This window comes from Chiloscyllium plagiosum, unplaced genomic scaffold (assembly GCF_037043375.1).
Source record: "Chiloscyllium plagiosum isolate Xiang-an unplaced genomic scaffold, Cpla_swu_hap1 HiC_scaffold_12, whole genome shotgun sequence".
Taxonomy (NCBI): domain Eukaryota; kingdom Metazoa; phylum Chordata; class Chondrichthyes; order Orectolobiformes; family Hemiscylliidae; genus Chiloscyllium; species Chiloscyllium plagiosum.
The window spans coordinates 60,534,893-60,606,981 of record NW_028270150.1 but is presented as its reverse complement, the minus strand read 5'-3'; the positions used below and the strand labels follow the sequence as shown (position 1 = coordinate 60,606,981).

Below are 72,089 nucleotides of genomic sequence, written 5' to 3'. Positions count from 1 at the left end.
CTTGTGACCCCTAGTAATTCAGTCTTCCACTCAGGGAAGAAGTTTCTTGCTATCCACCCTGTCGACACCTCTGATGATTTTGTTGGCCCTCAATCAGGTGCCCCCCTGACCACCTTCCTTCCAATGAAAATAATCCTAATCTACTCAACCTCTCTTCATAACTAGCACCTTCCATACCAGGCAACATCCTCTGCACCATCTCCAAAGCGTCCACATCCTTTTGGTAATGTGGTGACCAGAACTGTATGCAGTATTCCACATGTGGCCGAACCAAAGTCCCATACAATGGTAACATGACCTGCCAACTCTTATACTCAATACGCCGGCCAATGAAGGAAAGCATGCCATATGCCTTCTTGACCACTCTATTGACCTGTGTTGCCACCTTCAGGAAACAATGGACCTGAACACCCAGATCTCTCTGTACATCAATTTTACCCAGGAATTTTCCATTTACTGTATAGTTCACCTCGCATTTGTCCAGATTGAAATCCATCTGCCATTTCTCTGCCCAACTCTCCAATCTATCTACGTTCTGCTGTATTCTCTGACAGTCCCCTTCACTATCTGCTTCTCCACCAACTTAGTGTCATCTGCAAACTTGCTATTGAGGTAACCCACACCTTCCTCCAAATCATTTCTGTATATCACAAACAGTGGTCCCAGCACAGATCCCTGTGGAACATCACTGGTCACAGGTCTCCATTTTGAGAAGCTCCCTTCCATTACTACTCTCTGTCTCCCATTGCCCAACCAGTTCTCTATCCATCTAGATAGAACCACACCAAACCCATGCAACTTCACCTTTTTCATCAGCCTACCATAGGGAATTCCATCAAATGCCTTACTAAAGCCCATGTATATGATACTTACATCCTTTCTTTCTTCAATCAACTTTGTCACCTCTTCAAAGAATTCTATTAGTTTTGTAAGACACGACCTTCCCTGCACAAAACCATGCTGCCAAGGGCTTATGCCCGAAATGTCGATTCTCCTGTTCCTTGGATGCTGCCTGACCTGCTGCGCTTTTCCAGCAACACATTTTCAGCCTATCACTGATAAACCCATTTTCTCCCAAATGGGTATATATCCTATCCTTCAGTATCTTTTCCATACCACTGACGTCAGGCCCACAGGTCTGTAATTACCTGGATTATCCTTGCTACTCTTCTTAAACAAGGGGACAACATTAGCAATTCTCCAGTCCTCTGGGACCTCCCCCATGCTCAAGGATGCTGCTAAAATATCTGTTAAAGCCCCAGCTATTACCTCTCTTGTTTCTCTCACAAACCTGGGATAGATCTCATCCGGTTCTGAGGACTTGTTCATCTTAATGCCTTTTAGAATACCCAACACCTCCAGCTAGAGTAATCAAAGATCTATTCCTAATCCTCAACATGCGCCATGTCCCTCTCCTTGGTGAATACCAATGCAAATTACTCAAAGAAACTCACTCATTTTCTCTAACTCCATGCATATCTTTCCTCCTTTGTTCTTGAGTGGGCAAATTCATTCCCTAGTTATCCTCTTGCACCTTATACATGAATAAATTTCCTTAATCCTGTTTGCTAAGGATATCTCATGACTCTTTTAGACCTCTTAATTCTTCAATTCAGATTAGTCCCAAATTCCCGATATTGTTCCAAAGTTTCGCCTGCCTTCTGTCACCTAGACCATATGTACGCATCTTTTTCCTCTTAGTTAGTCTCACATTTTCACCTGTCATCCATGGTTCCCTAATCATGCTGTTTCTATCCCTCATTTTCATTGGAACATATCTCTCCTGAACTCTAATCAATCTCTCTTTAAAAGCCTCCCACTTATTGAATGTGGATTTCCCTTCAAACAGCTGCTCCCAATGTACATTCCCCAGCTCCTGCTGAATTTTGATATAGTTGGCCTTCCCCCAATTTAGCACTCCTCCTTTAGGACCACTCTCATTTGTGTCCATGAGTATTCTAAAACTTATGGAATTGTGATCACTACTCCCAACATAATCCCCTACTCAAACTCCAACCACTTGGCCGGGCTCATTTCCCAACACCAGATCCAGTACGGCCCCTTCCTGAGTTGGACTATTTACATAGTCATACTATTTACACATCCTATGTATGAACAGAATCCCCCTTAGTACTACCTGAACTGGGCTTCAAGTTCTAACTCGAAAAACTTGGACGTCACTTCAAGACATTTTGTAGCGAGTTCTCCACTTTTCCCAAATTGTCTGCATGCAAAGGGCACTGTCCCTTTTCAAAGTATGACTGCTTTTACATAATTGCTATGAAGGCCAAATTTAAATCCCTTTCCAAGGAAGTATGCAGCCATAAAAGAGCTTAGGAAGTGCTAATTTTATATTTGACTTATCCAAAAAGAACACTGGTATGAATTTTACATTTAGCTTGGGCCTGAGTGAACAGGAGTGTGCAATTGCACTCTTCTCACTGCAAGCCCCTTTTCTGGTGTGCTAAAGATTCTAGGTCATTGTGTTTAAGCAAGTATTGTACATTATTACATTGGTTAGATTCCATTTGATTCCATTGTGGCATTGTGGACACTTTAAAAAGGTTCAATTAACTACAATAAATCTTTTAAGTTATACTTGGCAAATTAAAACAAAGATTTATAATGACTTGCATTTAAATAACAAAAAAATTGAATTCAAAATTTCATCTGCCCCTCAAAATATAATGCAAGTTCATGTTGTTTCCATCTTTCTGTACATGTAATTTTGTCCAACTTAACAATCTCATATAATTAACTTCATTAAGCATCTAATTTGAAAAGAAATGTGAAATTAGTAAGGTTACTTACTAACATAGTGTTAAATTCAATCTTCTTTAATAATTGATATTATCTGATCTATATTACTACCAGCTCCAGTTCTACTCACACAGCTTCGTCTACAGTTATAATCTTACATCAATTGCCAACTTCACTTTGGCCTTTTACCAATTTATATAACATTATACTATTCATTGGCAGAACATTTAGGTCGCATACTGTAGGGTTCCTGGAATTCTGACTGTTTTCCATGCTGCTTTCCCTACTAACTCCATGAAAGCTGTATTAGATCATTTTACTGTAAAGTGTCCAAGTGGTCTCTTTGGCTCTGTATGATTCTTGCACCATGACTTCAGAACATGGTCTTCCAGTTACGGCTATCAAATGATCTGGCATGTTTTTTCAAAACATAATTATCAGTTTTTAATTTCTAATTTAAATTCTAAAATTCTATATATATATACACACTCTGTACCTTATACCTTCTCATAAATATCATAGTACTCAATATTAAATGTGCATGTAAAAATTATGATTTTGCAAATTTTCTTTGCTTATAAATATGGACAATGAGGAAATACAAATAACCATAAAGTGTGGGATATTTACAAATCCTGAACAATGTGGGCCATGGCAAGAAATCATGTGAAAAATCTGGCAAGGCCTTTCTTGTTGCAAACAAGTCACTTTTTCAACTGAATGATAAACATCAAGATGAGATTTTTGCTAGTGATTGACAAGACTCAGATTATTGGGGATTATTGTTCATTATCATCCCATTTACTACCTAATTTTATTTCCTTAATATGTAGGTCCGTATTCCACCATGCACAAAACAGAAACCAGATGCCAAGAATTTCCATCATGAAAGCCCAAACAGTTACCTGGTGATTCCATTTTGTCAGTTGCTCCTTCAAACCTCTCTCTAGGACACTGGGCACCAGCATTCCAAGGCAATCTTCACAGGAAGATGCCAAATGCGGATGATAGCATCTGACACATGCCAGCCTCTCCATACCATCATGTCATATCACTGATCCACTTACAGGACACTTCTGCAATGCCATGCTTCACAGGTACCAACAGCTTTATTGGAATGCTGTTGCAAAGATACTCTACACGCTTAGACCGGTACACAGCTAGCAGATTGAACCAGGTTATATCTGAGGGTTGCCTATTTGCTCTCTTAGTGTTCACTCAACAAATGATTGCCTGACTTTTCACAGCTTCCTTGTTTACTTTGCTTTTTAGCACTCGATCACTTCAGCCTGAGTACTACTGTCTTGACTTGCCTTTTAGCATGGACTCAAATCCAGGGAGCTTGGGAGTTGTCAGCAGTCAGCAGTCAAGGGGAAGATGCTAGACAGCACTTGCTACATCAGGTCTGGCAGCATATGTGGAAAGAAATCAGAACTTGACCCAAATGTTAACTTTGCTTTATCTTCACAGATGCTACCAGACCTACTGAGCTATTCAAGCAATTTCTGTTTTTGTTTCTGATTTATAGCATCCACAGTCTCTTTAAATTTTTACATCAGTTTCATACCTGCACATGTACCAGCAGCATACACACCAAACACTCCATATGTGCTTCAAGCAAATGGCCGTGTCTCAACGTCTAAAGGAAGTAGATCTCAATTAAGTCAAGGGAAACAAACTTCAGTCAGGAATCTCAGATCCCAGCACTGTAACTCAGGGATGATCTGTGATATCAGTCCAGGCACTTAGACACTTATTTGGCTGCTTGAGGCAGTCAGGGTCAGGCTCCTTTCCTCATAAGGGGAGAGGACCCAAATGTCAGGCAGCCAACCACCCCATTTTGGTTCTTCAGTGTTCTTGGAGGGTGATTTCTTTCAGAATGAGAGAAAGAGAAAAATTTAGTTATAAGAATGTAAGTTTTGTCCTAGCACAGGTTGTGAAAAGATGGTGAGAAATCCTAAGTGCATGAGTAGATAGCACCGGCACCTTACAGTAGATATGGGTGAATTGGGTGGTTGAAAGGGTAGAGCATGATCCTTGATGAAAGTAGGTCCAGTAACAGAAATTGAATGAGGATGCGGTAGAAGAAAAGAGATTATAGCACTTAATCTACCAGAATAGGGAAGATCATTGACTTTCTTATGGCATGAATGAGCCTTCCTTCAGATAGTTGAGATCATACTGACCCAGATGGCAACCTTGAACGAGGTTGGCAGGGCCTGGTGTCATGGCCTCCTCTGCTAGTTCTGTCGGAAGAGGATACTGGTCCTCAGTATCAATCTGTTTGTCAGTAAAACTAGGTCTCCGTCCATAAAACACAGTGCCAATTGCCCTTTATCTGCTGTGTCTGGGGCAATTCTAGTCTGCCATTTGTGACTGGGGTGCTCTATGACCGTTTAAAGATGGTGCCGATGCCAGGGATATCCCCTCAGCTGCAAAGTCTTCAAGCTGTGGCGAATGGGAGAATCAACTGGCATCCAACAAGAGGGATGCCAAAGGAATATGGGATGGAGTTAGTAAGGTGAATTTCATATAATGGTACTCAGCTTCTTGAGCGAAATCCTCCATAACACTTTGCCAAAATATGGTAACATTCAATCACATGGTATACTTGGTACTTGTATACAAGCATCTATTAAGTTGTCGATACATTTTCAATATCAGAAAACATGCTTTTATTGACCTTCAGTCGAATTCAGAATTTACTGTTAGAAAACTGCAATTCTAGCATGATCTGAATCAACAGGATCATTTTGGCTATGTGCTAATGAGAAAAAGAGAAGACAAGGATAAATTTTAAAACAAGAAACAATGCAGAGGAGATTTGTTTTTGTTATAATTCAATACCTGAATTTGTAAAACACTTTAATATCCTTCAGGATCTATGGACATAATCTACAAATGCATACTGAATAACAGAAATGCTGAAGTGACTATTACTTGACTGTTTTCATTGAAATCAAAACTGGATGGCAAGTTTCACAATTTACAATTGGTAAACTGTGACGCTTTGGAACTGAAATGATAAAAATAGCTTGAAGTTCACTCCATTGCACATCTAAACTGTAAAATGTTCTTACAAATTTCACAGCATTCAATAATCTTGTGGCAGTACACTCAACATTGCCATATAAGGGAATATGTAAGAAATTACTTTACATAACTCAATGTCAAACAGAAAATGCAACATTTACACTGAATATTAAAAATGTGCATTAGTATTTTGCATAAAAATAGTGTAGAGAAAAACACCCTAATTAGTTTATCAAACAAATCATTCAAGCATGTTTAGACTTAAGCTGCAACTGAATTAAAACCAGTAAAAGATTACATTTTCTAAACATTTAAAGAAGCTGCTACCAGAGCTATGCCATTCAATAGAGTAAATTCTTCAATTTTATTAACAATTTGTGCTTTAAGGCAACTGCCTGTGAAATGGAAAATTTAAAAATTGTTGGCCATATATATGTAAAATTAATTGATCAGTTGAAGTTCTTTTTTAAATGTATTTGTTCATGTGTGGTTATACATTCTTTGGTAAGAGTCTAAATGCAACAAAAATCATAAACTAAGTATGTGATTACTACTCAAAATATTTACCCCTTCCATCTCCTGTCAAAAATATTACTGGGTGAAGTTACAGGATCATTTGCAACCTATAATGTTTTAAGCATCTTACGTACACGGGCCGCAAAGCTGTGGTTGAGTTGGTGGCTGCCTTTACATCTAAGTATGAAGCTTGTGGCTTTTAGTTCCACTCCAGGTCTTGATCCCAAAAATCAAGGTTAACAGAGGGAATGCTGTTCAGTTGGAGGTGCCGTCTTTTGGATGTAACATTAAACTGGAGCCTTGTTCAGCCTGTCATGTAGGTATAAAACATTCTACAATATTATTTTAAGGAAGGACAAAGGAGTTTTCCAGCCACCCTGGTTAATTTTGTTCTCAATCAACATCACACAAAAAAAGCAAATTACCTGGTCATCGCCACATTGGTCTTTGTGGCAAATTATTCTGTACAAATTGGCTGCTATATTCCTCCATTATAACAGTTCACTATAAAAATACTGAATTAGCTGGGAACATTCTATGATCATGAAAGGTGCTATATAAATGTAAGTCTTTCTTTCAAAGTTTATGTTTTGTCAATTAGACAGGAACAACCTCCAAAATATACTGCTGATGCATATTTGCTTCAATTTATTAATGTATAAATATCTTACCCCTCATTGACCACAGATTGGTGAAAAACTAGTTCTCTGCCATCTTTATATTAAACCTTTATTTACTTCGTTAAAATCCTTCCTCTAAGTTTAGTTGGACTGCATCCACCATGATCTGAAAATACAGGAAGGAATCTACACATTAATTCTATTCCACATTGCAAGTCTTATGCCGAAATGTGCAGAGTTCTATTTTCTCAGGAATACATACTTATGGTCAATGAGGAATGGAACTGTGTAGACATTTTACATTTAAAAAAATTATCATGCAATTTTTGGAAGTTGTATTTAGCAGTAGTCACTGAAGGGTCAAAAGTTGAAGTCTACTATGGTCACCTACTGTTTCCAAAAGTCAAATGGCTTTGGATGAGGAAATGTTTTAAGAGAGGTAAGATATATTCTACTATTTTAATTGATGTACAAACTTGTGGAAGGCGCTCTGTTCTGAAAGTTGCACAGCAATAACCTCCAAACTGCTTAGGCTTGTGTCCTTTAGTAAACTGTTCGGTCAGTTGAAGAAAGACCTCCAGGCTGGAAAGGTCAAACTCTGACTTTTCTTAAAAGTAACAGAAAACCTTAAAGCAGAATCAGCTGCATAGATCGCTTTTGGATGAAATATTGTACGAACCTGATAAAATAAAATTATAGATTTTCTAATTATCTCTCACTTGAACTGTAAATGAATTTGAACATCTCATCATTTCTACAAATGCCGGTATTTGAATTTTAATGCCAGGAATTTTTTTTTTAAACTCTTAGAATTCAAACCTTTGGCCTTACAGGGGTATTTTCTAATTTTCCTTTCTAAAAAAAATCTCTGTATAACTGTCTTTTTCTTGTTTTGTCATGTATGAATATGTATCCTGAGGTTCAGGGGAATTGTTTAACTCTGAATAGTAGATTTCTTGCTAACCAGTTTGGCTCTTCTTTAAAGATTAACTTTGTTTTAATAAAAAAAAAGTTGTTTTTGAGTTTATTGAAGGAAGTGGTAAAAATATCCTTTGTTCTGAGAAATGGTAATAAAGAGAAACAAATTGGCCACCTTGGTGACTAAATAAGACCATAAGACATAGGAGCAGAAATTAGGCCATTCAGCCCATTGAGTCTACTCCACCATTCAATACTGGTGATAAGTTTCTCAACCCCATTCTCCCGTAAATCTCCCTGTAACCATTGATCCCCTTTATACTCAAGAACCAAACTATCTCAGCCTTAAATATACTCAATGACCTGGCCTCCATAGTCTTCTATAGCAACAAATTCCTTAGATTCACCACTGTCTGTTGAAGAAGTTTCTCTTTATCTCTGTTCGCAAAGGTCTTCCCTTTACTCTCGGCTATGCCCTTAGGCCCTTGACTCTCCAACCAATGCAAACATCTTCCCAACATTCACACTGTCCAGGCCATTCAGTATTCTGTATTTTTTAATTAGAATCCCCACTCATCCTTCTAAACTCCATCAAGCATAGACTCAGAGTCCTCAGATGCTCCTCAGATGTTAAACGTTTTATTCCTGTGACCATTCTCATGAACCTCCAATGAGCAAGCTCTAAGGCCAGTACATCCTTCCTGAGATATGGGGCCCAAACATTTACACTTTTGATACAGCTTACGCAGTAGTGGGGCTTGATTATCAACACACTCCTCCATTTGGAGTCATAATAATTTCCAAATTTTACATTTCTGAGGTGACAGCATAAATCATACAGAATGTTTTCATTTACCTAGATATCTAGGTAAACTTGTACCATACCCAGCAATTAAACACTTAATATCATTCCATCATAAATTTTCTTATTTCATGTTGGAATATAGTAGACAATAGCTGTGAGCTCTGCCCAAAATTATAGATACTGAGCTGGAAATTATAACTAGTAAAGATTGTATCATTTTATTTTCCTGTATCTTTGATTGTTGACTGAAAGTGGAAAAGAATGGTTTTGAATATAAAAAAACTAAGGATTGTGGAAAGAATTATTGTACTTTTTAAACAGAAGTGACTTGACATTCATTGTAAATAAACAAGCACTGGGAGAAGCCTATTTGCAGACAAACAGGAGGTATGTATGAATGGAAACTCAGCTGGCAACAAGTAGCTGATTGGCCTAGGGAATGGTGACCCATTGTCAGTGACAAAGGCCTTCTGCCTACTAACTACTATGTAATTAGCTCTCAGGTAGCTATATAGCTTGTCAGTGTGAATGTTTGCGCAGAAGACATCAGATCTGAAACAATGAAGATGCTATCCTGTTTCTCAGTTGTAAAAAAAATACTTCAACCCTGAAAAAAGGCAATTTATTTTCTTACATCAGTAGCTGTAAGCTGTGTTCATAATCAGTAAGGCAATGACTTTATGAGTGTGAACCCATCACTTGTATCTTACAAGAAATTAAAGTACATGGAGAAAGAAGATCAAGAAGCTTAGGATTTATAAGCTAAAATAATCATCTCACTGAACTTTGTGGATCAGGAGAATTGAAATGTCTCCCAACTCTTCCTCTCCAATCATGGCTCCCATTTATTTCTGTGTTTAGCAGTGTATGTTTACATGTGTGTTTGGGGGAGTTTTATAAAGCTGTTAATGTTGTAACTGCCAGAGTTACATGTTGATGATTCATTATTTACTTGTAGCTAGAACCTATTTCTTCATAATAACTACGAATCACTTAAGTATAGAAACCTGGTCTGTGCTTCTGTAAATGTGGGTCCAAAATTTGGATAAATTAGTGAATTTTGTTTACTTTGATAAATGCTTTAACTTTTATGTCAACTTTGGGAATAGCAGGGCTTAACTTCTAGCACATTACCAGTGAGGCATAACATTAGGTATTGCCTAAAGGTAACTGTGTGGGACTTTCACCAGCACAGACCACAATAGAAGGGGACAGTGTCATTACAATAAAAAATGTGATTGCCCACGGATGGATGATGTTTCCTGAATAGCTGCTCCATTTCATGTATGGAATTTTGGAATATGACTTCGCTACATCTTTGTGTGAAAGGAGCTGACAGATCTAGGTAAAGTATTTGAACAAAAATATTGCATTTAAGGTACAGCTTGGTGGTGTGGTTGGTTTTGTAACAGAAGTGGTTGAAGATAATTTTCAACAGCCAGCCATTTGTTTCTTGCCTGAAAATGGCCTGCTGTCAAGAATCAGGAGGCATCTAGGCTACTTCTAAGATGCCCAATGTCTTCCCATATTTAAATCCCTCAGGCTCCCTGTCATCTACACGCCTCAACCTCTATCCTTTGAGCATTTGCAACATGTCCTCGTTTCTCAAAAAAAGTTACTTCGCATTAATCTGTATTAAATTATTAGAAAGTAAGAGTCCCCATTCAACTACACTTTCTCCCCTTTTATCCATCTTCCATGAGACAATTGAATCTTAATTTCAAACAAATAGACTGAACTAGCATCAATAGTCTTTTCAGGAAAGTTCCAAATGTTCACAAACCATTAAGTGGAAAAAGTGCTTCCTGATTTCATTCCTAAATCAGAAAGCACTAATTTTCATTAGAAGCGTGTCTGTACTTACTTGTTAAACTGAATATGTCTTTCTGGAGTTTATTTTTAATGGTCTATCACTGCTCAATAAGTTCTTGACTTTTCCATGAGCAGCAAAATTTGAAGACGGAATCCTGTGTACCAAGTCCAAATCATTCATATGTATCAAGAGCAGAAAGCATTCCCGTAGATATTATTGACCTGAACAATTGCCACAAGGCTGAGAATCACCTTATGAAATATTTTCTGAAAAACAAAAGGTAACATACAGCACTGTCCTTATTATGAAGCATTTACAGCACAACAGATCTGTGCCAGTATTTATTCTCCACATGAACCTCCTCCCACACCTGTTCACCTAACCCCAACAACATATCCTTCTGTTCCTTTCTCTCGCATGCAGTCATCCAGCTTCCCTTTAAATGCATTCATGCTATTTGTCTCAACACCTCCTTGTGGCAATGAGGTCCACATTCAAGTTATTATCTTCATTAAAAAAAAAGTCATGAATTCTTTATTGGTTTTGTTAGTAACTGTCATGAATTTATGGCCTGCAGTTGTCTCACTGCAATTGGAAATATTCACTCTTTTTTATCCACTGTTTTTGTAATTGTGTTTTTTTTTTGTAGGCGGACTAAGTTCTTTAAAGAATTCTGGTTAAAGACTCTTTTATTCTGAGTAACAGGACAAAAGTGAAACAATTGCCTATTTTGATGGCTGAATCAAACTTTTTCCATGAATGGTGCAACTCGTGGAATAGTGGAATTTGATTACCAGTGCACCACTGATGCAAAACAACCTTCTTTGAACATAAATATGTTGATAAACACTTCAATTATTGTTTGCATAATAATTTTATCTCCTGTTATGGATTCTAGATTTTGCCCAGAGCTGCTGTTAAACACTCCCAAGTATAGTTACTTCAATTATTCCTTTCCTGTTTCTTGGACTGAAGTATGACATTGGTGACATTGTTTACATTTTTTAATTATTAACTCATGATATGTGGGCACTTCTGGCTGGATAGCCTTTAATGCCCATCCATTGTTGCCCTTGAGAAGGTGGTAATGAGCAGCATTCCATTTGCTGTAGGTAAACCCACAATGCCACTGGGAAAAAGATTCCAGGATTATTACTCAGTGACGCTAAAGGAATGGCAATATATTTCCAATGAGTGGTTTGGAGGGGAATTTGCAGATGGTGGTGTTCCCATTTATCTATTGCCCTTGTCTGTCTCGTGGAAGTGGCCATGAGTTTGAAAGGTGCCCTCACTTTGGTGAATTTATGCATTTGAGACAATTTCACACATTATACCCAAAGCATCTCTTCATTCGGCATCATAGGGTGGAAACCATTACTTCCTGAAGTCTCATTTGTCGTTGTGATCTTCTAATCCATGTTGCACACTGCCCCCCTCCACCACGACCCCCCACCACCAAATCACTTGAAGATGCTGCAGAAGCATAAGCTCACCCCACCTTCAGTGAGGCTTTATTAGAGATTTTGTTCAGTGTCATTCAGGATAGGGAGGTCTTCATCCAGGGAACAGCACCAGGAGGTTCTCCCTCAAACCTACACAATGTAGTTCCAGCTACCTTCAAATGTTAGTGGCAGTGGACCTCATCAGCACACCTGAGTACAGTGGCAGAAGGAAATGAATGATCAGCTGCATTTCATAAAAGTAGATGGCACCATTTTCTCTGTGCCACAGTACAAATATCTCACAAACAAGTGATCACCTGCAAGTCTCAGCATCATACATGTGATATGCACTGAAAGGTTCACTGCAATCTCACGCTCTCAAAGTACTGATGCTTCCTGGGTTCTGAGCTTCTTACTCTACCTGGCACAGATATTCATTCTCCTAAGGTGCTGCTGGACCCATTGCCATCCTGCTCAATCTTTTTCCTTTATCTCATTGCAAGACATGTTTGCCTACAACTGCACAGAAAGGGCAAAGATACAGGACCAAGAACCTGTGAGGGGTGCCAGACATTGAATTCTCCTCTCTTTGAGCAGCATACAATTTAGCTAAACTGTAAAGATTAGAACCATTTCTGTACTGATGGAGAAAGAGGAAGGTCCCAGAGATACATTAAGCAATGTTTCCTTTCTATAAAGACTAGCATCTCACAGGATTCTGCCCAGTGCAAGAACCTGCCTGCAGCCTCATCCCATCAGCACCACTGTAGGAATAGCAAACATATAGCTGCTCACTGCTGTTAATTGATTAATTAGGTGTCTGAGCAAATATAAACAGGGAACAGATGCTACTGAAGGTGGAATGAGCCATGTGACTGAGTAGTCAATACACTTGATCTACAAGGAAAATATGTTTTTATTTATATTTCACTAACATACTTGGATTTGAATGAAAACAACTACCTTTTCAAATGAAGTGTCTGACACTTTAAAATACCCATCAGCAAAAACATTCACTTGCACTTTCCATCAGGACAGAGATGTGACCTTGGTGAGTACATTACCTATAGTAGATGCAAAGAAACAATCTGGTGAGCATATCATCGCCATGTGTCTGTAGTCAGTGAAGGAGATATATTCCTACTCTTTGGCATGCAGAAAAAAGTCAAAGACTAGGCATCTACCTCGTTGTGCACAGTACTTGCCTACAAGTGAAACCATTTATCTTCAAAGAACCTGGGGAACATCAGGCACAGGTAACCTGTTCTTTTTCTTCTGCATGGGAGAGGTCTGAATTCAGAAGGTACTGTCCAAGAAGTCTCAGCAAGTTACTGCAGCACATCTTGTAGATGGTACACACTGCTAACACTTCATATCCATGAAGGAAGTGATTGGATGTAGGTTTGCTCGCTGAGCTGGAATATAAGGGAGTACCAGTCAAGCAGATTGAGTTGTCCTGGATGGTCCCAAGCTTCTTAAGCAGTGTTGGAGTTTTATTTTTTAGATTAGATTAGATTCCCTACAATATGGAAACATACCCCCTGGCCCAACAAGTCCACACTGACACTCCGAAGAACAACCCACTCTATACCTACCCCTGAATAATGCACCTAACACTATGGGCAATTTAGCATGGCCAATTCACCTGATCTGCACATCTTTGGAGTGTGAGAGGAAACCAGAGCACCTGGAGGAAGCCCACACACACACTGGGAGAATGTGCAAACTCCATACAGTCGGCCGAGGCAAGTATCAAACCCAGATCCCTGGCGCTGTGAGGCAGCAGTGCTAACTACTGAGCCACTGAGCCCTTAAGCTCATCCAGACAAGTTCCCCTCCAAACCATGCACCATTCTTACTTAGAAATATATCATCGTTTCTTCACTGTCAAAATCCTGGAATGCCCTCTCGAAGGGCATTCTGGTTCAACTTGCAGTACATGAACTGGAGTGGTTCAAGAAGGCAGCTCACCACCACTTTCTCAAGGAAAACTAGGCCTGAGATGCCCACGTCCCCTGAGTGATTTTTTTTCCCCAAAAATCATTATCCTGGTGTTCTGAATTTCTAGTCTAGTGACATTACCATAACACCATCAGCTGCCCTCAGGTCTCAGTTCCATCCTGTTCTGGCGTCATTATGATGTACCTCCATATTCACATGCTCATTAAGTAACCATTAGAGTAAAGGTATTGTTATTCTTTATACCACATCTCCTTTATTAGAAGATGTCTTACAACTTCCAAAAAAAGAGCGTGATCTAGTGATATAACACAGAACCTTTCAGTTCAAATATCAGTTCAGTTCAAATCTGAAAGTCTCAACTGATTAAGAGTGTTTATGATGTTTCCTATGCATTTGTTTGTCCATATGAATCTTTTTTTTCAGTCAGGGAAGAATCCGAGTACAGCTGGGATCCAGTTCAAAGGAATATGAGTAAACATGCTTTAGTGTGTGCTGTATCAATGCTGCTTCAACTGCTTCGAAAGAGACTTTGATGAATAAAGGTTGGACGACTTGTCCTTGATTAGCAGTTACCCTATTGTTGTCATATCTTGTCGCTCTGTAGTCTCCTGTTTCACTTCATTCAGCTCACCATGACTTAGTGTGAAACAAATTAGTTGGAACAAATATTGTCAACTTCATTGTTATTCTGTGTTGGATTTCAGTCAACAGTTATAGTCCTGATCCTAAAATCATTCCTCAAAACACAGGTTGCCTTCTTCTAGGTGGGTGGATAGCCCTGAGAAGACCATGAAACAGAACCAAAAGGTCTTGAAAGCAACTGAGGCACAAAATACAGCAAGGAGTTCAGGGGCACAGAATTAACAGCTCAGCTCTGTGATCTTTCCCAGGAGAGAACTCTCCTGCTTTTCTTTGAAATCAGTTGAAAGAAATATTTTATGTCCACCTCACTGGGCAAACTAGGTCTTTTTGATTAATGTCTCATCCAAATGGTTTCACCTCCAGCATTGCAGCTGTCAATCATTACTGCACGGAGGATCAGCTTAGGGGACGGTCATGTTCAAATCTCTGAAGTGGGACTGGAGTCTTCCTTTCCACCTACATTTATGTCTTCCTGATGATCTTCCTACTTCACAATTCTTCCAAGCTTTATATGCATACAAGAATTTTATTTGTGCATAATCTTGTTTTAAGCCAATGAAGTATGTATGATAAGTATGAAGTATGTATGATATAATTACACAGAAACACATCCCTACAGTTATAGTTGTGCAATACTATTTTTTTGTGTAAAAAGATGACAATGACATTCACAAGATTATATGCATTCATAAACACGGGAGAAGTTTGGATGACAAAACCTGCAATTTCCTAAAAGTTATATTAGTTCACTTATTTAGTACTGAGTTAAATGTATCAGGTTATTTATCCTGACTTTATACTGTATATTGATATGAGCCCAACTATAAAAATAATTTATCTTCTGTACTGTCAGAGACAATAGGAATTTATGGACATCTCTGAACCCACAAAATCAGCCAAAACCAAACAAATTTTCTTGTTGCTTTATCTTGAGTAGTCGCACCTGGGAGGGGTGGTGAGGTCAAATAGCAGGTCAGACCAAGGTCCAATTGGTGGATGATGGGTTTCAAGTCTGACAGGTGAGAAGGCGGTTTATCTGGGGTGAAGGTCAGTGAGAGAAGTTGTGGGTGGAATGGAGGGGAACATCTGTTCTAGAGTGTTGAGACTGCAGTGTGTCGATGGAGTCAAGCTAAGGAGGGTGTGGTGTTGGGTTCAGCAGGGCCGATAAAAGGCGGGGAGGTGGGAGGAGGTGTGGGGTGCTGTGTGTTGGGGGGAAGCAAGAGGTGGGAGTGGTAAGTGGCTAGATTTGTGGGAGGGGAGTTAGTTGTCAGGGATTGGGGGATGGTGAGGGGATTGGGGGTGTATTTGAATGAGTCAATGTTGGCTTGAGGGCAAAGTAGTAATGTGTTAGTATAATAGGCACTCAGGAGTTAGAATAGGCCTTTGATCCTCTAATATTTTGTGGATGCTAATTAAGCTTAAGTAAATAGTAGATCTTTACACGGAAAGAAGTCATTTGTCCCATTGAGTTCACATTAATTGATAACAGTTAGACTATATTAAGCTCATTTTCCAGCTCTTGGCCCATAGCACTGGAGGCTGTGGCAGCAGAAATAAATAGCTGAATACTGCTGAAATGGTATGGGTGTTTCTGACTCCACCACTGTTTCAGGCAGAGTTCCAAGCTACCCTCTGGGTGAAAATACCCTTAACTCTCTTCTTGGCCTTCTACCTCTTACCTAAATCTCTGCTCACTGATTATTGATTTCTCTACTAATCTAAAAAGTGTCGACCTATGTATCCTATGTATGTTCCTCTTTAACCTTCTCTGTTCCAAAGAAAATAATCCCTGCCTGTCCAATGCTTCATCTTAGCTCAGACCCTCCAACCCAGGCAGCATCCTGGTAAATCGCCTTGACATCCTTTCTAAAGCAATAATGTCTTCCTACAACATACATACCAGAACTGCACACAGTACTCCAGCTGTGGCCTAACCAATATTTTGCACAGTTCCAGTATAACCTTCCTATGTCTTGGCTAATGAAGGCAAATATCCCAAATGCATTCTTAACTACCTTATCTATCATCTCTGCTACCTTCAGGATCTGTGGAAATGCCCAGCAATGTCCCTCTGATCTTCAGAACATTCTTGGGTCCATCAATTCATCGTATAATTATTTGCCTTGTTAGTTTTCCCCCTCTTTATTACTTCACACTTTTCCAGCATGAATTCTACTTGCCCTGCTCTGCCCAGCTGATCAATCTGGTGAAATCCTCTTATAGTTTACAATGATCCTCTTCACTATTTAACTGATCAATTATTATGTCATCCATGAACATCTTGTTCTTAGCCCTTACATTCAAGTCCAAATCATAAGTGAAGACCACAAACAGCAAGGCCCCCAGCAGCAAGCACTACAGGGTGTCATGGTGGCTGAGTAGTTACCACTGCTGCCTTATAGCACCAGGGACCCAGGTTCAATTCCAGTATCAAATGATTTTTTGTGTGGAGCTTGCATGTATTCCCAATGTATGTGTGGGTTTCTGCTGGGTAGTCTGGTTTTCTCCCACAGTCCAAAGATATGCAGGTTAGGTGGATTGGCATGTTAAATTGCCCTGCAGTGTCCAGTGATGTGCAGGTCAGGGGGCGTTAAACATGGTAAAAATAGGGATGGGGTGGAAGCTGGGTCTGGATGCCATGCTCTTCGGAGAGTAAATGCAGACTCGGCGGGCTGAATGGCCTCTCTCTGCACTGTAGGAATTCTATGAACTCCAGTGAAAACAGAGTTCCAATGACAGAAATATCATAGTTCTCTGCTTTCTGAATCTCAATTTTGGGTCAAAAGTGTCGCTTTTTCTTGAAATCCCGTCGGCTCTAATATTCTTGACTAGCAAGCCGTGAGGGATTTTTCAAAATCCTTAATAAAGTTCATGTTGACCAAGTCAACTGCATTTTTAAAAAAAAATTATTCATGGGATAAGGGTAGCACTGGCTGTCCATCCTTGGTTGTCTTTTAGAAGGTACTGGTAAGTTGCCTTCTTGAACTGCTGCAGATCACATTCTGTGGGTTGACCCACAATGCCATTAGTGAGGGAAGTCCAGGAATTTCACCCAACACAGGGAAGGAACTGGGATACATTTCCAATACAGGATCATAATTGGCTTGGAGAAGAACTTTCAGGTAGTGGTGTTTACTGGGATCTGCTATCCTAGAATCAGAATCCCTACAGAATCGTAGAATCCCTACAGTGTAGAAACAGGCCCTTTGGCCGAATAAGTACACACCGACTTTACGAAGAGTACTCCACCCAAACCCATTCCTCTATGTAATTACTCTACATTTACTCTGACTAATGCACCTAGCCTACACATCCCTGAACACTATAGGCAATTTAGCATGGCCAATTCACCTAACGTGCACATCTTTGGATTGTGGGAGGAAAACCACACATACAGTTGCCCGAGGCTGGAATTGAACCCGGGTCCCTGGCGCTGTGAGGCAGCAGTGCTAACCACTGGGCCACCATGCTGCCCCAAGTCCTTCGACTTCATGGAAATGATCATGGGTTTGGAAGGTCCTCTCTAAGAATCTTTGTTGAATTTTGGCAGTGCATCTTGTAGATAGTACATACCGCATCAGTGGTAGTAGGAGTCGATGTTTGTGGATTTGGTGTCAATTAAGTGGGCTGCTTAGTCCTGGGTGGTGTCAGGTTTCTTGATTAGTGTTGGAGCCACACCCATCAGGCAAGTGGGGAGTATTCCATCACACTCCTGACTTATGCCTTTTAGATGATGGGGAGTCAGGACTTGAGTTACTCACCTAATCTTTGAGCTGCTCTTGCAGCCACATGTTTATGTGATGAGATCAGTTCAATTTCTGATTATTGGTAACCCCACAGGATGTAGATAGTGGGGGATTCAATGATGTAACACTATTTAATGTCAAGGAGCAGTGGTTCAAGTGTCTGTTATTGGAGATGGTCATTGTCTGACATTTGTGTGGAAAGAGTGTTACTTGCCACTCGTCAGCCCAAGTTTGGATATTGTCCAAATCTTGTTGCATTTAAACAACACCATTTAAGCTCCTCTGTATCTGAGGAGTTATGAATAGTGCTGAGCATTGTACAATCTCCAGTGAACTTCCCCAATTCTGATCTTATGGTGGAGAGAATGTCATTGATGAAGCAGCTATAAATGGTTGAGCCTAGGATACTAGCCTGATGAATTCCTGCAGAGATGTCCTGGAGCTTAGATGACTGACCTCCAATTAGGTATGACTTCAACCAGCAGAGTTTCCCCCAATACCCATTGATTTGAGTTTTGCTAGGGCTCCTCAATGCCACATTCAGTTGAATGTGGCCCTGATGTCAAGGGCTGTTACTCTCAGCTTACGTCTGGAATTCAGCTCTTTTATCGATGGATTAGATTAGATTCCCTACAGTACTGAAACAGGTCATTTGGCCCAACAAGTCGGCACTGGCCCTCTGAAGAGTAACCCACCCAGACCCAATTCCCTCTGACTGATGCACCTAACACTATGGGCAATTTAGCATGACCAATTCACCTGACCTGCACATCATTGGATTGTAGAAGGAAACCCATGCAGACACTGGGAGAATGTGCAAACTCCACACAGACAGTCGCCCAAGGCAGAAATCGAACCCAGGTCCCTGGTGCATCAGTGCTAACAACTGAGCCACCATGCCACCCATATTTGAAACAAGGCTGTAATGTGGTCAGGAGCTGAGTGGCCCTGATGGAATCCAAACTGGATGTCACTGAGTAGGTTATTGCTGAGAGGGTGCTGCTTTGATGGCATTGTTGATGAGACTTTTCATCACTTTATTGATAGTCTTCTCAATGCACATCAACATTCCTGGATGCCTCCACAAACAAATTTGACGAAATACAACCTTATCTTAACAAACCCATGCTGACTATTCCTGACTAATTCATGTCTCTCTGGGTACAGCTATATCCTGTCTCCTGAGAACTCTTTCGAATAATATCCCCACTGTTAAGGTTAGACTGACTGGCTTGTAAATGCCTGGTCTTTCCCTTGCAAACTTTTTTAAGAATGGGACAATGTTAGCAGTTCTGCAGTCTTCTGACACCTCACATCTTGCTAGAGTGGATTTGTAAATTACTGCCAGAGCCCCTGATACTTCCACCCTTGCCTCACACAACAACTTGGGCCTGCAAGAAGTCAGAACCCCCCAAATTCTCTGATGTTAATGGATTCTTTCAGACGTTCCAGATACTGGGGAATCATCATTGAAAAATTCAAATTCCCTTCAATTCACATGGAGCCAGCTATGTTGGGGATCACCATGATCCTAATGCACAATTCCAGTCTATGCTGTTCCAATAATCCTATGGAAAGTGTGTGATTCAGTCAAGTGCCTAGCAGGACACCAGTGATGTTAACCAATGTAATCTTATACCCCTGAATTTATGACCGACAAAGAAAACTAACTGGGGAACATTCCTTTAGTCTTGACTTTTTTCAGAAGAATCAGGAGTTCAGTTCAGGAGATGTTTCCTCCTTGCAGGAAAATTAAGTTGTCAGTTCACCTGAGCTGAAGGGTTTTACTTTGTGATGTCTCGAAGTAGCAAGACTTTGTATCGAAGTTGGGAGGAGGTAAGCTATCAGAATTGGAATGAGATCCAAGCCAGCAGAACTGGAAAGATGTCAGATATAAAGCTGTCTCAGCAGTCTAAAAAAGGAGAATAGAAAATAATCAGTGAAAGAAATTAAAGATTTGAGATAGGAAAGAGATTGCTTCCCTGCATTCTATATTCCTCAGAAACTAATTGAAACCTTGCTTTGCTGTTTATGTTAAGGTATTTTTTAGTAGCTTTCTTTTCTTTAATGTAATAAACTTGTATTCTTGTTGTAAAAAATAACTTCAGTATTTGCCACCACAGATTGTTTAATGATACCAATGAAATAGATGTGGTCTCAATTTAAATTCTTACATCTCAAATTCCATAAGAAATCTAAACTCTTATTTTATTTTTGTTTTGGACAATGTACCCTTTATAACTTTGTATATGTGCATGTGAGGCCATACGGTTGACATCCAAACTTTATTATTTTTATTGAGATTAGCTCCTTCTTTCACCCTAGAAATTTTGTAATCTACTCCTTACTACTACGATGGATATACATTAACAACATCTTAATTGGAGAGACGTAGAGTCTTGTGCGAAACAAAAACATAAATCGATGTTACAGCAAATTAGGGAAGTTGAAAATAAGTTGATTTACAGCTCTTCATCACAACAGAGTGAGTTTGTGTGGCACAAGGTTCTGGTCATACGGCATCAAGGTGAGGTTTCCTTACTTCAATCTGAACTTTCACTGAGGCACTGAAAAACTGAATGGCTTCTCCCTTCGTTCAAATCAAAGTTAAGAAGTTAGCTACTAGATCCTACATCATGGTTGGGTTCACTCATGTTCCCACGAAGTTGGTCACCTCCTCAATCCTGATAGGGATGAGCTCCAAGCTCTACACAAATTTGTCTGCAACATTGGTGCCAGTCATCTCGTTGTTTGACAATAACAGTCTCTTCTCTGGCAGGTCAATTGATGCACAAAACATGGCTACCTGCATATTCATTACACTTTTTCTGCATATTCATTACACTTTTTCTGCACATTCAGCTGTTAACTGAAAGTTCAAATTTTTCCTTAATGTTATTAGGCTCTCATTTATGAGCCAACAAGCATCATGAATGAAAGGTCCCCTCAGAAAGCCAGGCTAGCGTCCTGACATAGATGGGCAGCAGCAAGGTTCCCTTGTGAAACAGAACTTGTAACAGCCTGATCCTTGAGTGACATGACACCTGTGTTACACTTTCACTCCATCCTGGTTGCAGTTCACTCTTTCCCAGTGACTTTCCTGCCTGGATTTTACTAGTTCACAGAAGATGGGCAGGAAGGTGTGGAGGCTAGTAAAGTGGCAGCTAGTAAATTGAAGCCTGGCATATTGCTGCCACCATGGTATATTTTGAGAGGCACAAAGGGTAGTGACGCAGCCATCTGTCAGCTGGAAGTGGGAGCCAATGAAGGGACCTAACTGACTAATTAAACACCATTTTACATCTTCACAGTCATTAACAAGGATTGGTATGTTCCCGAACTATGTCAGGACACTAGCCTGGTTTTCTGAGGGGACCTTTCATTAATGATGCTTGTTGGCTCATAAATGAGACCCTAATAATATTAAGCAAACATTTGAACTTCCAGGTAAAGGTTGAATAGTTGGAATAAAAGATTTCACGTTTTAAGACATTTATTGTAGCAAACAGACCACAAGCATTATTGATTAAACATTATTTTGTCATTAATTTAAACTACGTGCAAAACTTTCAATAGAACTGAAACAAAGACAAGAACACTCAGATACATATTACACCTTGCTGTGAGCTGTCATTCAATACTCCCAGAATCAATCCAAAATTAATCTTCAGTCCCAAGAGTTTCTTTCCAATCATTTCCTTTCCCAGTCTGGAAACTTTTGGCTCCAGAATTGTCTTTAATAATGTGTTTTATTCTGGGAACTTCTCCCTTTAGATTCCTCCAACTAGAACTAGTCAAATCTTTAAGTCTCATTTTAACATTCTACAAATTTAGTATTTCTAATCACAGTGCAAACTCCCACCTGCATTACTGCCTGTAACTATTCTCCCTCTCCTGGATCGTGACAGACTTCCAGTGCAAAGAGCAAAAGAACAAAACACATTACATTGGTGCAAGCCTGCACCAATCCATATCTTCTCTCTAAACTTGCCACCTATTTTCTAAGGATCTGTATCCCTTTGCTCTCTACCCATTCATGTATTTGTCTAGATACATCTTGAGTGACGCTATCATTCCTGCCCCTACCATCTCCACTGGCAACGTGTTCCAGGCACCCACTACCCTCTGCGTGAAGAACTTTCCATGTATATCTCAGGTTGCAGAGATAATTTAGGAACGCACCCTTCTAAAAGCCTATTTCTATGCCAATGTAATCACATGGATCTTCCAAGTAGAAATGCTGTTTTGTTATTTTTTAGGGCCCAACATTTTCATCATAGAATTGAATGAACTATTTGATCAACAACTATTTACAAAGTACCATTCTCAACACTTTACTGGGGGTTAAGAGACTCACAGCCTATCAACAATTGTACATTGTTTCCAAGTGTAAACAACTTGCACCTTGTTCCTCGTAAAATAATGTGAGGCTTGCTGTGAGGCAGTCTTTAGGACAGGTCACTCTTACTCATTTCATTTTGTATCATATGAGGGAGAGTACTAAAATAATTATCTTAGAAACACTATAATCGGAATATAAGTCCTGCAAGAGACAGAAGTCTGTTATTAATTATACTGCAATGTGTCAATAGATGAAACACCCATTACAATGTACTAACAAGCCACATGTAAAATGTATGAGCTCCAGGAATGACTATTGCAATACTGCTCAAGGTTTGAGGTTAAAGTGAAGTGATAAACAAGCTATGAGTTGTGACAAATAGAGATTGCAGTGTGGTGAGTGAAGACGGTATGGAGCATTAAGCAGTGTGTGAAACTTGTGGTGTGGTTGTGGTAAATGACAATTAAAGATGTATTCATTGAACCTGACTGCTTGTGGGAGGTCATTCAGCTTCTCAGAGCTCAGCATCCACATCCTCAAGACTGCATTGCTGACATTGACCTGCACTGCTATTTAGTTTTACATCTTTCTCAGAATTTAATTTGAGGGTCACCTATCATTGCATGTCCATTAAGGAACCTCTCTCCTCTGGTTTATTTCCTGTATTAACCCTTTGGTGTTGCATCAGAGAACATCAGCCTCATTCTTCCCATATTGTATGGTTCCTCTTATTACTCCCAGGTCAAACTGATTTAAACTATTACTTTAAAATCTTGCCCTTGGGAAAGTGCACCACCCCTTTAGCAGGTGCAAACTGTCTTCAAAAAGTGCAGCATAACTTTATTTCATGCTCATCTCTCCTGATTCTCTGCCCCTGTCAGGCATGCATCTACTCAGCATCACAGTGCATTTTGCAGTCAATTAACTGAGTAGATATCACGAAGATTATGTGCAGCCTTCATCCAAAGCACTAGGGTTGCAGGGTGGTGGTGGTATTGGCAGCGGTTTGGAAATGCACATAGACTCAGAGATGTACAGACAGAAACAAACTCTTCGGTCCAACCCGTCTATGCTGACCAGGTATCCCAACCCAATCTAGTCCCACCTGCCAGCACCTGGCCCATATCCCTCCAAACCCTTCCTATTCATATATCCATTCAGATGCCTTTTAAATGTTGCAATTGTACTACAATCCACCACTTCCTCTGGCAGCTCATTCCATACATGTACCACTCTCTGCGAGAAAAAAAAGTTGCCCTTAGGTCTCTTTTATATCTTTCCCCTCTCACTCTAAACCTATGCTCTCTAGTTCTGGACTCCACCACCCCAGGGAAAATACTTTGTCTATTTACCCTATCCATGCACCTCATAATTTTGTAAATCTCTATAAGGTCACCCTTGAGCCTCTGACGCTCCAGGGAAAACAGCCCCAGCCATTTCAACTTCACCCTAAAGCTCAAATCCTCCAACCCTGGCAACATCCTTGTAAATCTTTTCTGAACCCTTTCAAGTTTCACAACATCTTTCCGATAGGAAGGAGACCAGAATTGCACACAAAATTCCAACCAATGTCCTGTACAGCCGCAACATGACCTCCCAACTCCTATACTCAATACTCTGACCAATAAAGGAAAGCATACCAAACACCTTCTTCACTATTCTGTTTACTTGCAACTCCACTTTCAAGGAGATATGAACCTGCACTCCATGGTCTCTTTGTTAGCAACACTCCCTAGGACCTTACCATTAAGTGTATAAGTCCTACTAAGATTTGCTTTCCCAAAATGCAGCACCTCACATTTATCTAAATTAAACTCCATCTGCCACTTCTGAGTCCATTGGCCCATCTGATCAAAATCTCATTGCAATCTGAGGTAACCCTCTTCGCCATCCACTACACCTTCAATTTTGGTGTCATCTGCAAACTTACTAACTGTACCTCTTATGCTTGCATCCAAGTCATTTATATAAATAATGAAAAGCAGTTGACCCAGCATTGATCCTTGTGGCACACCACTGGTCACAAGCCTCCAGTCTGAAAAACAACCCTCCACCACTCTATTCTGTCTTCTATCTTCGAGTCAGTTCTGTATCCAAATGGCTCATTCTCCCATGTGATCTAACCTTGCTAACCAGTCTCCCATGGGGAACCTTGTCGAACACCTTACTGAAGTCCATATCGATCACATCTACTGCTCTGCCCTCATCGATCCTTTATTACTTCTTCAACAAAACTCATTTAAGTTTGTGAGACATGATGAAGCCATGTTGACTATCCCTAATCAGTCCTTGCCTTTCCAAATACATGTACATCCTGTTCCTTAGGATTCCTTCCAACAACTTGCCCAGGCTCACTGGTCTATAGTTCCCTGGCTTGACCTTAGCAGCTTTCTTAAACAATGGCACCACGTTAGCCAACCTCCAGTCTTCCAGCACCTCACCTGTGACTATCGATGATACAAATGTCTCAGTAAGAGGCCCAGCAATCACTTCCCTAGCTTCCCACAGAGTTCTAGGTCACACCTGATCAGATTCTGAGGATTTATCCACTTTTATGCATTTCAAAACATCCAGCATTTCCTCCTCTCTAATATAGACATCCTTATACTACAGCCAGTTTTTAGGTGCTTTCAAATTTTTCTCCTATTGTCTTCTGTTTATGGTAAGATGCAAGTTCCTCATCTTCATGGCTGACTAGCTCCGGGGAGAATGCGGGTAAGTGGAGTTGAAATGCCCATCAGCCATGATTGAATGGCGGAGTGGACTCGATGGGCCGAATGGCCTTACTTCCGCTCCTATGTCTTATGGTCTTATTAAATCCTATTAACAGTATTGTAGCAATACATGAATGTTAATGCCTGCTGAAACTAAACTGTGAATCTGAATGTTAATGTGGCAACACTCATCTCTCTAACATTAAACTGAATTATCCTATTTGCAATGTCTGGTTCCTACCAATTTGGACAATGGAAAAATGTTAGCCAATGAGTATGAAATGTACATGGGTGCTTCACAGATCTTTAGTTTCACTGGATAGAATAAATCATTTAAAACTAACTGACGATTATTTTTGCTGGAAATGCCTTAAAGACAAGATATGCATGTTATAGGGATGGATATTGCATGGCCTAATTGGTGTGTTTCAGCAGGGGATATATAAAACAATGGCGGAGGCTTAACCCACCACCATCCCACCACCTCTGACCTCACTTATAATACAATGATGGTTGACTGATAAAAAGTACTCAGCCTGCCAGCATATGTAAGTAAATAATTAAGGGTTATTTGAGCTTATTAAAAGCTCAGTTGACCACAATATTACTCTGCCTCTGTTATATGAAGCTAGGTGGGGGCAGTCTGTTTCCTTTGAAAGGATTTAAAAGTGAGGGAGGAAGGGGGTTACTATTCTTAGCGTCCTTTTGCTCACTGGGGCACCACAAAGAACTGAACTTCCCTCTTCTTGCCTACACTTCATATCCCACTCTTTCACTTTCCTTGTCCCTTCTAAGGTGGCAAATCGCTCCCAACCCTGGTACTATTGAGCTTCCTTCGCAGACCAGCCTGCAGTCCCAGAAATGTCCACTGTGGAGATCTGGGGTTCTGACACTGTTGAAACTGCTAGTCAGCCATGAAGATGAGACTTCCTGTTACTGAGCGGCATAAATCCTGTGCTGCATCAAGGTAGGAGAAAGTGAGGTTTGCAGATGCTGGAGATCAGAGCTGAAAATGTGTTGCTGGAAAAGCGCAGCAGGTCAGGCAGCATCCAGGGAACAGGAGAATCGACGTTTCGGCCACAAGACCTTCTTCAGGAATAAGGAAAGTGTGTCCAGCAGGCTAAGATAAAAGGTAGGGAGGAGGGACTTGGGTGAGGAGCGTCGGAAATGCGATAGGTGGAAAGAGGTCAAGGTGAGGGTGATAGGTCAGACTGGGGTGGGGGCGGAGAGGTCAGGAAGAAGATTGCAGGTTAGGAAGGCGGTGCTGAGTTCGATGGATTTGACTGAGACAAGGTGGGGGGAGGGGAAATGAGGAAACTGGTGAAATCCGAGTTCATCCCTTGTGGCTGGAGGGTTCCTAGGCGGAAGATGAGGCGCTCTTCCTCCAACTGTCGTGTTGTTGTGGTCTGGCGATGGAGGAGTCCAAAGACCTGCATATCCTTGGTGGAGTGGGAGGGGGAGTTGAAGTGTTGAGCCACAGGGTGGTTGGGTTGGTTGGTCCGGGTGTCCCAGAGGTGTTCTCTGAAACGCTCCGCAAGTAGGCGGCCTGTCTCCCCAATATAGAGGAGGCCACATCGGGTGCAGAGGATGCAATAGATGATGTGTGTGGAGGTGCAGGTGAATTTGTGGCGGATATGGAAGTTTCCTTTGGGGCCTTGGAGGGAGGTGAAGGGGGAGGTGTGGGCGCAAGTCTTGCACCTCCTGCGGTTGCAGGGGAAGGTGCCCGGGAGTGGAGGTTCGGTTGGTGGGGGGTGTGGATCTGACGAGGGAGTCACGGAGGGAGTGGTCTTTACGGAATGCTGAGAGGGAAGGGGAGGGAAATATATCCTTGGTGGTGGGGTCCGTTTGGAGGTGGCGGAAATGACGGCGGATGATGCGCTGTACATGGAGATTGGTGGGGTGGTAGGTGAGGACCAGTCGGGTTCTGTCCTGGTGACGGTTGGAGGGGCGGGGCTCAAGGGCGGTGGAGCGGGAAGTGGAAGAGATGCGGTGGAGGGCATCGTCGACCACGTCAGGGGGGAAATTGCGGTCCTTGAAGAAGGAGGCCATCTGGGTTGTATGTTTTTGGAACGTACCAAAACCATTCAGAGAACACCTCTGGGACACTCGGACCAACCAACCCAACCACCCTGTGGCTCAACATTTCAACTCCCCCTCCCACTCCACCAAGGATATGCAGGTCTTTGGACTCCTCCATCGCCAGACCACAACAACACGACGGTTGGAGGAAGAGCGCCTCATCTTCCGCCTAGGAACCCTCCAGCCACAAGGGATGAACTCGGATTTCACCAGTTTCCTCATTTCCCCTCCCCCCACCTTGTCTCAGTCAAATCCATCGAACTCAGCACCGCCTTCCTAACCTGCAATCTTCTTCCTGACCTCTCCGCCCCCACCCCAGTCTGACCTATCACCCTCACCTTGACCTCTTTCCACCTATCGCATTTCTAACACCCCTCCCCCAAGTCCCTCCTCCCTACCTTTTATCTTAGCCTGCTGGACACACTTTCCTCATTCCTGAAGAAGGTCTTGTGCCCGAAATGTCGATTCTCCTGTTCCCTGGATGCTGCCTGACCTGCTGCGCTTTTCCAGCAACACATTTTCAGCTCTGAATCAAGGTAGCCCATCTACAGCACTTTATGATTGTAACACAGACTTGTTCTTGGCCTATCAACTTGTTGTCAACTTTTCTTCAAGGCGATGTTGAGTGTTTCCCTGTGACCCCTCCCCCTGTAAATTTCTTCCCTTGCTTTCTGACAAAGTCTTTCTATACTCATGAGAAAAATGAAATGAAATTTTCAATTTGTGCAGGGATAACTGGTGTAACATTATGTTTTCAAAAATGTTGCATATGATAGTGTGACAATTTATATTCAGCTAATAAATGTATAAAGAAAGGCAGATTTATTATTTTATTCAGTTGTAATATGATAAAATTAGTGTGATGGTTTCAGGGATGGGTCGAGGGGCTTCTGTATTCCCTATTACTCCATTTATATGATGTTTTCTGATAAAGCACCTATTTTCAAATAATGAATTATGCAAACAAGTTACATGGGAGATGAACAGTACAATAATAAAGGATCAACAAGAAGTTAATTATTGAGATGGATAGATTGTGGGTATGGTTTGGTCCCAATAAGTCTTTAATCTTTAGTCAGTCTTTCCAGAACTTGAAAGTTTCTGGCTAAAAGAATTAAAAACTCTTCTTAAGGGAAGGACTCCAACAGTGAGTTCGACATCTGGGATATCCAAGCTGAGAAAAGCAGAGTGTATGTGTTTCAAAGAGAAATGAGAAAAAAAGAGTCCATTCAAAGCAAGATTCCAGCGTTAAAGAATACTGGAGCAAGCCAGTATTGAATGAAGTGTCCGCAATCACGAGATAGCTGGAAAGATTTGAAGGAACAACTATGCTGATTAAGGCATTTTAAGGTAATTTTCTATTTAAGATATAGCTATCAGTATTCATGGATGTGGGTTTTTGTACAGCCAAATTATTTTGATTCAAACCATGAACATTATGGCTTTGTTTATTTAGTTACCACCTGAGTTGTTGGATATTGAAAAAAACTAGCTAATACTGTGATATAAGGTGTGTGATTTATATATATTTCAATATCATTTATTTTAATTTAGAATTTGTGTTTTGAACTAGTGGCAAGTGTATCTAGTCTGTGTCTATGGCAGAGTTTAATGGTTAACTTGTAAGTATTTCTGTAACTATGGTGGCTTGATTTAAACAGACGAGAGGGATTTCTTGGAGAGTAATGGGTTTTGTTTACATTGAGTGGGTTTGATGAACAACCAGATTAACCGTTACATAATAAGCTTCAGGAAGAATTTGGAATTATTTTTAGTTTAGCAAAACACCCAGCTTGAAAATCCTTTTGTTCAGTTTGTTGAATCTTGGAATAGCTGTATAAATAAAACAATTGTTTCTGAAGACAGATGACACTTAAAAAATGCACTACCTATAAGAAGTTTAATTTGAAAGTTCTAAACCAAAAGTGTCTGGTTAAAACTCTGAAGGGATTATTTGAAGTTGAGAAAATCTCAGCACAATTGCATGATGACTTGAGGAAGAGGTTATCAAAATCTGAAGACTGAGAATGAAGTATCCATTAAATTAATCCCTGTAAATCTAATAGTAAAATAAATATTTACTGGTGTGAGTACTGTAAAGGGTTGCAACTGAACTTATTAAGATAATACTTTATCATGTTTTAGAAATATATAAACTGATGTTATATGAAAATAATTTGATTTAATTTTATTTTATGTTAATTTCTTCTGCATAACAAACTTCTCTTTCATTGTTAAAATCAAACCTACAACATTTGTTTGTGTTTCAATGAAAGACCACCTTATTAAAGCAAACAAAAAAAAATCTGTGAAGTCAAATTTCAATTTGGGATCTGACTTGGTCAATAACAACAGCAACTAGAATCATCACATGACCAAAATGCAAGGGGCTCAACAGGGTTTACTAATTCACAAATTGATAAGGGTATGCTGAATATGTGAGAGTTTAAGCGAGTAAGAGTCATGGAAAATTCTAAAATATTAAATGAACAACAGAGTGGCTTTGTCAATTGTTGAGACTTTTTTTGTGTTGTAAGATTTATCCCTTAATGTTTGCAACAATTTTTTTAAAAGTTCAGAAATTAGAATTAGGAAAATTGAAGTCAGAAATCAAAGCTGGGGCTAAAATAGCAATGGTTTCAAAAGTATGTGGCACAATACTGGCACTTAAGTTGTGATTATACTGGCAATGCATTTTAACACTTACATTGTTAGACTTCATTGGGAAATAGGAGAGCATTTAATTTTCATGGGCATCATTCTGGCACTCAATTATGCCACACATCTGGCAAAAGTGAGGACTGCAGATCCTGGAAACCAGAGTTTAGATCAGGGTGGTACTGAAAAAGCACAGCAGGTCAGGAAGCATCTGAGGAGCAGGAAAATCGATGTTTCGGGCAAAAGCCCTTCATCAGGAATAGAGGCAGGAAGCCTCCAGGGTGGAGAGATAAATGGGGTGGGGTGGGGCTGAGGAGAAGGTAGCAAAGAGTACAATAGGTGAATGGGGGTGGGGATAGAGTGCCACGCACTCGTCATGTCTCCTTTAATTTGTCATTTTGCCATTCTTTGGAGCAAATAGGTTATTTGTCTGGCTTGCATACCTAGTAAGGCCAACTAATGGTCACTGAATTTCAATTCTAGCCACCCATCAATGACACCTGTTTGTAAGTAGTAGCACTGCCCTTATAAATCAAGCCTGAAAAGCTCCAGAAGTAGTGTCGTCCCTCAGCAACAAGATCAACACTTTTCTTCCTTGAGTTCCACAAATTGCCTATTGGAAATCCATTACCGCACTACTGCATGTCTAGATTGAAGAAACAATTCTCTTTTTCAATATTCATCATATTTGCTTTACAATTGAAATATGTAATTTCACATTTTTAACTATTAAGTTTGCAACTAAAGTGAAGCTACATGAAAGTTAGTTAAGTATAAATTAATTATAAGTTAGGTTTACTACACTAATACCTGCAATGGATGTGTTGTATAGGTAAAAGGTTGGACAGGCTAGGCATGCATCTGCCAGAACTTAGAACCATAGTAGGCTGCTTGATTGAATCATATAAAATCCAGTAGGGTCTTGACAAGTTAGAATGTGGAGATGATACTTCCTTTTCAAGAAGAATTTAGAACAAAGGCCACTGATGAAAATCAAGGATCGCCCATTTAAAATAAAGGTTTTGCATTTTATTTCCTCTGAAAGGATCATTTATATAAATGATTTGGATGTGAATACAGGAGGTATAGTTAGTACTTTTGCAGATGACACCAAAATTGGTGGTATCATGAATAACGAAGTAATTTACCTCAGAATACAACAGACCTGTGATCAGATGGGCAAATGGGCCAAGGAGTGGCAGATGGAGTTTGATAAATAAATGGCTGTACAGGATATTGACCAGACCACATTTGAAATATTGCTTTCAATTCTGGTCTCCCTGCTCTGGGAAGGATGTTGCTAGGGTTGAAGGATTTGAGTTACAGGGAGAGGCTGAACAGGGCTAGGGCTATTTTCCTTGGACCAATTGCTGAAGGGTGACCTTTTGGAGGTTTATAAAACCATAACCTAAGGACCAACCTTTTCATGCAGAGGGTGGTGCACTTTTGGAATGAGCTTTACATATTATTTAAAACTAATATTCAGTAAAATAAATGAAGTTAGTCACAGATCTTAATTATTGTGTTTAAAATTTGTATTCAATGTATTGTAACATGGATTTTATGATAAACTTATTTTATCTTTACTAATCAAATTGCACAATATATCAATAAATATATTTTGAATTAAATCATATTCTTAGAAAGGTTTTAAAACATTTGATTGTGCTGGCTTATGGTAGGTTTTGTCTTGGGTGAAATGCAAATGATTTGCGAGAAAAACATCAGGAAAGTAAACAGTTTTCAAAAGCAGTGGAATTTTTCTTACAACTTTCAATTTTAGAGTTAAGTAATGGCATGGGCAGCTCAGAGGTTGTCATTGCTACCATGGCTCAGAGTGCATTATAACACATAATCAACCACTTTTCAGTTCTTGAGACATGGTATCCAGTTGTTGCATAAGTTAAATGGTAAATTATGGACAGTCAGTAAGCTCTCAGGACCTTCCAGGTTCTAGAATTCTTGGCATCACATTTAAAGGCCACCTGGGCTATAACTTGAGAAGATTTGGGGTCACAGTTGCTGAGTGCATTATTGACATGGGTCTATAGCTGGTGGAAGAAGCAACCTGATGATGCCTGCCAATCAGAACACTGCTGGAGACCAGTCACCAGCTCAGCCCCTTGCAGAAGATGTGCCTTGGTACTTGGTGATAAGTGACATGACCTTCAACAGAATTATGGAGGACCCTTCTATCAATGGCTCTCAAATGCAAGGACGAGACTTCCTCCGGGGAAAGGGTAGTAACCAGCTTGGATCCCAAGACGAGCAGAACACTCAGCAGTTGTTAGAAATGAAAATGATAAAGCTAAAGAATTTGCAACAATCTTCAGCCAGGAGTATTGTGTGAATGATCATTGAGGTCTCCAGTATCACAAACAGGTTGTCTGTCAATTCAATTCACTTCATGTGATATAAAGAAAATACTGAAAACAATGGATACTTAAAAGGTCCTGGCATTATTCCAGCTGTAGTTCTGTAGACTTGTGTTCCAGTCTACAGTTCACTATCAACTGTTAACCCACTAGTTTATCTTCAAACACTATAGCATCAACAGTATTATCATACAGAATTTGTTTAGCAAAAACCTGCTCAAGATTATTTTGACAATTGCCACATTAAGTAATCCTACCAAAACTAGAATGAGTAAGAATCAGGTGTAAATAAACAGACATTTCATTAACTTACTAGGTAACATCTTCAGTGGACCTCATGCAAAACAATACTGAAAATTTCTGCTTTCAATTTATATGTTTGGGTTTCTTTGAGTTGGTGATGTCATTTCCTGTGGTGAACTCACTTCCTGTTCCTTTTCTCAGGGGGTGGTAGATGGGGTTTAACTTGATGCATTTGTTGATAGAATTCTGGTTGGAATGCCATGCTTCTAGGAATTCTCGTGCGTGTCTTTGTTTGGCTTGTCCTAGGATGGGTGTATTGTCCCAGTCAAAGTGGTGTCCTTCCTCATCCATATGTGAGGATACTAGTGAGAGAGGGTCATGTCTTTTTGTGGCCAGTTGGTGTTCATGTATCCTGGTGGCTAGTTTTCTGTCTGTTTATCCAATGTAGTGTTTGTTATAGTCCTCGCACGGTATTTTGTAAATGATGTTAGTTTTGCTCATTGTCTGTATAGGGTCTGTCAAGTTCATTAGCTGCTGTTTTAGTGTGTTGGTGGGTTTGTGGGCTACCATGATGCTAAGGGGTCTGAATAGTCTGGCAATCATTTCTGAGATGTCTTTGATGTAGGGGAGAGTGGCTACAGTTTCTGGACATGTTTTGTCTGCTTGTTTGGGTTTGTTGCTGAGAAATTGGCAGACTGTGTTCATTGGGTACCCATTCTTTTTGAATATATGGTATAGGTGATTTTCTTCAGCTCTGCGTAGTTCCTCTGTGTGTTGGCTCGTTGAAATAATGTTCTGATGCAGCTTTGTTTGTGGGTGTTGGAATGATTGCTTCTGTAGTTCAATATTTGATCTGTATGTGTTGTTTTTCTCTACAGACTTCTGGATATGCAACAATTCAGTGGCTGAGCAGAGGCGGATAGCCAAGTTTGGTACCTATGAGAATGGCCTCAACTGGGACCTTGGGTTCATGTCACACTAAAGGTGACCCCACTACACATGCACATATACACAAACATTCTTACATACCAACACACTCACACAGGCTCTCTCCCATTTCCACACACTTTATCAAGCGTGCAAGCGCACACACACACAAACACACACACTCTCCCACTCCCTCACATGAATGCTTACACACGTAAGTCAATAGGGTGAATTTTCATTTGCAGAATTATATTTGCATTCCATTTTGCTCGAAAAGCACACAATCTGTAGGCAGTTATTATTTTTTATAATCCATGTGACATTTTATAAATTCCTACTTTGGAAACGGAACCAGTCTGACTCCAGATTGGAATACATACAGACTCTAACCTCACAACATTAATGCATTGTCTGAGCTAAGATGTCTCCTCTTTTTATAAAACCTTAAGTTCTCTCAGGAATGTGACTTGAAAGAAGTTCTGGGATTTATGTATTAATGAATCTAAACTTGCAAACCATTCTAAAAGATGAAAGACTTCACTGCAATTCATGTTTGTTCAATATAAATCATCAGTGTATGACACTATGATCTCTTGCTATAAATTCTATGTCCTATGATCCTACTCCACTACCTACCTGATGAAGCACTCTGAAAGCTTGTACTTCCAAATAAACCATTGGACTATAACCTGGTGTTGTGCAGTTTTTGACTTTGTCCACTCCAGTCTAACGCAGGCACCTCCACATCCTGGTTGTCTAAGTTAATGCAGGGCAACATTTTCCAATAATTCAGAGATGCCGCTTTTCCATCAGGTTGCCTTTGATTGTCTCATGTCAAAAATGAGACAGGTATTCTCCTCACCCAACAAACTTGGAATTTGGGAATTGTGGTCAAGGCTTCTGAAATTGTGATTAGGAAACCAAGTTTGTCTGATGAGGTCAAAGAGAAGATATAGGGGTTATGATATTCACAAAGTAGATCCCACACAAAAGGGACTTTTGTCAAACCTCTACCTCGAGTGCACAGGTGGAAGTAATTCAAAAGTGTGACAAATATCTACAGGGTGTAGGAAGTAAAGATTTTTCCCTGACTGGGGTTTGTACAGTCATGCCAAACATTCTCTTATATGTAGGAGGCAATTTTGAACTGAGATGTGAATTGTTGCAATCATTAAGAGGAAAGTGTTTATTTTTGTGCAATCCCTGGTAGTGGAGGCACTATCACAGAACCTGTTCAGTCAATGCGAGGGAACATAGTGAAGGAACCTAGTATTCTAATATGGATAGTGAGGCAAGAAGGCAACCACTGACATCAGGTCAGATGTGAGAGAACTGGGGAACATTTTCCAGGGTGAGTGGTTCTTATTTTGCTTCCTCTTAGTTTGAAGCAAGACACATATTCCTGCAACCTCCATAAACCCCATTTGCAGGTATAGGCATTGTGTTCAGCTATAGTTACTGACTGTTCTGTTGAAGGCTAGATTTGTAGATGCAGTTTCATGTGTCAAACTGATCCTATTACTAGCACAGTAAAATTAAAACTGGATGCTTTATTGAAAACAATAGCATAAAATGAAATCCTTCTCTGTCAATGATGTATATTGCATACAGCAAGCATTGCTGCCCAGCCATTTGGCATGTAAAAGACAAATACAAAGACCATATCATCTTACTTTTTGACTTTTATTCCAAGATGTTTTTCATTTGTATTTTTGTTTGATGTTAACGAGGATGGTTTTAAGACAAGGGACTGTCAAAGGAATTGCTGCACTTTTAAAAATAAATAACTTTCAGAAGCATGTCTTTTTATACGGTGTTTTTGCCTACTGGTGACTGAAATGTAAAAGAGCTTTTGTTTTTGAAAGTGCAACTTTTTATTCATTTACAGAGTGAGGGCATCCTGGTTAGGCCAGCATTTATTGCCCATCTTCAATTGCCTGGAGAGCAGTTAAGAGTCAACCACATTGATCTAGGTCTGGACTAACACAGAGACAGACAAGGTGAGGATGGCAGATTTCCTTCCCTGAAGGACATTAGGGAACCTGCTATTGTTTAAAACAACAATCAACAATGGTTTCATTAATTCTAGATTTCTTTTACTGGATTCATATGTTACTATCTGCTATGGTGGGGTTTGAATCCGAGCTCCTAGAATGTCAGCTGAGTTCTGGATGAAGGTTTGCTCGCTGAGCTGGAAGGCTCATTTTCAGACATTTCATCATCATACTAGGTAACATCATCAGTGAGCCTCTGATGAAGCACTGGTGGTATGGCCCACTTTCTATTATGTGCTTAGGTTTCCTTGGGTTGGTGATGTCACTTCCTCTGGTGACATCTTTTCCTGTGGTGATGTCAATTCCTGTTCTTTTTCTCATGAGGTGGTAAATGGGATCCAAGTCAATGTGTCTGTTGATAGAGTTCCAGTTGCAATGTCATGCTTCTAGGAATTCTCATGCGTGTCTCTGTTTAGCTTGTCCTCAGACGTGTGTGTTGTCCCAGTCGAAGTGGTGTCCTTCCTCCTCTGTATAATAAGGAAACTAGTATGTAAGACCACAAAGACATGACCAACTCTTACTCCCACAACCTGAGCTACAAATCTTCTCAAAACTCACTAATGTTAGCTGAGTTTCTGGATTAATAGGCTAGTGATGATATCATTAGGCCAACATCACCTTTAAAAGAGTGAAAGGCATGAAAGGGTGGTTACTGGTTTGAAAGCAAGAAACCTGATACCCATTATAGGCCTTGCATAATAAAATTGTTTAAACAAGCAGAATTGGAGAGATGCAGACATCTTGAAGTAGCACTGATGCAACTTTCGCGAAGAACAAGAATTGGTTGGTCTATGGAAGAGTGACCAGTTATCAATAGCAGAGATTTTTTACCTGCCAACAACTGTGTGATTAGTTCTCAGGTAACTGAACAGCTTGGAGCTGACAACAAGTGAGATAGAGAGGTATTCAGTTCTTTCCCAGCTGAGAAGCAGTTTTTCTGTTATTTGCAGTCAAACTCACTGTAAATCTGAAGAAGACCATTTCATATTTCCTGCAACACTTGTTGTATGCTGTGACTTATAACTGGTAAGTCAGAAGCTTTTAGAAGTTACCAGCCAGCTTGTCTCTCTTTCCACCCAGTGGAATAAATGAGGGAAAGATATCTGAAGTAATGTGCTGGCCAGCAGAAAAGATATAAAGATAACCTCAACAACAGAATGTGGGAACAAAGGATACTGAAATGTCTTTAGAGTCTTTTTTTCCCCTCAATTCATCACCGATTTATACTTTCGGTGGATGTAAAGGGTAGTTTTTAAAGAGATTAGAGTTTTAATTCGTAATATTATATGCTGACAGTTTATAACTTCAATTTTATTAATATAGATCTGAAAGTTAGGTAAACTGTATAAGTTCAACGAGGAGAAAGTGAGGACTGCAGATGCTGGAGACCAGAGTTGAAAAATGTGGTGCTGGAAAAACATAGCAGGCCAGGCAGCATCCGATGAGCAGGAGAATTGATGTTTCGGGCATAAGTCCTTCTTCAGGGCTTAAATTGTATAAGTGATTACTTCAAGAACAGTAGGATTTGATTTACAGCGCACGCTCAAAGCAACTGCAACATATTGGTGTGGTGTTTACACAGCTGCTTTACTCAAGATGGCAGAAAACCAGAGTGTGCGCAATTTACTGCAATTTAGCCAGCAACAAGTATTTAATTGGAATTAACAATTACCAATCACCTTTGTCTTCTGCAAAGATATGCAAGAATCTGGAGAAAGGATGTTGAAAAAGATGAAGTCTTGATAAACTGGAAGGATCATCTTAGCAAACCCGTTTGATTAGTACTACTGAACTGCATTTCCCACCTTTTTCCCCTTCTCCCATTAAAGAAAAATACTAAACTCGTCCATGCCCAAATGCAACATGATCTGGATGGTATCCAATTTTGGGTTAACATGTGACATTCGAGCCATACAAATGACAGGCAGCGATCATCTCCAGCAAGGGAGAATCAAACCATTATCCCTTGATACTCATTGGCAATACCATCAGTGAAGCTCCAACTATCAACATTCTGGGTGTTACCATTGATCAGAAACTGAATTGGTCTAGCCATACAAATACAGTAACTACAAGAGTAGGTCAAAAAAGTTTGGAATCCTACAGTGAGCAATTCACTTTTGGACTCCTCAAAGCCTGTCCACAATATACAAGGCACCAGTCATGAAATGGAATACTCTCAACTTGACTGGATGAGCATAGCTCCAACAACACTCAAGAAATTTGAACCATCCAGAACAAACCAGTCTGCTTCATTGGCAACATCTCCACAATCATCCACACCCTTCACCACAAGTGACAGTAGTATATACCATTGATAGAAATTCACAAAAGATTCTTACACAGCACCTTCCAATCCCATGTCCATCTAGAAAGGACAAAGACAACAGTTACATGGGAAACACTACCCTTCTGCAGGTTTCCTTCCAAGCCATTCATGTGCTGACTTGGAAATATATTTCAATTCCTTCAGTGTCATTGGGTTAAAATCCTGGAATTCCCTCCTTTATGGCATTTTTAAAACTATCTACAACACATGGACTACATCAGTTCAAGAAGGCAGTCAACCTACCTTCTCAGGGTAACCAGGGATGTGGGGGTCAGTGGATGGACTAGAATTTACAGCCCATCCCATGAGTGAGTCATAAAAAACAAAGCAACAAGTATTCACTCTAGAATCCTGAAGGAAGTTAAGGTTGTCCGATATATGCCTCCACTACGTGGACAGGTATCTGAAGCATTGAGTTTCTTGATTGAGCAGGGGCTGATTGGTATGGCTAATTTAATTCCATGAAGTTTCACTGTTAATGATATGCTAATGCCTGCAGATAAGGTTTTCAACACTTGTTGCCAGAAAGGTTGACCTGACTTTTACAGTCAGGAATCTTTAATCATTAAAGTTCATCTTGGCAGCAAGAATCTTATTTTTTCCCTCTCACCCAATTCCATTCACCCTTTAACATTCTCATCTCCTCCATGATGAGAAAATCCTTCCCTTCCAATTTAAACTCAGATTGCTAATTCCTTTTGAAGTGGAAACTTTCTCAAATGATAATGGCATCATATTGTCCTGCTGTGAATGTTACTGTACATTGAAAGTAGAAAATGCTTTAACACTTAATATCTGCAATACTGACCACTGCCAGAGCAAAAACAGTCCGAAAAGAATTAAAATAAAAACAATGTACATGCTTTTAAAAAGCCACAAAAGAATGAGTTCAAGGCTAATCACCAAAAAGTGGTAATTTGAGCACCTAGATTAGATTACAGCCGAGTCATAACTCTCAGGTATCTACTATTCTATATATAGTCACTGCCACAATACTTTTCATTATAACAACTGTTGCAAAGACAGTTAAATGATTAAACCGTAATTGACCCCCTATTTTGAATATGTTTTAGAACATTCACCTTAGCAAAAAGCATTTGAATAAACTTTATATTCCTATGGGCTCATTTTCTTCCCTTTTATCTCCAGAAATCATTGACTCGTTGCTATGGTATAATTCCACAGCATCAGTTTTACACTAATTCATTTAAGATGTCATCATTTGTGTATTAGATTTAAAATCATAAAGTATGGTGAAAAATAGGCTATTTGGCCCACAAATTCAGCCTCAATCAAGATTCCTGCTGAATCTCCACAATCTATAACATTCACCTTTTTCAAAAGAACAATCTATTTGCTTTAAATGTAAATTAGTATGGAGTCCACATGAGTAATGAACAATAGATTGTGACAGTAAAAATCTACAATTTATTTCCTTTCCTTGCCTTTTATGTGTTTATTTTAAATTTGCTGCTGTTTGCTGAACAGAGGAAACAATCTATGATTTTCACCCTGTTATCATGTACTCTTAAATATTTCGATTATATTGCCATAACTTTTGGAGCTCAAATGAAGTAAATTCTTAAACTTTCACATCTTTCTTCAGAGCAGTAACTTCAACTCTGGTAATATCCTTATTATTCCACACCATATTGTTCTGATTGCTTTTATATTCTTCTTATAATGGAATTGGTAAAAACATGGCACAATAGGCCAGATTTTTAATGTTGGCATACACAAACTATACCACTGAGTGATATTTTAAAAGTGACAGTTTTGTCATATGGTAGCTAAACAGGAGGTGGTAAAGTACCATATCAGTGGACTGGTAATCCATAACCTTAAACTAATGTTCTGGGGATAAACTAAAAGAACTGTGGGTGCTGTAAATCAGAAATAAAAAAAAGTTGCTAGAAAAGCTCAGCAGGTCTGGCAGCATCTGTGAAGAGAAATCAGAGTTAACTTTTCAGGTCCACCGACCTTTCCTCAGAATGGTAATGTTCTGGGGATGTGGGCACCACAACAAAGGATGAAATTTGATCTAAACTTAAACAAAATACTGGAATTTAAAAGCTGGCATAATGTCAGCCATCTAACTATATGTAGGTTGTAGGAAACCTCGTTCACTAATGTAATTTCAGGAAGAAAATCTGCCATCCTTACCCACTGTGGGCTGCATGTGACTCAAGATATGGGGAATTCAGGCTGGGCATTAAATAAACAAATAAAAGAATACTCAGGTGAAAAGGATAATTCGTGGATTATTCCAAATGGTAGTGGGACTTGTGTGATGCAGTTTCAGTATCACTGCTTCTCGGCCAGAGGGCCTTGGTTCACATCCCAGCCAAAGGTCTGTCATATTATGTCTGAGTCGTTGATTGAAATATCTACACTGGTGTTATGTAGCCAAACTCTATATACACATACAAGCTGTTGGCACATCTAGGGATGTCTTTTTAGAACAGTTGCGACTAGATGATTTCCCTTTGCTGGAAATGGCATGGCACATCCTTATTCCTCTTCAATATCCTTCTATGAGTGGTAAAGATTAGTGCTAGTGAGTTTTTCAGCTCAGAACCTTTGCAGAAAGGAGCTGTGAAGCAAGCAAGAGGGAACAAATGGCTTTGGAAATTTTTGCATTTTCTTTGACTAGGTTCAAAGATCCTTGGCATTAATTCTTGTAGACCATACCGTGGACTGGATTGGCCAGTTGCTGCAGAGGTGTACAACAGTACGCTTCTGTCAGGTAGTATGTGCAAATCCATGAGGAAAAGTTGCATCACCTTCATCTCCCAGAAGGGGAAGAAGGAGGAAATTAGAAATTGGTGACCAACTTCACTGCTGAATGCAGACTACAAATCCTCTCCAAGGTTATCACCAACCAGGTCAGGTCTGCTCTGGGATCGATGCTTCACCCCAACCAAACTCGTGCTGTACCAGGGAGGATGATCTCTGACAGCCTCGCATCCTCAGAGATATGATTGCCTATGTGCTGAACAAGGTGGTGGTCACCTCCTCATCACCTGGACTAGGAAAAGGTTGTTGACAGACTATTACACTTCTAAATATAGGATATGGTCTCCAAAATAGACTTTGAGGAGGGAATCCATAATTGGATCCAACTGCTCTCTACAAACATCAGTAGTGTAATCAATAGGTGGGAATCAGAAAGCTTCCCAATGAGATCTGGAGCCAAGCAGGGCTGCCCATTCTCTCCTGCCATATTTATATGTTGTATAGAATCTTTTGCAGAGTCCATCAGGAAGGATGCGAGCCCGAGAGGTGTAATTATTCCAGGTAGTGGAGGCTTGTGGGTCAAAGCTTCCATGTACATGGGTGACATCTCCATTTTCTACTCAGATCTACTGTCAGTTTGAAGACTTATGAACATCTGAAACCAGTTCAAACTAAAAAGATGCAATGGTTTTTGCCAAGGTTCATCTGAGCAGCTCCATGACTCTGTGCTATACACCCTATTCCCCGGTATGCAGACTGAGACAAACATCGCCCGTGCCTGGAAGTCCATCAACTCGGTGAAAGACATTCTTTGGTCTGCCCGAAACTTGCTGATCTTCCAGAGCAAGGAATTGACCTTGACTGGGTGTTGCAGATGGCACATTCCAAGGTCCAGGACTGCATGCTGAGGGATGCACTAAAGCTTGGTTAGCTGTCATGAAGACACATTGAGGAAAGACCACTATTTAAGAGCTTTCTACTGTTCAGTTACTGGACCCTCCAGTGCTCAAATATATGTAAATATAGTCTTGTACTGGTGAGAAATGTCTTTGGTTTGTTCTCCAAGTTTGTTGGTTCTCCATAAGCTACTGTACAGAACAGAACTGCTTTAGTGACTAGTATGTTGGCAATGGTAAGAAATCTTGAAGAATCAGGTAAGGCATCCAGCAAGGCCTTTCTAAATATTCAGAGCAATACATTGCATCTGTTAACTAAATTCCAAAATGTTGAGATAAAAGTCTTAGTAGACAGTAGTGGGTTGCATATTAAGGGAGGGCATTGCTTGTTGATTGCTTTAAAAATTGCCAATCATACTTCATTAGTCTGCAGTTTCCACTGCAAGTAAATAGACGTCAGATTGGTTGGTCCTTGGCGACTCCAGCTCAAAAGGACCACCATGCTGGATACTCAGCACAAACCGCTCAGGGGACACTGTATAGGTATCAACTATGCATTCCATATTTATTGACATTGATATGTGCCAATGTCAATCTCTAAGAACCCTCATGGCCTATCCACTTACAGCACATTTCTGCTGTACAATACAAAAGGCATCTATCACTATAATGCCACAGCAAAGACAATTTGCACCAGAAAACATGCACTCAACTGATGGACTCGATCAGGATGTATCTTTGAGTGTTTGCTTGCTCTTTTAGTGCTTACTTACACTGAATCTACCTGAATGCTCACAGTATCCCTGCCTTGCCATGTGTTTTACATCTTGCCTTTCAGCTAGAGATACAAAGCTTACAGAACTTACATGTATTGACATGCCATTTACTATCGGCACAAAGCCAGGAAGCTTGTCATAGTGATCAGCAGTCCTCAATCAAGTCAAGGGAGATCGTGCATCGGAAACCCCTGACTGAAGATTAAGTCAAAAGGTAGCCTGTAATACCAGTCAGTCTGGGATTGGGCACAGTCAGTCAGTCACTGCTCAGTCAAGATCCTCTCCCCATGAGGAATGAGAAGCAAATATTGTGGCAGCCCATTACCCTTCTTGATCTACATAAAAGTGGGTCCAATGGGCCAGATTTTCCAAGGAGTGGCAATGAATAGCAAAATGCCACCCCAGCCCTCTTTTACAGGAAGAAAGGTGGTCTGCATTTCTGAGGAGATTCTGATCAAGGCTGTTGAATCTCCCTTTGGAAATAGAGTTGTTCTTTCATTCTGATGGTTCCTTCATAGTACAGAACTGTCAGGGGAATGCAAACCATGCATCGTTTTCACAGCAGTCAGATGATTTAGTTTAAAAAGTGGAGAAGATGGGAGACTAATGAAAAGTGCATTAGAGCAGTCAAGCCTAGAAGTAAAGAGGCATAGATGGGGATTTCACCAGAAAGACAAACTGAGGCAAAGATACTTTCAGATAATTAGAGTGGTGGTTATCAGCAGTCTTAGTGGTGGGGGAACAAACTTCTTTGGTCTCAGAAATTGCCAGGGAGGGGATGTAGTTAACGGCTCAAGGATGGATTTTGTTGTCGGAAACAATGACAAAGACAATATCCTCCCAATATTTAATTCAAGGTAATTTCTGCACATTCCAATATTGGATGTCAAACAAGCTGGTAGAGAGGAATGTCATCAGCATACATGTGGAAACTGATGCCAATTTTTGGATGATTTTGTTTGAAAAATAGGAGGGGTCAAGCAAAAGTAAGAGGGGTACCTGAGAGGTAACAGTAGAAACATCCATTACAGGTAATGCTGTGGTTATCATTAATTAGAGATAATGACATTGGTGAATACATTTCCACCCAGTTGGACAATGGAGCTAAGTAACCTTTTAAATTCTTCTTTTTGCAGCTTTCCTATTTTTGGTAAAGTTGCTTTTGTTTTCATACAACTAACCATGATCACTTTTTATCCAATGCTTTTCCTTGATATTAGGAAGAAGTGAGGACTGCAGATGCTGGAAATCAGAGTCAAGATTAGAGTGGTGCTGGAAAAGGACAGCAGGTAAGGCAACATCTGAGGAGTAGGAAAATCAATGTTTCAGGCAGGAGCCCTTCATCAGGAATGTTGATTTTCCTGCTCCTCAGATGCTGCATGACCTGCTGTGCTTTTCCTGCACCACTCTAATCTTTTCCTTGACATTGCCTACTTTTCCCTTTCTAAGCCCAAAATGTGGAGGGAACTGACAAGCCTACACTTAGTGACTTAAAGAATAATGCTACGATTAGGATGCTGTGTGATTTGAAAAGTAACTTACAGGCAATGGCATTCCTGAGGTTTTGCTTCATTTGTCCTACTTGATTCTGAAATTGCACTACTACTTAATGATTTGCTTCAAACTAGAGTTGTGGTGTATCATGGATATCAAATTCATTAGCAGGGATGGTGATTAAGACTGTTCTGTTCCAGATGTTCTCAAGCTTCTTGAATGCTTTCCATTTTTCCAGTTGAATGTTTCATTGTGTCTCTGATTGGCACCTTCGAAAGGGAAGAGATATACAGAGAGATCTGGAACTAAGTCAATCATCACAGAGTGCTCAGGCTTCCTCGTGTTCCTGTCGCAAGAGGAATAATAATTGGTTTCCAAGATCCTGAAGAATGGTCTGTTGGCTACATTTATGAATAGATTGATATAATTACCAAGAAGTGATGCACTTTTCGATGCATCAGAAAAACGTTAGTTGAGAGAATACTTCTGAATGAACTATGTAAAGACTTTTGCTTTCCCCAGATTTGCTATTCAAATCTATTTTGGATAATTAAAACATGTGCAATTTTGGTTGCCACACTACCAGAAGGGTATGGAAGCTTTGGAGAGAGAGTGCAGAGAAGGTTCACCAGGTTGTTGCCTGGCCTCGAGGGCATTGATTTTGATGAAAGGTTAAAAAGACAAGGATTGTTTTTGCTGGAAAGACTGTGGTTGAGAGGAAACCTGATACAGGTCTGCAAATTTAGGGAAGGCATAGATAGGGTGAATAGTCAGAAGCTTTTTTTCCTAACGTTGTAGTTTCAGTTAAAAAGGGGCACAGGTTTAAGGGAGAGGAGGAAAGTTTAAGGGAGATGTGTGAGGGAGGTTTTCCATGCAGAGAGTGGTAGGAGCCTGGAATGCCCTGCGAGAAGAGGCAGTGGAAGCAGGCACGTTGGTGACATTTACGTGATAGTTATGTGAATAGGAAGGGAATAGAGGGATACAGACTAAATAAGGGCAGGAGGTGTTTTAAGTTTGGTTCAGGAATGATGATCGGCACAGGCTTGGGGGGGTTCCTGAGCTATATTTCTCTTTTGTTCTTTGTTCTTTTGTTGTCCCGGTCTCTTTTTTTGTTAATACAGCTATGTATTCTATCTGCCTCAATTTATTTTTCAATGGAAATACAACTCCACTGGATAAGAAAATCAGCAAAAGTATAAAAAAAATCTACGTTATCATCTATTTTCTGCTACTGTTGAACATTATCCATAATGATTGCAATAGACGGAGACACTATTCATTTTCGTCTGAGAAAAATAGCTGATAGAATGTGTAAAAGCAACCAAAAAAGAAGAAAGATTTGCAGTTATATAGTACGTTTCATGACTTCATTCATCCCACAATATCTTACAGAAAATTAATGCTTTAAAAACTTACCTCGACCATCAGGGCCCTCCACTTTTGTGAGCAGCAGGAAGAGCGGGAGCGATGACCGGGGGCTGCTGGGAAAGTAAATGACTGCTTTAAAAACTTCTCATAATAGGCAGAGTACACAGAACAGGAGCGGTCATAGGACCGCTGAATAAGTGAAGGAGTATATTTGGGCAGTTGTTTTACCGAAACACTACTTATGTAGTGTCTCCCACCTATCCTCCACCTCTAACTAAAAAGAAAAAAAAAAAGAGTTCTGTGAACCAGATTGGTAAGGTAAGTATGTTTTTTTTCCTTTATTTATTTTTCAATAGTCTCTTTGGGAAGTTAGGCTAGTAGGAATGGAGGATAGGACAGTTGAACTTTCCTCCTGCAGAATGTGGGAGGTAAGGGTCACCACGAGTGTCCTTGCTGACTTCATCTGTGGGAAGTCCACCCAACTTCAGCTCCTTGAAAACCGCATTAGGGAACTGGAGCTGGAGCTGGGTGAACTTCAGATCATTCGGAAGGGGAAGGGGGTTATAGAGAGGAGTTATAGGGTGGTAGCCCTACCTCAGGTACAAGAAATAGGCAGATGGGTTACAGTCAGGAATGGAAAGGGAACCGGCAGACAGAGCAGGGAATCCCCTGTGGCCATTTCCCTCAATAACAAGTATATAATTTTGGATACTGTTGGGGATATGACTTACCGGGGTAAGCCATGGGGTACAGGTCTCTGGCATAGAGTTTGTCCCTGTTGCTCAGATGTGAATAGGGAAGATGAGCATAGCATTATCATTACAGACTCCATAGTTAGGGGGACAGATAGGACGTTCTGTAGGAATGAGAGAGACTCACAGTTGGTGTGCTGCCTCCTAGCTGCTAGGGTTTGTGGTGTCTCGGATCATATTTTTGGGATTCTTGAGGGGGAGGGGGAGCAGCTCCAAGTTGTCACCCACATAGGCACTAACGACATAGGTAGGAAAAGGAATAGGGATTTAAGGCAGAAATTCAGCGAGCTAGGATGGAAGCTTAGAGCTCGAACAACAGCTGTTATCTCTGGTTTGTTACCCGTGCCACGTGCTAGCGAGATGAGGAACAGGGAGAGACACATGGCTACAGGGATGGTGTAGGAGGGAGAGTTTCAGATATCTGGATAATTGGGGTCCATTCTGGGGTAGGTGGGACCTCTACAAACAGGAGTGCCTTCACCTGAACCAGAGCGTTACCAACATCCTGGGGGAGGGGGGAGTTTGAAAATGCTCTTCAGGAGGGTTTAAACTAATTCAGCAGGGGGATAGGAACATAAACTGTTGTTCCACTGTCCAGGAGGTTGAGAGTAGTAAGGTCATGAATAAGGTTTCAAGGTCGCAAGAGTGTACCGGCAGGCAGGAAGGTGGTTTGAAGTATGTCTACTTCAACGCCTGAAGCATCTGGAATGAAAAGGTGGGTGAACCTGCAGTATAGGTTTGGTACCTGGGATTTTGATGTTGTGACCATTTCAGAGACATGGATAGATACAGGAATGGTTGTAGCAGATGCTGGGATTTAGTCATTTCAGTAAGAACAGAGATGATAAAAGAGGGGAAGATGTGGCATTGTTAGTAAAGGACAGTATTATAATGGCAGAAAGTATGCTCGAGGATTCGTCTACTGAGGTAGTAAGGGCTGAAGGTAGAAACAGGAAAGGAGAGGTTGGGAGTTTTCTATAGGCCTATGAATACTTCCAGAGATGTAGAGGAAAGGATAGCAAAGATAATTCTGGATAGGAGCGAGAGTAACAGGGTAATTGTTATGGGCGACTGTAACTTGCCAAATATTGAATGGAAATACTATAGTTCAAGTACTTTAGATGGGTCAGTTTTTGTCCAATATGTACAGGAGGGTTTCCCGACACAGTATGTAGACAGGCCAATAAGGGGCAAGGCAACATTGGATATGGTACTGGGTAATGAACCTGACCAGGTGTTAGATTTGGAGGTAAGTGAGAACTTTGGTCACAGTGACCACAATTCAGTGAAGTTTCATTCATTGATGGAAAGGGATAGATATATACCGCAGGGCAAGAGTTATAGCTGGGGGAAAAGGCAATTCTGATGCGATTAGGTAAGTTTTAGATTGCATGGGATGGGGATGAAATCTGCAGGGGATGGGCACAATTGAAATGTGGAGCTTATTCAAGGAACAGCTACTGAGGGTCCTTGATAAGTATGTACCTGTCAGGCAGGGAGGAAGCGGTCGAACGAGGGAGCCATAGTTTACTAAAGGAGTTGAATCTCTTGTCAAAAGGACAAAGACAGGATGTTAGGATGAGATGAAAAGGCTCAGTTAGGACACTTCAGAGTTACAAGTTAGCCAGCAAGAACCTAAAGTGAGAGCTAAGAAGAGCCAGGAGGAGACATGAGGAGTCATTGGCAGATAGAATCAAGGAAAAGCCTAAAGGTATGTCAGGAATAACAAAAAATGACGAGCTAGATTAGCACCAATCAAGGACAGTCATGGCAAGTTGTGCATGGAGTCCGAGGTGATAGGAGAAGCGCTAAATGAATACTTTTTGTCAGTATTCACACTGAAAAAAGACAATGTTGTCAAGGAGAATACTGAGATACAGGCTACTAGACTAGACATGATTGAGGTTCATAAGGAAGAGGCATTAGCAATTCTGGAAAATATGAAAATAGGTAAGTCCCCTGGGCTGGATGGAATTTATCAGAGGATTCTCTGGGAAGCCAGGGAGGAGATTGCAGAGCCTTTGGCTTTGATCTTTCTGTCATTATTGTCTACAGGAATAGTGCCAGAAGACTGGAGGATAGTAAATGTTGTCCCCATGTTCAAGAAGGGTGTCGAGACAACAATAGACCAGTGACCCTTACTTTGGTTGTGGGTAAAGTGTTGGAAAGGGTTGTAAGAGATAGGATTTATATTCATCTCGAAGGGAATAAGCTGATTAGGGATAGTCAGCATGGATTTGTGAAGGGTAGGTCATGCCTCACAAACCTTGAGTTCTTTGAAAAGGCGACTGAACAGGTGGATGAAGGTAAAGCAATTGATGTGGTGTATATAGATTTTAGTAAGGCCTTCGATAAGGATCCCCACAGTAGGCTATTGCACAAAATACAGAGGCATGGGATTGAGGGTGATTTAGCAGTTTATATCAGAAATTGGCTTTCTGAAAGAAGATAGGGGTTGATGGGAAATGTTCATCCTTGAGTTCAGTTACTAGTGGTGTTACACAAGGATCTGTTTTGGGGCCACTGCTGTTTGTAATTTTTATAAATGGCATGGATGAAGGCGTAGAAGGATGGGTTAGTAAATTTGCAGATAATACTAAGGTCAGTGGAGTTGGGGATAGTGCCGAAGTATTTTGCAGGTTACAGATGGACATAGGTAAGCTGCACAGCTGGGCTAAGAGGTGGCAAATGGAGTTTAGTGTGGGAAAAGTGTGAGGTGATTCATTTTGGAAAGAGCAACAGGAATAAAGAGTACTAGGCTAATGGTAAAATTCTTGGCAATGTTGATGAGCAGAGAGATGTGTGTGTCCATGGACATAGATCCCTGAAAGTTGCCACCCAGGTTGATATGGTTGTTAATACGGTATTGATTATGTTAGTTTTTATTAGTAGAGGGATTGAGTTTCGGAGCCAGGAGGTCATGTTGCAGCTGTACAAAACAGTGGTGCGGCCGCACTTAGAGTATTGTGTATAGTTCTGGTCACTGCATTATAGGAAGAATGTGGAAGTTTTGGTAAGGTTTCAGAGAAGATTTACTTGGATGTTGCCTCGTATGGAGGGAATGTCTTATGAGGAAAGACAGAGGGACTTGAGACTGTTTTCGTTAGAGAAGAAAGTTGAGAGGCAACTTAGTTGAGACATATAAGATAATCAGAGGATCAGATAGAGTGGACAGTGAGATCCCCTTTCCTTGGATGGTAATGGCTAGCATGAGGGGGCAAAGCTTTAAGTTGAGGGGTGATAGATATAGGACTGAGGTCAGAGGTAGTTTCTTTACTCAGTAGTAGGGGTGTGGAACGCCTCACCAGCAACAGTTGTAGACTTGCCAACTTTAAAGGGCATTATAAATGGTCATTGGATAAATATATGGATGAAAATGGAATAGTATAGGATAGATAGGCTTCAGATTGGTTCCATGTTTTAGTGCAAAATGGAGAGCCAAAGGACCTGTACTCTGCTGTAATGTTCTATGTTCTAAGTAATTTCTACAGTGCAGTCACTGTTATAGAAAAGGTTATATAACATGTTTAATCATTACAGGGTTCTACTTCAAAATAGGATACTTAATTTACTAAACAAATCATTATTTACCAAAAACAAAAGATTTTAAACTTATCTTCTAGATTTTCATCAGTTAACACTAAGAACAATCAAATAAATATTACTGAAAGCTTAAAAATGTTCCATGATCCTGAATAAATGCTGCCAATGCATTTTGGCAAGTTGTGTATGCACAACTTACTCAGACTGCAAGATCTACTTTCAGCTAACAGAGTAACATTACTTCGAACAAAAATTGGAAATCCTAAGCCAGGTTTTTTGAATAACAAGAAATGAACTTGCATTCATATAGTGCCTCATATGAACTCAAGATATTGCAAACCACGTCAAAGCAAATAAGCTGCTTTTGTTCTGTGGTCAATATTGCAATGCATGGGACTGTTATAATATGGGGAGTGATGCAATCAAGTAAAATACATGTTTTTTTTAATTATAAGTGTGTAACATTAACCAGGTTGTTTCAGTATTAATCAATCATTCTTGTTTTAAAACTTTAGTTTAGACAAAATAAGTTTGAATGGCAAAAAAAGGCAATATTTTTGGACAATGTTTTGAATAAATTGAATACTGTTGTTGCTATATATTTTTCAGTTATAAAAAAATGACATTATCCCATAATAAATCTTGACATATATGTTGTTTAAAACATATCACAGCAAATAAATTTGGTAAACAGGAAGTGTGAAATTTTTAATAATGCATCAGTCTATCCTCTAATTTTGCACAAATTAAATCAGAGAATATGCAAAAACATAAGGAGGTATCTGTGACACTTCGAGATAGTATGTGTTGTGTGTAAGACTTTTAATTAGAAAGAAAGAGAATTAGAATGAGATGGATACCCAGAAAAGAATTCTCAGCAATAATGGACAGAGATGACAAAAATTGTTTCAATACCCTGGATGAAGTCCAGGAAATAATGATCTCAACAGGGCTATCAAAGTACAACTCCACTTCATATCTCTCTTATTTCAAACACTCTCGCACCTTACTCCCTCTACTTCCCATGCCTCTCCCCATCATTGTATATCATATATACTACATCTTCTGTGGTCTCAACTACTCCTCTCATTGTCCACACTTCATCTTTCTTTCACCATGCATGTTATGCTAAATTACCACTGATATCTTCAAAACCTTTCAATAGGATATGGCCACATCTAAACTCTATTCTGCTTTAGAGGTAAAACTAGCATACAAGGGATATCAATTTTAGTTCCCACTCGAGTAGCCACATAGTTGGCCCACAATATTGTTCTCAGGGAGAACTTCGGCATGGTCAAGTAACATTTCAGCGAACAATGTTCTGAAAGGAATGTTGCAGTGCAGCCCTGGCCATGCATTCAGAATCTATTACATTCTATAAGCTGTGAAATATTGAGAAGTCAGTCCTTATCCCATACCTTGACAACAAGAAGTGCAAGAGGATGATGAGAAAGAACATGAAAACTTGGAAAAGTGTGAATAGAATTGACACCAGCGGCCTAGCTCCTGGACCAAGGGTCACTTGGCATTTCCATTTTCATTCCTGAAGAAGGGCTTATGCCCGAAACATCGATTCTCCTGCTCCTTGAATGCTGCCTGACCTTCTGTGCTTTTCCAGCACCACACTCTTGATTTCCACGTTGACATTGCAATGCCTTCCAACATCAATTGGAAGTTGAATAGCCTTTTTTTTAATGTGTAATTCTTGATTGCCAGTGATACTGTCTTTTCTACTCCTTTTATCAAAGGAAATATCCCAATGATTTTTCATTGAATTTTGCTCAAGTAACGTTTGGGAATATATTTCATCACCAGGACACTGCAAGACAAATGCAGATTTGGTCATCATAATGCAGAGACATAGGAATTCCAGTATCAAGAGACAGTCTGATAGTGCAAAGGAAAAAAAAAACTAAAATGCTACAAAAGTTATGTATTGATGCATTGTAAGTAAAGAGCAAGGACCGAATTAGCCAGGAATCAATTGTATGTGTCAGCATTCCAGTGGGCTACATTTCATGGCTGCATGGCAAATGAACTTTGGTGTTATATGAGACCAACTTAAGCAGTCCACCAGCCAGGCAGCATGACAGTTGTAGTTAAGACAAAGAACTCTAACCTTTTCAAATTAAAAGCATTCTTACTTTAAACAAGTGGGAGGCAAAAGGCAACCAGAACTCTAAACAAAACAATACACAGTGAGGGAACTTAAAGGAAAGGAAATGTACTGAAACTTGGAATACATAAATTGCTTGTTTCTGCAGAGATAAAATCCTTTAACTTGGGGCAGAATGGAAAGAGGATGGAACAATGGTCTATGATTTCCACCATTGTTCCATTATGGAGACACAGGATCCAATTTTAATAGTGTGGATTAAATTTTCCCTCCCTGTTGTAATAGGAACAATAGCAAGAAAGTTTGAAATATGCAGATAAAAATAAATAGACAAATGCAAAGAGGATAGAACAATGGTGGAAATCTTACTACGAGCCAACTATCCATGCAGCATGAGCTCCAAAGCTGCTGTATATTTCTAACAGTTTCCAAGGCATGAGGAATAATCTTCCAAATCCTATTCATCCTGAGGTATTCTTCAGGACAACTTTAGATACTTTTTCTATTAGTCTCAGAAAATGGTGTTCGCATGGGTAAAAAGTAAAACTTCTCAATGTCCAAGTCTCTGCTTCCTCTTCCACAATTGACGATGAAGGAGATGATATAGTTGTTCTGGGAGCAAGATAGTAGGAGAACAAAAATGTAAAATGTTTTTAGAAATATTAATGCTCTACCATCACAATTGTATCAAAGGTGTGACAGAAGCCTGAGTGAAATTACATCCATAAAGTACAAACAACTCCAAAAATAATTTTCAATTATGGACAGGACAGAAGTTTCCATTACCAGTCTGTCATATGTTATGAAGGTGTCAGGGGTACTGTACCTTTAAGAGAGTTGAAAGCTAGTAAGGACTTAGAGAAGCGCACAGAGTGCTGGAGAATTTGCAAAGTAACATTTGGTCCAGCAGCTAGCAGTACCTGGATTGCTACAAGACAAAAACAAATTCAAATTCAAATTCAAATTCAAATTCAAATTCAGTCAGTTTAAATTATGCCCCAAGATACTAAACTCCAATCAAGTTTGAATTCGGTATTTCTATAGTATTGAGACCAATGAAATGATCAGATGCTTTAGGGTATAAAACCAAACTAAAATTGAATAGTTAGGGAAGAACTGCCAAGCCACCAACATATGCATACTGTCCACAGAATACCTCTCAAAAGGTACCTTTATCTATCAAAGACTTGTAATACAGAAACCCCAAAATTAAGAAAAGACGGAGGAAGATACAAAGAGAAGATTCATTGGCTGGCTGGTTTTGAAATCTGAAATTAAGGTAAATCTTATTGGGGGAGTTTATTGGATCAGTATTATAGAAGGGGAAATAAATGATAGGTTAGAGAAAGGAGTTAAAAATAGTTGTTAGTTAATTATTCTCAGTTAGACTTCAAAAAATAAAGTTGTTAATTTTTACTTTAAATAGTGACTTTTCCGATAATACTTGGCCTCTCAAATTTTCACAGATTACCGTATGGGTTGCTGGTTTAAATTTGCAGGCGGTTTATCCCATGTGGTAACAGTTGGGGTCATTAGTCCTAGACGTTGGCTAGGCAGAGTTGTCCAAGGATTTATGGATAATGCCCCCAAACTGTTTTAACATGTATTCATCTGCTAATTCTGCTGACTTTCTCACTTCCTAAACTTTCTGTTCCTCCCATCTATTTTTAAAGCACGCACCCATCGATCAAAATGACTCTATGTTTAATTCTTTCAAACTCAACATCAATCTGACCTGGTTCCTTTATGTTTCTGAGCTACTGTCTATACACTTCTGGTACCAATTCACAAGCACTTAAAAAACCTGTTTAACCTCTTCATAATCTCTTGACCTCTCATCTGACAGCACAGCAAATACCCCACTCATTCTGCCTATCAGTTTAGTCTGCACTAGCATTACCCATAAAGCCTCAGACCGCTCCATCTACCGAGCCAATTGTTAAAATGAAATAAAGAAGGCTTCAACACTTTTCTCATCGAAATGTGGCAGAGTTTTGACATATTTGTACATATCAATACCTTCTCTTTTAATCTCCATCCTATTAACATGACTTTCCTGACTCAGTTGCACTTCAAGTTCAAATCTCTTTCCTTGTGTCTCCTTTTCTTTGCTCAACTAAGAACCTTCTCTCTCTCTCTTCGTTTATCTTCTAACTCCATTTTGCTCAATTGTAATTTATGTTTTTCTACCTATAAGACCATAAGACATAGGAGCAGAAATAAGGCCATTCAGCCCATCGAGTCCACTTCGCCATTCAATCATGGCTGATGGGCATTTCAACTCCACTTACCCGCATTCTCCCCGCAGCCCTTAATTCCTTGTGACATAAAGAATTTATCAATCTCTGCCTTGAAGACATTTAGAGTCCCAGCCTCCACTGCACTCTGTGGCAATGAATTCCACAGGCCCACCACTCTCTGGCTGAAGAAATGTCTCCGCATTTCTGTTCTGAATTTACCCCCTCTAATTCTAAGGCTGTGTCCACGGGTCCTAATCTCCTCGCCTAACGGAATCAATTTCCTAGCATCCACCCTCTCCAAGCCATGTATTATCTTGTAAGTTTCTATTAGATCTCCCCTTAATCTTCTAAACTCCAATGAATACAATCCCAGGATCCTCAGCCATTCCTCATATGTTAGACTTACCATTCCAGGGATCATCCGTGTGAATCTCTACTGCACTTGTCTGTTTCTCTGACACATCTAAGTATTTGAGTAACTCTCTTACAATTTCAGCTTTACTTTTTTCCCTGGCTAAATCCAAAACTAATTTCTTTGCTAATTCTAAAAGTGTGGCCTTTTTCTTTCCTTCTAAACCTTCTTGGCAAGTTTGAGAATCATCTTCAAATCCCAGAACCTCTTTTGTAATTTTAAGAGTAATTTCTTTCACTTTTAATTTAATCAACCACAAATCACCAAAATTAAACAAATTGCTTCACCTACGTTTTATTTAAAGATCCAGGACACTAACCTGCAAGTTTTTAAAATCTACTGGGCTTTTCATATCCCAAGTATATTGAAATCTGTCTAAACATGTTAAAATCCCAAATTGGAGACACAAACTGCTCAAATCCAGGATGAGCCTCCAAACTGTTACAACATGGGGTGACCCCCTTGCTAGTTTAAACCAGCAACACAGACAAGAAACTACATGACACAAATTCCCAACTTGTAATAAGCTCATAAGTCAGTAATCAGTAATCTGTGAAAATTCGAGAGGCCAAGAATTATCCCAATAGTCACTATTTAAAAGTAAAAATCAACAACTTTATTTTTTTTTTAAAGTCTAACAGAGAATAATTAACGACTATTTACAACTCCCTTCTCTAACCTCTCTTTTACTTTCCCTTCTATAATACTAGTCTGATAAAACCCCCAATTAAAATTTACCAAAAATTTCAGGTTTCAAAACCAGCCGGTTGTCGCATCTTCTCTTTGCATTTACCTCGGTCTTCTTTCTCCTTCTTAAAGTTTCTGTTTCACAGATCATTGAGAGATAAAAGTTACCTTTAAGAGAGGTATTCTGCAGGCAGTCTGCATATGTTGGTGGCTTGGTAGTTCTTCCTTAACTGTTTAAATTTTTTTTGGTTTTATACCCCAAAGCATCAGATTGTTTCATTGTTTTCAATATTGCCAAAATATTGAATTTAAACTTGATTGGAGTTTAGTATCTTGGGGCATAATTTAAACCGATTGGCCAAATTTGAATTTGTTTTTGTCTCATAGCAACCTGAGTACTGCTAGCTGCTGGACCAAATGTTACATTGTAAATTTCCCAGCACTCTGTGTGGTTCTTTGCTAGCTTTCAACTCTCTTAAAAGGTACAGTAACCCCTTACACCTTCATAACACAATAGAAATATTATCATAAAGATATTATTTAAAAAGTGGTATTCCTGAAAGTATGATTTGTGAGCAAAACATATGTACTATATAAACATTTCTTAATAATATGGATGGATACATTTTATTGTATTAATATTGATAATATTTGTCCTTGCCTAAGAAAGGTGCAAAAACATAACTTTGGCTCAGTGCAATCATAGAATTTACTACGGAGACATAAGATGGGCGGCACGGTGGCACAGTGGTTAGCACTGCTGCCTCACAGCGCTGGAGACCCGGGTTCAATTCCCGCCTCAGGAAACTGTGTGGAGTTTGCACATTCTCCCCGTGTCTGCATGGGTTTCCTCTGGGTGCTCCGGTTTCCTCCCACAGTCCAAAGATGTGCAGGTCAGGTGAATTGGCCATGCTAAATTGCCCATAGTGTTAGGTAAAGGGGTAAATGTAGGGGAATGGGTGGGTTGTGCTTCAGCGGGTCGGTGTGGATTTGTTGGGCCGAAGGGCCTGTTTCCACACTATAATGTAATGTAATCTAATCAAATCAAATTTTAATACTGTGAATTATATTTTCCTTCACTGCTGTGACAGGAACAATGGCAAGAAAGTTCAAGAAATGCAAAGAAAAATAAATTAACACCACAATGTGAAGAAAATCTTTGTAATTTTCTTTTTAAGCATTAAATAACTTCAGAATCTTGCCACTGACTGCCAACCAACTAATTTCCATGCATTTTTATCTTTTTATCTCATAGATACCCACAACTCACCTTAGCTGTACACTTTTTTTCCAGCAAGAAACTACATGACACAAATTCCCAACTTGTAATAAGCTCATAAGTCAGCATCAGCAAACCAGTAGTCTCAACATATCACCATGCCTGCTTTCGACCAGCTGAGCACCACTTCAACACTACAACACTTTACTTTGGAGCTCAGGGACACCTGCAACTTGTATATACCAGGTCAATTTGTGGGCAAGGACATACACACATTTCATTCATCTGCACAGGATACTTATGGCTCTTAGTTTGTTTGCTTCATGCACACTCACTGACTTAGAGGTTGCCAGCACCTGTGTGGATCATATTACTTTTTAATACAGAGGGTCTTCAGTTCCTAAAGGTTCCTATCGTCTGTTGCTTGCATTGATTTTTTTAGTGCTGAGGACAAGGCATTCAGCTTGTCATGGTGAGGAGCACTGAATTGTCAAAGGGATGGACATGTTACTGTTCAGCTTCATGCTATGTCGCACATATAACATGTGCCAGCAGTTTACATGGCAAGTACATCACTGGCACTAGGATTAGTTGTCACATATACTCAATGAGTACAGTGAAAAGTTTTATACATTGGTGCTTACAGCATCATCTTAGATACAAAGGTACCTAGGTACAGTTTTTTTTCCAGTAGAGATCTTAGAAAATAGAAAAATAAAATGTCCAGAGTTACAGAAATAAAACTTCAGAACTACGGTCTTCCAAACCAGACCATGCCTGCACCTAGTCTCTAGTCCACACCTGGCCCTAACTCCAGGCTACGTTGGGCTTCACCTTAAGGATCATGAGGCTAGGAAATCACTTTAGACTGCAATTCTAGGTAGAGGACACTATGCCAGGCTGGGAAGTCACTATGCCACGTTGGGAGGCTGTTGCACCAGCCAGCAGATTGTCACGCCACACCAGGAGTTAACTGTGCCAGGTTGAGAGGTCACCACACCACGTCATGCCAGCAGCCACTACAGGGGTGGGGCTGATGCACAAGGCTGGGTGTTCGTCAGTCATTGGAGGCCGCTACAGAAGGCTGCTGCACCAAGTTGGGAGGTCACAAGTCATCAGAGACTGAGGATGGTTGCTGGAGGCCAGGATAGCTGTCAAGAGCATTTTTGATTCCCTGGGTGCTCACAGACCTTGCCAGTGGAAATTACATAAAACTCTTACACTTTGAAGTAAAACAACTTCTTGTGCTGGAAGAGTTCACGAGAAGCTGGTTTAAGGGAGAAAGTATGGTTTAAATCAGGATTACATGATATGTTAATGCATGGAACAAAGCTAATAAGATTAGGAAGTTAAAGACACACAGAAAATGCTGAAGAAACTCAGCAGGCTTGGCAGCATCTGTGGAGACAGAAGCAGAGCTAGTATGACTCTTCTTCTGAATTCTGCTGAAGATGAATCATACCAGACTTGAAATGTTAACCTTGTTTCTCTCTCCATAAGTGCTGTCAGACTTGCTAAATTACGCCAGAATTTTCAGTAACAAAAACAAAGAGAGATTGCTGGAAAGCCTCAACAAATCTGGCAGCATCTATGAGAGAAATCGGAGTTAACGTTTTGGGTCCAGTGACCCTTCTTCAGAATGAATAGTACCTAGGAAAAGGATAGGTTTTGTACAGATTATTAGGGGTAGGCAGCGGTGGGGTTTGCGGTGATGGTGGAGATGGAGCCTGAAAAGAAAGAAAAACAGGCGGACAGTCAGAGGAGTGCTTAATAGTCAGTCTGGCTGAATGAATGGTTGCTAATGGGGATTATTAGGGTTTGACAATGGATCGTGTATAGTAGCAGCCCATATAATACCAAGGGTGTGTGTGTGTGTGTGTGGTTTCTTAGTGGAAAATGAGATTGCTGTTCTTCCAGCTTGCACTGAACCCTGCTGGAGCACTGTCACAATCCGGAGACAAAGTTGTTGGCAAAATTACATGGTGGTGTTGTTGAAGTGGCAAGCAACTGGAAGTTTTCAAGGTGTTTTTTTTGTGGTCAGAATGTGGGCATTACGTGAAGCAATTACCCAGTCTATGCTTCGTTTCCCTGTATTTGTTTCAGATTTCAAGCATCTGCAGCATTTTGCTTTATTTGAGAGTTAAGGGCACAGATCGCCTTGAGAGATTAAGATGTTGTGGTTATAACGGAGACCTGGTTTAAAAAAGGGGAAGATCTGAGTGAAAAATATTCCTGGTTATAAGGAGTTCAGAAAAGATGGCCTAGGGGAAAAAAAAGGAAGAGAGTGTACTTTTGGTTAAGGAGAACGATGCAGTACTGAAGAAAGAAAACATTTCAGGAAATCTGGGTGGCACAGTGGCTTAGCATTGCTGCCTCACAGTGCCAGGTATCAGGTTTGATTTCAGCCATGAGTGACTGCCAGTGTGGAGCTCCCAGTGTCTATGTGGGTTTCCGTTGGGTGCTCCAGTTTCTTCCCACAGTCAAAAGATGTACAGTTTCGGTGGATTGGCTATGCTAATTTCATCATCATATCCAGTGGTACGAAGGCTAGTTAGGTTAGCCATGGAGAATGTAGGATTACAGAGTTAGTGGGTGCGATACTCTTCGGAGGGTTGGTGTAGACTTGATAGGCTGAATGGTCTGCTTCCACACTGTAGGGTTTCTATGATTTTCTACATAAGTTGAAGGACAGATTTGCTTCGGTTAATGATAAGTGTGTAATTAATATGCTTCATGTAATATATAGATCACCAGCTGGTGGGAAGGACTTAGAGGAACAATTCTACAAAAAAAATTACAGAAAGGTTTAAACATCATAGAGTAGTTATAATGGGGAAATCCATATGTCAATTGGAAGTAAAACAACTTCTTGTGCTGAAAGGGTTCATGGGAAGCTGGTTGAAGGGAGAAACCAGTGTGGTTTAAATCAAGGTTACACTACATGTTAATGCACAGAATAAAGCTAATAAGATTAGGAAGTTAAAGACACACACAAAAATGATAGTGTAAGGGACAAGAGTTCCTGCACCGTGTTGAGGAGAATTTCCGATAGCAGTGTGTGCCCACTTCAATATGAAAGACTGGTTGTTGGGAACGAGGTGGGCCAAACGGATTAAGTGACTGGAGAAATATTTATTGAACAGTGATCATTGCATCATATGGTTTGGGATGATGGCCGAAAATAACATTGGTCAATCTAGAATAAAAATTCTCAAGTGGCAGAGAGTGAACCTCAATAGATCAGGAACAGAGCTGGGCCAGACAGGCTGGCACCAAACATTGGCAGGACAAACAAGCTGAACAACTGTTTACCTTTAAAGCAGAGACGGTTTGGGTGCAATCAAGCTGCATTCCTTCAAAAGTAAAAAGATGGGGGAAAAAAAATGCAGTGTTCCCTGGATGACAAGAAATTAAATAAAAGAAAAACTGTAAACGAAAGGAGAAGTAATATTTGCATAGGTCTGGGAGGTGTCAGGATAATGGTGAACATAGCCTATTGATATTCATGGCCCACTTTTAGAATTAGAATTAGGTTTATTGTCAGTTTTATAACTACAGATCATCATAAAATTTCTTTTTTACATTCATTCACGGGATGAGGGCATCGCTGGCCAGGCCACATTTATTGCTCATCCCTAATTACCTAGAGAGCCATTAAGAGTTAACCACATTGATGTAGTTCTGGAGTCACAGACCAGGTAAAGATGGCAGTTTCCTTCCCTAAAGGACATTAGTGAACTGGATGGGTTTTTCCCAACAATCACCTATGAATTCATGGAGCTGAAAATGTGTTGCTGGAACAGCGCAGCATTCAGGGAACAGGGGAATCGACGTTTCGGGCATAAGCCCTTCTTCAGGAAGGGATTATGCCCGAAACGTCGATTCTCCTGTACCCTGGATGCTGCCTGACCTGCTGCGCTGTTCCAGCAACACATTTTCAGCTCTGATCTCCAGCATCTGCAGACCTCACTTTCTCCTATGAATTCATGGAATCATTCTTATTTCCAGACATTTGTTGAATTCAAGTTCCACCATCTGCTGGGGTGGTATTTAGATCCAGGTCTGCAGGATGTTACCCGAGTTTCTGAATTAACAGTCCAGCGATAGTACCATTAGGCTATCGCTTACCCCTACAGTGTGGAAAAAGATCATCTGGCCCAACAAGTCCACACAGACCCATTCCCCAACCTTATTACTCTAGATTTTCGACTAACTAGTGCACCCAACCTATGCATTCTTGAACACTCTGGGCAATTTACCATGGCCAATTCACCTAACCTGCACATTTTTGGGTTGTGGGAGGAAACCGGAGCACCCTGAGGAAACCCATGCAGAAATGGGGAGAATGTGCACACTCGACACAAAGTTGCTGGAGGAAGAAATTGAACCAGGGCCCCTGGCACTGAGGCAGCAGTGCTAACCACTGAGCCACCATGCCTCCCTGTAAAGTAGTACAGTGAAAAGTTTACAATATATCTAAAATGGCACCATGAGAGACAAAGTACTGAAATACAATCTTAGATACAAAAAAAAGGAATAGAGAAGAAAAGTTGCATTAGCTAACAGTGGTTCATAGAAAGGATAGCATTGACCTAAATATGACAACCCATAAACAGGAACAAATTACAACAGATGCTGGAATCGGTACTGAAAACAAAAAAAAAGTTACAAATCACAGGTCAGGCAGCATATATGGAAAGAGAGCAAGCTAATAATTCACATCTAGATAACTCTTCAACAGGGCTGATGCGAAGTGTGGAGACAGCAGCATTTATGGTATGTGGGGTTTGGAGTGCTGAGAGAGCATGGCTACTGATAGTGCAGATTAAACGATTGGAATAGCAGAATGGCAAAACAATGGTGTGTCTATCTGCCAGATTGGCAAGAACAGATAATCCCACTCAAGTGGTTGGAGCGTTAGGGGTGTAAAGGGAGAAAGGACATGCTGACAAAGAACACAAATAATGCTAAAAGGGAAAGAATGGAAGTGTGTTACAACCTGAAAGTGTTGAGACAAAAGGATGAAGTGAAACTAGGGAATGGCACAGCTCTGAGACAGGGCAAATTGATGTTGCTGCAGAGTGGAATCAAGTGTGCACATATGATGGCACATGGAACTGATCACTGATTGCGAGATGCAGCGGGAACAACAGTCCAAGGAACGTTGTATGTCCTGGAGATATTATACTCCTGGGTGAAAAGGAAACATGAAGGGTGAAACTGGAGTTGAAACCCATATGGGGTAAATCCGAATCATTGGCAGTCACTAAAAAAAAAGAAACATGGCTATGAAAGCAAGTTTTGGCAAACACCTTTTCAAACGCCAGCAGTGAAATATAAGGCAATGGAAATGCACACGGTGAAAGAGACAACCGGAATTCCTGCTGGAGGGAAAAAACTTCTTCAGTGTCGGCAATCTTCAAAGAGACGTGGCAGTCAATTAAACACAAAGTAGGAGCAAATTACTGCAGATGCTGGAATCTGTAGTAAACTGGCTAAAAATATAAAGGAGGATAGTAAAAGTTATTTTTAGGTATGTGAAAGGCAAAAAAATGGTTAAGACTAAAAGTGGGCCCTTGAAGACAGAAACAGGGGAATATATTATGGGGAACAAAGAAATGGCAGAAGAATTGAATTCCAGAGTTCGATAGATTTGGGATCAGTTCCTGCGGATTGGAGGGTGGCTAATGTTGTACCACTTTTAAGAAAGGTGGGAGAGAGAAAGCAGGAAATTATAGACCAGTTAGTCTGACCTCAGTGGTGGGAAAGATGCTGGAGTCTATTATAAAGGATGAAATTATGACACATCTGGATAGTAGTAACATGTTAGGTCAGAGTCAGCATGGATTTATGAAGGGGAAATCATGCTTGACTAATCTTCTGGAATTTTTTGAGGATGTAACTCTGAAGATGGACAAGGGAGATCCAGTAGATGTAGTGTACCTGGACTTTCAGAAAGCTTTTGATAAAGTCCCACATAGGAGGCTAGTGAGCAAAATTAGGGCGCATGGTATTGGGGGAAAAGTACTAACTTGGATTGAAAATTGGTTGGCTGACAGTAAACAAAGAGTGGTGATAAATGGCTCCATTTCGGAATACCAGTGGGGTACCGCAGGTATCATTGCTGGGACCGTTGCTTTTTACAATGATATAGAAGATGGTATTAGTAATAACATTAGCAAGAGGTTGAATAGGTCAATGTGCTTATTGATTGAATCTGTGGATGATCTGTGACTCATCCACAGATTCAAATCAATAAGTACATCGATCTGGACCCAATATACCGACCACTGCAACGGACAGCTGGAACTGACAACCGGAAGCGGCAGATTCAAACCACTACAAAAGCCAGAGGAAAGATCACAGAAGCGCTTCAGAGGAGGCTCCCAAGCACTGAGGATGTCACCTAGACAGGGGACGAAACGTCTGCAACACATTCCCAGCTCAGCGAACAGATCCACAACAAAGAGCACCCGAGCTACAAATCTTCTCACAAACTTTGAACACCTACGGGCAAGAGATGCTAAGGTATGCTGTGAAATTCTAATAGAGACTGGCCTGGAGTTCTTCTTCTTTAAGCCCTGCCTTAAGAGTCAGCTCTGTTTGCAAGGAAAACCATAACATTTTGTTAGTGGTGCAAGCTATCATTCTGACATAAGAGTTGAATTATTCTGACTTATTGAGACAATGGCTAGAGAATAGGAAGAATGTGCTGGTGTCCATGGAGAAAACAAATAATTACAGTATCTAGTGAGAAAAGCCTCCAAAATCAATCCTGGGATTGGTTTGGAAGTTTTTCTCACTAGATACCGTAAATATATGTTTTCTCCATGGACACAAGCACATTCTCCCTACTCTCCAGACAGTTTGGCAACTTTCTCCATGAAGGGAGAGAGGAGTGTTATTAGGTGTTCCCACCCACTACCCCATTGCACCCCTTCATTGCGTTATGTCTCATATGTAGTATACAATATACCTTTAAGAAACATGCCTTTAATATCATCACTGTATCATGGCATATGATCTGACAGTATAAAGATCTTTTCTACATTTGTGCAACATCACACTGAGGGAAGCTTGCAACAGTTTGTAACTACATTGCTCAGTAAGAGCCCAAACACAGCAGAGCCTAAGATTGTAATATATACGCAGGTACCAAGTGCTGTAATAAATATCTATTGAATCTTTCTGTACTATGTGACTCATTCTAGTTTTATGTTTTGTGGCCTTTTACATATAAATGCCATCTCATCCAGTATTACCACCTACCATTTAACAGTGCAATGTCAAGGCAATGTCACTCAAATGTTTTCAGAACCATTTACAAAAATTGTGCCAGATCCTTCCACAGAACATGCAGTTTGACAGTGTTTCTGCATTTGCATTTTCAAATCCTTACATTGTAAACCCTTAAAAATCTGCACTACAACCATGATCCAAAGACTTGGATCCAGTCTGATTTCTACCTGAATCTTGTTTGGAAATTTTCCATTGGTAATTGTAGGTGAACAATTCAATTGCAAAAAATGGAAACCTGATTAACTATGAAAATGCATCAAATGATATCCTTGGTTTTTCAAATGTTTGGCCAATAAGCATGTTTTTTGTCTGTTGATAAGCTCAGTAGGCTGGAAAGCTGGTTTGTGTTCAACATTGATGCCAACAGCACTAGTTTAGTTTCCAGACCGACCGAGGTTGCCATGAAAGCCTCCCTTTCCAAATTTGTTCACCTGGGGGTAGGTGACACTCAGGTTAACCTTACAACCAGTCATCTCTCTCTCTCTCTGTCTAATGATCTCAAAATCTTTGGGACAGTGGTGATTTTCACTTTTTTTTGCCCATTTCCTTCTGAGTTTCCTTTTTTTCATTCTTATGAACTCCAAAAAAACAAGGTCTGGCGGTTTCCCTCTCAACCTTCAGCATTATGAACAAATATATTCTATCTTGTTAAAATTAAAATACTTTAGCTTCTGATTCACACCTCTGCCCTATTACTTTTCTTCTTAGCCTAAAGGGGAGATCTTGATGCTTTCCCAGATATCTATTCCTTAACAAAAACAGAAATTGCTCAGGAAAAAAAAAAATCAATTGGTCTGGCAGCATCTGTGAAGAGAAAACAGTTAACATTTCAAGTCCAGTGACCCATTTTCGAAAATCCTTTTTTGATGTTGAAAAAGGGAAGGAAAATATTAGAGGCAGACCAGATGAAAGTGAGGGAAGGATGGAAATTGGAAGCAAACTTGAACATTTTTCTAATCCACATGAGAGAGGGAAGCAGTCCAAAGATGTGCAGGTCAAGTGAATTGTCCGTGTTCAAGAATGTGTTAGTTAGGGGTAAGTGTAGAGTAATAGGGTAGGGGAATGGGTTTGGGTGGGATAGTCTTCAGTGGGTTGGTGTGGACTTGTTGGACAGAAGGGCCTGTTTCCACACTGGAGGGATTCTATGATCTGCAGGGATTCTAATGATACCAATGGACTGATGAAAATGTTGTCAGGAAGAACCTGACTAGGACTTCAACAAGCAATCTTTCATTTATTCCACACAGAGACGGGCATAACTGGACCTCTTTCAGTACCCATAGCCATACATTCTGTATGAAGAAAGTGAGAGGAGTTGAAGGAGAAGTTGTTCAAAGTGAGAATGAGCTCAGCTAGATGCAGGTGGTGGATGTCCAGACCTTCTTTCGATGAAGAAACAGAGAACATTAAAACCATTCTGATGGAGGGTTGGATGTGTATGGAGATTTCACATCCATATTGAAGAGCCACAGCTGATACCCACAAAGAGCAAATTTTGAAACCAACATAAAGTGTTAGATGAATTGCAGATATAAGTGGGAAGAGATTGGACGTAGGGAGAAAAGAAAATCGAGTGAAGGTAGGAAGAAATAAGGTTCATGGAGTAGAAACAGACAGAAATAATGAGTTGGTCTGGACATTCCTGTTTGTGGATTTTGGATAGAAGGTAGAAATGTATAGGGGTGGAAGACTATGAGCTGGGAAACTATCGGAGGAGATCCCCAGATGAACTGAGGTTAGTGACAGTCATGGACATGACAGCCTGATGTCCAATGGTCATGGTTTAGGGGTGAGATAGGAGGAGGTGTCCAAGAGCTGTTTCATGGAATAGCTCATAATTGTCATCATTGCTGCCCATTTAGCAGTTGCAACTTTTCAGGCCTCAACATTAGTTCTTATTATGGACTGAGAAGAGTTTTTAAAGTTGTTCTAAGAGAATAACCTCTCAAGAGCTTCATACATGGTTTCCCCTTCTAATGTCAAAATTACTTTGATTAAGCCTCTTAAATTCAATGTACATTTGCCAAGGCTGCTTGCTTAAATTCCAGAAACTTTGGCTAGATGCCTCAGACAGTAACTCATATGTAGCCAATGTGAGTTTCTGCACTATATTATCATGCCAAAAAAAAACTCCTGACAGTAAAACATAAATTTCATCTGCTTTGTGTGTCAACTTTTTAAAAGTATGTAAAGTTCACAAATTTACATGATTTTCAGATCCAAGTTAACAGAAAGCATTCAACCAGGTTTCTGTACTGAACAAGATTTTATGATGAGTAATTAAACTCTAGCTACAGGTAAACATTCAACATATAATATTGCTAATTTAAAAAATCTTTTTATAAACTGACACACACACACAAAACAGGTTAAGGACAAAAACCAAAAAAAAATTCAATAGCCTTTGTTCCCAGGTACTGATGTTGAGATGATCTTTTTGACTCTTCTGTTGGCCAGCACATTGCTTCAGTTATTTTTCTTCTGTTTTTTTCCATTGGTTTATGAGATATTAGGTGGCTAGTGCACTTATAAAAGATCTGATTTGTCAATTAAAACTCACTGCCTGAACCACAGGTTAAAGGAAAAAATAAACCAGAGTTAAAAAGTAGTAAAACATGGAAATGGGCATATTAGCTGTACTGGACCACCATTTTGAAGTCCTATAATGAGGTGTCAGCAGGTCTCATTTGTCAGTTTTAGCACATTTCCTTCAGGGAGAGGCAGTGTGTGGATTGAGATCATGGTGTTGGTCTTATGGTTTACTGTTGCTAAATTAATGCACATTTATCAAAAAGTTCTTCATAACAATTTGTGGATATTAGTTTTCTTTCTGATCTTCTTTATTAAGGTAATATGAGGAACGTAAGCCAGTTCCAAGCATTCCACACAGCAGAATGAAGCCAGGGAAAAGCAATCAATTTCATTGACCCAAATTGCACAGTTAAACAATGTATGTAACTTTATCCTTTAAGCAGAAAAATCAATAAATAATTTAAATCATTATATTGCATTCTTTTGGAGTGTTTCTTTAAATAGAGGTGGCTTCAAAATGTAGTAAAAAATGTGTAGAAGAAAAATTTCTGTTCATGCTAGACAGCTCAGACATCACATTAGCAAAAGTGCTACTGCTACAAACATGTGTCGGTGGAAGTTGTACATTAGGTTATTTGCACCTTTTATAAATAACCTATTAGCACATTTTTGAATCTCTGGTTATGTAACCATGTGTTGTGAATGGTTAATTAATGAAATAGACTATAGGACAAATAGTTTTTGGAAATGGAATGCTGAAGTCACAAATTTAATCAAAATATAAAATTTATACAGAATAATCAATATAAACCTTGTTTATCTTTACGTCTGCTTGATTTGGATATTATTAGGTAAGATTCAATCATGGGAAAATATAAGAAAGAAAGTCGCCAGTTAACTTTTCTCTTTTAGTTTACAGCTTTTTACAATTAATATAATTGGCAATAATCTTACCTTTTGTGTATGGTTGAAGTGGAAAAGTAAAAAGGTTCCCCATGGGAGACTGATTAGCAAGGTTAGATCTCACGGAATACAGGGAGAACTAGCCATTTGGATACAGAACTAGCTCAAAGGTAGAAGACAGAGGGTGGTGGTGGAGGGTTGTTTTTCAGACTAGAGGCCTGCGACTAGTGGAGTGCCACAAGGATCGGTGCTGGGTCCTCTACTTTTTGTCATTTACATAAATGATTTGGATGAGAGTATAAGAGGTACAGTTAGTAAATTTGCAGATGACACCAAAATTGGAGGTGTAGTGGACAGCTAAGAGGGGTTACCTCAGATTACAACAGGATCTTGACCAGATGGTAAAAACAATGACTGCAGATGCTGGAAACCAGATTCTGGATCAGTGGTGCTGGAAGAGCACAGCAATTCAGGCAGCATCCGAGGACAGGCAAAATCGACGTTTCGGGCAAAAGCCCTTCATCAGGAATAAAGGGTAGATAAAAGTTTGTTGTACTTACAGTTTTTGATGTTTGAGATGGAATTGAAATACTGTTTGTTGAGAGTATGAATTCTCCTGAGGATGTAGTACAGAGTGGGTCCTTTGCAATTCTGAGAGAGTGTGGCCCTCAGCTGAGGCAGGGCAGACTGTAGAGAGGTTAGGTGCCGGCGCATTGCTGCAAGCGTGGAGCGGAGGATCTTGAAGGAGAACCGTTGCTGGTGTTTTTGAATCTGTAATCTGTACTGTTTGTCCTGTTCGGGTCTGAACTCTGCTGGTTTAAAGGTGGTCCGGAGTCCGTGTGGGATGAGTTGGTTACGGAGGCAGGCACTGAGGAAGCAAATGTGGCTGTGGTAGCGAGTTTGTTTCAGGACATGGTTGAAGAGCTTCAGGGCTGAGGAAATGACCTGGGAGTTGCAGTGGGAGAGAGACTCCCTGAGATTCTTGTAGAGAAAGGAGGAAAACTTCTTCAAGGCAGGCATCCTTGCAAGAGGATTCGCAGTAGGGTTAAAATCAACGAGGTAAAAACAATGACTGCAGATGCTGGAAACCAGATTCTGGATCAGTGGTGCTGGAAGAGCACAGCAATTCAGGCAGCATCCGAGGACAGGCAAAATCGACGTTTCGGGCAAAAGCCCTTCATCAGGAATAAAGCCTGATGGGCCAATGGGCTGAGAAGTGGCAGATGGAGTTCAATTCAGATAAACACGAGGTGATGCATTTTGGGAAAGCAAATCTTAGCAGGACTTATACACTTAATGGTAAGGTCCTAGGGAGTGTTACTGAACAAAGATCTTGGAGTGGAGGGTCATAGCTCCTTGAAAGTGGAGTCGCAGGTAGATAGGATAGTGAAGGCAGCGTTTGGTATGCTTTCCTTTATTGATCAGAGTATTGAGTACAGGAATTGAGAGGTCATGTTGCGGCTATACAGGACATTGGTTAGGCCACTGTTGGAATATTGCGTGCAGTTCTGGTCTCCTTCCTATCAGAAAGATGTTGTGAAACCTGAAAGGGTTCAGAAAAGATTTACAAGGATGGTGCCAGGGTTGGAGGATTTGAGCTACAGGGAGAGGCTGAACAGGCTGGGGCTCTTTTCCCTGAAGCGTCAGGGGCTTAGGGGTGAACTTCTAGAGGTTTACAAAATTCTGAGGGGCATGGATAGGGTAAATAGGCAAAGTGTTTTCCCTGGGGTCGGGGAGTTCAAAACTAGAGGGCATAGGTTTAGGGTGAGAGGGGAAAGATATACAAGAGACCTACAGGGCACCTTTTTCACACAGAGGGTGGTACATGTATGGAATGAGCTGCCAGAAGAAGTGGTGGAGGCTGGTACAATTGCAACATATGAGGCATTTGGATGGGTATATGAATACGAAGGGTTTGGAGGGATGTGGGCCAGATGCGGGCAGGTGAGACTACTTTGGACTGAAGAGTCTGTTTCCATGCTGTACATCTCTGACTCTAAGACTCTATAAAACTAAAATATACAGCAATGTTTAGTCAGCATCTGTAAACATGTAACATTATTCTTTACACCTGATTACATCAGAAATGTATTAAAAGTTACATCAAGCAGAAATAAAGGTAAAGTGAGTTTGTATTGATTTTGTATAAAATTTAAACGTTAGTTAAAATGTGACTTCAGCATTTCACTTCCAAAATCTAATTGTCCTGAAGTTACAGCTTTGAAGCATCATTTCATATTGATATCTATGCCCCTTGCAAACCAATAAATAATCATAATGATATACATAGTTTCCACATTCACCTCCAAAGATACTGACAGTTTTAGAGCAGAAATTTTGGTCCTCAGTTAGAAACAGATGCAAATAGGGCTGAAGTAAGTTGGTGCTGGCAGCATGCTGATTTTCTGATGTTTTTCCGGATACTAGCCATTTCAAAGAAGCTGCGCTTGATGTCAAAATGACTAGGTCCCCTTCCCATGAAGCAGTAGATAGCCAATTCAGCTCATTAAAGAGATCTGTTAAAACTCCTTAAACAAGGCTGACTGGCTTCCCACAACAACAGGGGCTAATTTACATGTCTGGAAGCATGCACCTTGCAGCAGGCCTTGGAGACCAGTTCTCCAAGCCAGGCCAGAGACCCTCCTTATGTGTAAGAGCACCATGAAGACAGTCTCTTTGCTTCATTAGCCTTTTAGAAAAGCTGGTTAGGAAGATGGCTCCATGTTGAAATACCCTCTCTGTTGCTCACTTGCCATTCCATCTTCTTAATTTGGAAGGTCTACGACTAACAGCACTTCAGCTTCAACTGATGCTTGTCAACCTTAACTGAACAGCAAACATATCTCCATGTCAATTAAGGCAGCATCAGAGGAGCTTTTCTAGCACTACACTCTTTGACTTTGATCTCCATACCAATTAAGGGTGCTAGTAGTATTGGCTGTTTGAAAATACAAATGAATGACTGTTTCTAACTCCCTGGAGCAGATTTGTCAGTTTTCCACTAATTTATGGAAATCATTAATGACCTTATGTACAGATTGCCATGGATGCTGAACTCTTCTGTTAAAACTTGAATTTTATTTGCTCCCAGATTAAAGCAAATGTCAAAAGTTAAAAAAACTTAAGTATCCGTGCCTTCTTTTATGCCTTGATAAGCTGTAATGTTATCAGTTGTAGGTCACTACTGAATACAGTCGTGTATTTACTTGTTCAGTTTGTGAACTAATGTCCAGCTAGAAATTAACTCGCTATCAGATAAAAATAACATCAATAAGTTACACATTGTAATAAAGTCTATGAGAAGACTAGGATAACAGGTCTATCCTGCTTGCAATTAGATGTTATGGATTTTTTCTACCCAAGGCCTTATGACATCAAATAGGGGAAGCTTAATGCCATTCCCAAAATTAACCCTTTCACAATGTTGCCTTATACAGCAACTACTACTGTTATTTTCTATTACAAAAATACCTTTTCACATTCTTACAAACGTTCAATCAATTTCAACTGCCACTATTTAGCCCCTTCCCCCCCCCCCCCGCCTCATCTTTAAATATCCCTGTACTAACTACACCACTTAATTTTGCACCATTCCCTCCAAGTTTATATTGAACAGTTAAGAAAACTTGCATTTATATAGTGGCGATCATAACCTCCGAACATTTTAAAGTGCTTTACCATCCATGATGCACGTGTAAACTGTAGGAAATATGAATGAAATTTGTCAGTTTCAAACAAACAATGAGATAATGACCAGATAACCATTTTAAGACCTTGGTAGAGGGATGATAATTGGCCATGAAACTGACCTGCTCTTCTTCAAATAGGTTATCAATAATCTTCTCTCTATTATAAAGGCCAGATGCAGGGATGCTTGCTGATGATAGCACACAGTTCAGCACCATTTCTGAATCTCAGAAATTGAAGCAGAATGTTCCACATTCAGCAAGTTCTGAATAATACTTAGGATTGAGCAGAAAAATGGCAAGTAACATATGAGGTGCACAAGTGCCAGGAAAGAAACATCTCCAATGAGAAAGAATATGCAGAGACATTACCTCCTTAAATCTTCAATAGTGAAGTCCAGATCATTAACACTGATCAAAAATGAAATTGAATCACCATTTAATACTATGCCACAAGAACATGACATATGCTAGGAATTTTGCAGTGACTAGTCTCCTGACTCTAAAAATGCCCACAGAATATAGTTAGGAATGCAATAAATACTCTCCACTTCACTGGATTCTGCAGCTTCAAATCTGTCAAAAAGCTTGACAACATCCAGGACAAATCAGTTGCTTGTTTGGCTTCCCATCTACTACCTGAAACATTCAATCCTTCTGCAACTGACACACAGTGGCAGCAATGTGCACCCAAATAAAATTGCTGCAACTCACCAACATTCCTTTGACAGTACCTGCTAAACTCATTTCATACACTATTGGAAAGACCAGGGCAGCAGATACCCACTCTACCATCTGCAAATTATGCTCCAATTTCTGCATCATCCTGACTTGGACCAATAGAGATTTCCAGACATTCACTACCCTCTAGAAGAAGAAATTTCTTCATATCTCAGTTTTAAAACAAGTGGATTTTTATTCTGTAACTATGACCCCCATTTCAAGATATCTCTGCTAATTGAAACATCTGCTCAATATCTACCCTGTGACATCCCTTCAGAATCTTCTATATTTCAATAAGATCAACCTCATTCTTTTAAAGTCTAAATTAGCAAACACCTAATTTATTTAGTCATTCTTATTAGGTTAACACTTTCATCCCCAAAATCAATCTAGTGAATCTATATTGAGCTGTCCCATGCCAGCATATTCATGCATAAATATGGAGATCAAAATTGTACTAATGCTCCAGGTGGAGCCTCAAACAGGAAAATATAGTATAGATCTTACATTATTAAACTCAATTACTAAACAAATAAGCTCATAAATGCTTAAGAGCAATTTCAGAATTTGGTTAAAAGTGTTGTAATAGGTTAGAGACAGATAAGTTGTAACATCAATGAGGAGAATATTTATTTCCAGGACACCAGGATTACATCTGTGGATAGAATGAAAGTATTTGGAAGCAGTTAACTAACCTGAAAATGGTATATGCAAACAGAAGAGACT

General features: G+C 40.1%; 1 long non-coding RNA gene across 1 annotated transcript; it reads right to left on the bottom strand.

The window, feature by feature from the left end:
• Positions 1-35,270: 35,270 nt before the first annotated feature.
• Positions 35,271-52,540, bottom strand: LOC122555097 (uncharacterized). The gene is made up of 4 exons (XR_015758756.1): positions 52,032-52,540; positions 50,965-51,365; positions 45,297-45,361; positions 35,271-36,116 (listed from the first exon to the last, which is right to left on the bottom strand). It is a non-coding gene; the product is annotated as an uncharacterized LOC122555097 (long non-coding RNA).
• Between the last annotated feature and the right edge of the window lie 19,549 nt (positions 52,541-72,089).